This window comes from Apium graveolens, chromosome 11 (genome assembly GCF_009905375.1).
Source record: "Apium graveolens cultivar Ventura chromosome 11, ASM990537v1, whole genome shotgun sequence".
NCBI lineage: Eukaryota > Viridiplantae > Streptophyta > Magnoliopsida > Apiales > Apiaceae > Apium > Apium graveolens.
Window position 1 is genome coordinate 76,470,234 of NC_133657.1, and position 72,089 is coordinate 76,542,322.

General features: G+C 36.7%; 2 protein-coding genes and 1 non-coding gene across 3 annotated transcripts in view; 1 reads left to right on the forward strand and 2 right to left on the reverse strand.

Moving 5' to 3' along the window:
* Positions 1-12,917: 12,917 nt before the first annotated feature.
* Positions 12,918-56,658, forward strand: LOC141695615 (uncharacterized). The gene is made up of 5 exons (XM_074499849.1): positions 12,918-13,424; positions 13,507-13,636; positions 55,167-55,897; positions 56,103-56,123; positions 56,233-56,658. The coding sequence occupies exons 1-5, from the start codon at positions 12,918-12,920 to the stop codon at positions 56,656-56,658; spliced, it is 1,815 nt and encodes a 604-aa protein (XP_074355950.1).
* LOC141698932 (small nucleolar RNA R71) lies at positions 30,391-30,497 on the reverse strand. The gene has a single exon (XR_012565428.1). It is a non-coding gene; the product is annotated as a small nucleolar RNA R71 (small nucleolar RNA).
* A 9,598-nt stretch (positions 56,659-66,256) lies between the features above and the next one.
* The window catches only part of LOC141697467 (uncharacterized), a 9,678-nt gene continuing 3,845 nt past the window's right edge, over positions 66,257-72,089 (reverse strand). The window contains exons 3-9 of the mRNA XM_074501859.1: positions 71,265-71,990; positions 68,977-70,306; positions 67,707-68,056; positions 67,418-67,618; positions 67,152-67,309; positions 66,770-66,861; positions 66,257-66,693 (exon numbers count right to left, since the gene is read on the reverse strand). Coding sequence (XP_074357960.1) covers positions 66,668-66,693; positions 66,770-66,861; positions 67,152-67,309; positions 67,418-67,618; positions 67,707-68,056; positions 68,977-70,306; positions 71,265-71,990 — 2,883 coding nt within the window. The 3' untranslated portion in view covers positions 66,257-66,667. The remainder of the gene's footprint in view (positions 66,694-66,769; positions 66,862-67,151; positions 67,310-67,417; positions 67,619-67,706; positions 68,057-68,976; positions 70,307-71,264; positions 71,991-72,089) is intronic.

A 72,089-nucleotide genomic window follows, 5' to 3' on the forward strand; every position in this document is an offset into this window, starting at 1 on the left:
AAATCTTACAAAGTGTGCTTTCGGAGTAGGATCTGGAAAGTTTTTGGGATTGATGGTCTCCAAGAGAGGAATTGAGGCCAATCCCGATAAAATAAAGGCAATCCTGGACATGGAACCACCAAAAACTATCAAAGATGTTCAAAAGCTCACTGGAAGGGTTGCTGCGTTAGGACGATTCATCTCCAAGTCTGGGAACAAGTGCTTGTCATTCTTCAAGTCCTTAAAGAAGGTTAAGGATTTTGTATGGAGTGAAGAAAGCCAGAAGGCATTCAAGGAATTAAAGAAATATATGGCTTAGGCCCCGTTGTTGGCCAAGCCAGCTTTGAATGAAGTTTTATACTTGTACTTGGCCGTTTCAGAGAGTGCCTTGAGCGCTGTATTGGTTAAGGAGGAACTGAAAATCCAGAAACCCGTATACTATGTCAGCAAAATTCTACATGGAGATGAGTTCAATTATTCAACTATTGAAAAGTCTTTTTTAGCCTTGGTAATGGCTTTGAGAAAGTTGCGTCCTTACTTCCAGGCTCATAAGATTGAGGTGCTAACAAATCAACCCCTAAGAAATATTATTCATGGTCTAAAGGCTAATGGGAGGTTGATCAAGTGGGCAATAGAGCTGGAAGAATTCGATATCAAGTATAAGCCACGAACGGCAATAAAAGCCCAGGAATTGGCTGACTTCGTGGTGGAATGTACCATACCCAACCAAGAAGTCGGGGGGCAGAAAGATACCATACCTCAAGACAAGGAAGTTGATAAGGGGGACAAAGAAAAGGATGATGAGGAGAAGGAATATTGGGTTCTCTATTTTAATGGAGCATCAAAAACAAATTCAAGTGGAGCAGGTTTGGTTTTACAAAGCCCCGATGGGTTCTTAATTGAATATGCTATGAAGTTAGACTTCCCGACCACAAACAATGAGGCATAATATGAAGCTCTGATAGTTGGCCTCGGCTTAGCAGGGACACTTAGAGTCAAGAACTTAAAGGTCTGTGGAGACTCGAAGCTGGTCATATCCCAGGTAAAGGGAAAGTTTGAGGCAAGGGATGGTACGATGGCTAAGTATGTCCGCCTAGTAAGGGCTGTGATGACCCAATTTGATGAATGCCATGTTGAGCACATTCCAAGGGAGGAAAATGCTAAGGTAAATGCCTTATCAAAGTTTGCTTCATCTGAGATAGAGGAAAGTTCAGGAAGTGTATACTTCCGCGTTCTGAAGACACGGAGATTTGATATTAAGCTTGTAGCTCCTATAGGTTTGGGGACGTCATGGATAGATCCCATTAAGACTCATATTCAAACCGGTTGGTTGCTAAATGATGCTACTGAAGCACGGAAGTTGGTTGTTCGAGCATTAAGATACTCCTTCATATATGGGATTTTGTATAAAAGATCTCATGTAGTTCCTTACCTAAGATGTCTCAGGCCCGATAAGGCACGCTTGGCTCTTGAAGAAGTGCATGAAGGTATCTGTGGGCAACACTTGGGGGGCAGAGCATTAGCTCATAAGATAACCTGTTTAGGCTTCTATTGGCCAGAAATGATGGTTGATGCCAAAGAGTATGTGAAGAAGTGTGACCGCTGCATGCACCTGTCGTTGGACAACCCCCCGAGATGCTGACCTTCATCAACTCACATATCCCCTTTGTTATGTGGGGAATGGATATACTTGGGCCTTTCCCCCTTGGCCACGGCACAAAGGAAGTTCCTGATTGTAGCCATTGATTGTTTTACTAAGTGGATTGAAGCCAAGTCTTTGGCCAAAATCATAACTAAGCAGGTTGCACAATTCCTGTGGGAAAATATCATGTGCTGGTATGGAATTCCCCGCATCCTAGTCGCTGACAATGGAACACATTTCAACAATAAGGAATTCAAGAAGTATTGTGAGGAGAATGAAATTGAATTACGAATCACCTATGTGGCTCATCTGCAAGCCAATGGGCAAGCGGAAGTGTCGAATCGAATAATCCTGGATGGACTAAAGAAGAGGATCGAGAAGTCAAGGAATAACTGGGTGGATGAAATACTCCCAATACTATGGGCCTATAGGACTACCTGTAGAGTCACGACTAGAGCAACTCCCTTCATGTTAGCATATGGGGCAGAAGCAGTTGTTCCTGTAGAGATATCACATTCCCCCCCCATGATTCAAGCTTTTAATACTGAGGAAAATTCGGAAGGGCAAAGATTAGCCCTGGATCTAATTGATGAAGTGCGAGATGAGGCACATGCGAAAATAGTGGAATATCAGAAAAAGGCTTCGTTCTACTACAACCTAAGGGTTAAAGAAAGGTTCTTCAAATAGGGTGACTTAGTCTTGAGGAAGGTGGAAGCTTCTGGTGTAGGGCATAAAGGGAAGCTTGCCCCAAATGGGAAGGGCCATACAAGGTCAAGAGTGTTCAAGGTAGAGGAACCTACAAGCTTGAGACTATGGATGGCTTTGAAGTCCCGAGAACTTGGCATGCACAAAACCTGAAGATTTACTATGTGTAAGGCGGTTGAGCATGGTTCTCACTTGTCAAGATGACAAGTAGGTTGAAAAGCACCTTGAAGCTTTGCTTGCTTAGGATTTACATGTTTTAGTTTGAGGGATGAATCCCAACAATTTGTGAAATTCAGAATGTTTTCAAAATATGTTCCAGTAACAAGACAAGTAAACTAAGTGCATAAGATGAAAGCATAAAGTTCGATAAATAAAACTGGTTTGAATAAATAGTACAAAGTCTGATAAATAAAGTCTCGAAGACAAGATAAAATAAATAAGCCACACAGGGCTAGAAAAGCTCTAAGGAGCAGAGGTGCCCTCGGCATCCATATCATCATCCGGAGGAGGAAGAGCTATCATCCGCAGCAGGCCTCGAAGATGACTCTGGAAGCGGGTCCTGAGGGATACGATCCGAGATAACCACTCGGGTACGAAACCTCTGCAGCAAAGCCTCGTCATCAGGGCAAACATAGTCCGCCGGGTTAATATCAGGATAGGCCTCGTTCACGGTCCCAAGGGCCATGTCCCAGCCAGTCCTAAAAAACCCAGGGAAGACTGAGTCGTCCCTCACCCTCATGGACTGGGTAAACTCCTCCGAGTCCAATTAGTTTTCAATCGCCTTATCTTTCTCGGCCCGTAGCACCACCAACTCAGCGTTGGACTCTCCGAGCTCCTCCTCATTACGCTTCAGCTTCCGCTCCAAAGCGGCGTACTTCTTCTACTGCTTCCTGAGGGAATTATCAGCTTTGTCAGAAGCCATCTTCCATGATTCAGCTTGCCTCACAGCGCCTTGAAAGTAGGCGTTAGACTGAAACGAAACAATAAATGAGGATATAATAAGGCAAGAAAATGCTACAAGTAAAAAGAAAGAAAAATTTCAAGGAAGGGTCATACCGAGGCCAGGGACTGAGCTCCCATGAGCTTTATCCTCTCCATGTCAGGGGTAGCAACCACATCGGTGAAGTCCTTGGGGATCACACCATGGTAAGACCAATCCCTGGCGTGCTTCATGGATCCGACCACGGTATTCCCTCGGCGGAATCCCCAAAGAGGCTGAAAGACGCCCGTAGCAACAGAGACAGGAGCAGCAGCAATAATTGGGGCACTGTGGGCTTCGGCTCCCTCAGCTGGAACCTCCACCATGGGCTCCTTGTGCTTCCGTAGGAAGCTAGGCTCCGTAGCCTTTCCTCGAGTATCCAGACCCGCAAGGCGAGCCTTCTTCATCCTGGCAGTCTCCTCAACAAGAGGCACATTATCCTAGTTGATTTCCTTAGCAGTTGTAAAATAAGAGAAAAACAAAATAAGTGGTGTCATTAATGCATGAAAGAAAGTAAAAATGAGAAGGGAAGAAAAATACCCTGTTGAGAAACAGAGGATAACCCCACGTGGATGAGGGAAAACTCCTCTAAAAGAGTCCAGCTGATACTGGCACCGTCATCCCGAGTAAGCTCATCATAAATGATAGTTTCCTCGGGGGTTAGGTGAATGGATTTGAGGCTACCATCACTAACCTTCCCGAAGGAAGATCTGAAGAGGGTGCCCCAGTCACCATTCTCCCACTTTAACCCGACAAAACTATTCCTCCAATTTTGGTTATTATCGGGAATGGAGGCGCTGTTAAAAATGTGCTTACACTTGGGCCTTTGCTTAACGTAGACCCAACCACAATTACCCGAAGAACTATTATAACATCGGAAAACCTTCCTAAAAACAGCTACAGATAAGGGAAAACCTCCCCTAAGACAACAAACCATGAAACATAAAATGTTCCTCCAGGCGTTTGGAGGGAGCTGACAGGTGTTGATTTGCAAATCAGTTAGGAGGTGAGGAATGAAGGGATGAAAAGGAAACCTAAGCCCAGCATCAAGGGCATCCGTGTAAACAAAAAGAGTATCGGGTTTCCAGTGGCAAGTACGGTCGTCACCAGAAACTGGAACTAGCCTAAGGGGAGGACGAACATTATAACGTGCCTTTAACTTATCGTAATCTATATTATGCCATGTGTTGCAATGATTAAAAGAGTCGAGATGTGCAGTGGAGGGATATTCGTCCCCCCTAATATTAAGCATATCTATCAAAGACATGTAAGAAAAGCGGATTTTGACATCCTTACCTCGTTTCGAAGCTGAGGCTATCTTGGCCGCTCTCTCGAAATTCTTATGAGCCATTGATAGAAGTTGGAAGACCTTAAAACCTTGGAAGTAAGGAGGGCTTAGAAACTAGAAAAAAGGCCGGAAAATCCCTAGAGAGGGAGGAGCTTTGAAGGCTGGAGAATGTTGAGTAGAGAATGTTTTGAGAGAAATGAGAAGTGAAGAATGATGAGTGTGAATGAAAACACACTCCTCCCACCCTTATATAGGCACAAAAAAGGCTAGTTGGGCCTAGAAAAGCCCATTTGGGCCCAAAAAATAGAATGTTCTGGAAGGATCCATAAATGAAATTTAAATTAAATAGATATTTCTGAAAATTTCTGGAAGAATCCAGATAGAACCCTAGAAGTTCTAGAAAATCAGGAATTTGAGCCAAAGCCTAGTTAAAAACAATGGGCCCAAGTTTAACCCAAAATGTAAGCCCAAATTAAATTGAAAGCCCAGCACTAGGGGCCTAATTGAAAGGCCTATAGAAAATAGGCCCAATAAGAGATAAGCCCTGAAAAGGGCCCAGATAATTGAAGTTAAAGGCCCAGCAAAAGGACCAAGTTAGAAAGTATAGAACCAAGCCTTATTGGGCCTTGAAATAATAAAAAGCTCAATTAAGGGATGGCCCAAAAGAAAATTAAGGAAAAATCCCGATCCCATTCGATCAGAATGCTAGTTAAATTTCTAGTCGAAATGATGAGGTTGAAAATGCTTTCGACCTGGGCTTGAATGAGGGTTAATTCGACCAGAAATAGGCCCAATTCGACCAGAATCTCAATTTAATTCCTGGTCGAACACTTCTCCTCGAAATTGGCTTCGACCTGGGCTTAAAAGAGGGTTTAATTCGGTCAAAAAATGGACCCTGACCGAAAAGAGAAAAATCCTGGTCGAAAAAGGTATTAAAAAAATAGGGTGAAAATTCTGGCCGAAATTTGACCAGGAATTGAGATCGAATGTTCTTGCTCGAAAGCCTGTCGACTAGGGCACATCAATGGTTAAATCGACCAGGATCCTGGTCGAACCAGGTATAAAAAAAAGGAAGAAAATTAAGGAAATTCCTTAAAATATTTTCTGAAATGTAAATACTTTCAGAAAAGAAGGAATAAATCCAGAAAATCAAGGAAGAGTCCCAGAAATTAAGGGAAAATTCCAGAAAATTAAGGAAAAACCCAGAATTAAGGGAAAATTCCTGAAAATTAAGGAAAAATCCCAGAATTAAGGGAAAATTCCTGAAAATTAGGGAAAAATCCTAGAATTAAGGGAAAATTCCTGAAAATTAAGGAAAAATCCCAGAATTCTGGGAAAATTCCTGGAAACTAAGATAATTCCTAAATAATAGGGATTAAAGCAAATCGTTGTAAATGTGTAGGTCGCTCCACACTTTACGCCAAAACGATACCCTGTAAGGGAACGAGTAAATTTAACTTCTGCGAAACCTAGTCACTGTTTCCCAAAAGTTGGGGGGCAAATGATAGGGAAGAAAATAAGGCATAGGTATATAATTAATGTTGCATTAATCATATCAGAATTGGGCCAACAGCTAGGTCTATTTGAGAAGGCCCAACACCCTGAATATTAATTAATTTCGTAATTAATTAATAAGGGATAAGTCAGCTGATAAGATGAGTCCTAGTGGAGAAATAAATCCTTGTAGATTGGCCTCCAAGGAATGGTGGGATAAGAATCAGCTTCCTACTTCTTAGGACTCCAAAGTCCATTCTAATTACGAGACTTGCCCACAAAGTCTCCTAACCCAAGTCCAATTCAGGGACTCCCAAAAATCTATATAATGGGCCTCACCCCACAAATCAGAACTACGTTTTTTACTTGATCCTTGACATACAGCAAGATACGTAGGCATCTTGTGAGGCAGATCGAGTCACGAAACACAAGAGTAGTCAAATCGAGTCTCGAAGCTCACATTCCTTAGTAATAAATACAACAATTATTATACCTTAGTTTTTGATCCATAACACTTTGGTAGGACTAATGGGTATATAGCTTGTCTATTAAGCATTTTTTTAATTAATTATATATTTATATATATATATATTTTTAGTCCGCAAGATGAACAAAAAGTGTTTTTCTGAGAGGGATAGGCATACATTGAGTCCGCGTACTTTGTAGCGTGGATTTTTTTTAATGAAAAATGATAAGCGTCCGGCTGTTTTTTTAGAAAGTATCAACCAATCAACCAAATAAAATTATGGTATGTTTTTTTTATATAAATGGCCAATGAAGTAGGTTTTTAGTAGCGAGTCATGTAACAACGACGTGCACGTGTGTTAAGTATGGAAACTTTGGTAGGACTAATGGATATATAACTTGTCTATATGACATTTTCTAAATTAATTATATATATTTTTAGTCCGCAAGATGAATAAAAAGTGTTTTTTCTGAGAGGGAAGGCATATATTGAGTGAGCGTACTCTGTAGCATGGAATTTTATTTTTATTTTTTAATAAAAAATGATAAATGTTAGGCTGTTTTTTTAGAAAGTATTAACCAATCTACCAAACAAAATCATGGGTTGCTTATAATAGTATAGTATAGATAGATAGGTTAATATTATTATTATTTTTAAATAACTTTTTTTTATTTTTTTCTTGATTTATTAATTATATTATATTTATATTATAATTTGAATTACTAAACTTAATTTTGAAAGTGTTTAGTTTCCTACAAAAGAGGTAAAAAAGAATTTGAGTATAATTAAATATTAAATTGGATAACAATTCATAGAGTCTGTAGTTATATTAGATACGTTATTTTTTTTTAATAAAATTATATTTGTTTACACTCTATTTTGGAAGGTGTTAGCATAAATACTTTTTAGGATGGTGTTAACTAACTAACCAAACAAAATCATGTTTCGTTTATAATAATGAAGTTGTTAATCAACCGACCAAATGAATTTATGTTTCGTTTATAATAATATAGTATAGATAAGCACCACAAATTTATTTTTTTCCAAGAATAGTCTTGCAAATTGTTGATGGGCGATGGCCAAGAATATTACTTTTTTTAAAAATTATATGATAAAAATACTACTTTCTAAAACTGTTGATTAAAAATACCAGTCCAATACGCATTTGAGGAATGATTAACCTAATACGTATTTGATGAAGGGGTATCATGCACAAAAATTAAAAAAACAAAAAATAAATAAATAAAAAATCAGTAAACAAGACATGCAAAACCAAAAGAGAATTTACCAAAAATACTAACTTTTCTAAATTTTTTTACAAAAATACTATCTTTTCAAATTTATTGCAAATATATTATTTTAATTGCAAATATACTTTAATTATTTATTATTATTATTATTATATATTTTTATTTTTATTTAAAAATTATACTATGCTGACTGTGTGTTGACTATACATATGCTGACTGTGCGCCACGTGGCAGTGGACCCACTCTGCTGACGTGGCAGGTGGGTCCCACCCCAATGCTGACGTGGCAGTTGACGTGGCAAGTAGGTCACACCCAATGCTGACGTGGCAGTTGACGTGGCAAGTGGGTCACACCCAATGCTGACGTGGCAGCTGACGGGGCAGGCTGTGTGGCTGCTGATGTGGCGGTGGGCCCCGCAAGGGTAGCAACCCAAAATTCAACCAAAAATAACCTTAAAAGCAATCTTAAAAAGTATTTTTGCAAATTTTTTAAAAAAGTGACAGTATTTTTGCAAAAATATTTTTAGCCTTTGGTATTTTTCAAAAAAGCCCAAACCAGAATGCGTATCACAATTTTTAAAAAAATGATAATCATTATTTTTTATTTTTTATTTTTTTTGAAAAACTTTTTTTTTAACATTAATTATCCATTTCTAAAATGCGTATTACGAATACCCATATTAGAAATGCGTATTAGAGTGGTATTTTTGGACAAAATTTTCACAAGTGGTATCTTGTCACATTATCAGCGGTAGGTATTTTATTCAACTCTTTCTTTCCCAACAAAGAACAGCTCCACCCATGCAGAACATATTTTCTGCTCCAAAATGATAACAAATCAAAACTTATCGTCGATGACGAAACCTTTATATACTGTAATCTCTTTGGTAAAAAATATAAGTGTCACGGAATTTGTGACGGATTATTTTGTTTGTCTTCGAGGATGATTCAAAGTTACAGTCTAACATACTCTTATGGAATCCTATACTTAGGAGAAAACTTCCTCCACTGAAAAAAACATACCTCTGGTATTCTGTACAATGTAAAGAATGAACGTGGAGTCGAATTTACAACTCAACCAACAGGTATGACGGTGGCGCAGTCCTCTAGTAATTGTGTCAAATATTCTGTGAGGGTGGGAGTTGTTGATAGCCATCAATTTACCTAAAAGGCATCCGAAGATGGAGGTGGCTTCGACTTCTACTAGGAATAGGTATGATGCGCTAGCAGATTCCAATAGTAAGTAATAGGTATGATGTTTTTGTTGACCAACACATCATACCTATTACTCATCTTATGTGTTTTACAAGAATTAATGTTGAACAACAGACTTGTTTGTTCAAATGTTGGTATCAAAGGCAAATTAAAGATGCCTAAACCTTCCACTGTAGAACTCGAGACCAAATTAGAATTAAACTATCAAAAACTAAACCTGAGACTTAGACTCAGAATCATCTTATGCTCTATCTTATTGTTTAAACCATTGTTACAAGAGACACATTACCTGCAAAAATGAACTCTGGAAACCTGCAGCACCTCCAAAGAGGACTCCCGCCTTATTAAAAATTCAAACTTTTGGTATACACGAGGGAGCTAAGGGAATCCGTTACACTAAGAGTGTGTTAAATCTGTTAAAAGTCTTGCGGATAGAAAACCCATACGTACCACAGTATCTTCCATAAAAATTTTATGTGTTCCGAAATTTGTGACAGGCTATTCTGGTCGTCTTCGATTAAAAGTAAATCAAGAATACAAATTCTTGAACTAATATATATTGTACATTTGTACGTGAGGTTCAAAAACCCTAAAATGGACTATATATCTGGTTAATTACCCTAGCAATAAGCCGCCATTGATCACTGAACGGCCATTCCATCTGGTTCTTTGATTAATACTCTCTCATTAAATCAAATCATTACAACTCGACGGGATTGACATCTAATGACTTGCAGGGACGTAACCACAGAAGGGCTAACCTGGGCTTAAGACCAGGTAGATTTTGGGGGGAAAAAATTAGTAGTTACTTGTGTTCTTATTTTGCAGCCCAATTAAATCTAAAACTCATGTAAAACCAAAGTTTGTATAGTCCATTTAAGCTAATAATTGTCTAATTCACTGAAACTGTGTGAAAATCAAACCAACAAATATATAAAGACCACAAGTAAAACTTGTACGATAAAGATAAAATTTTACTAAAGACTTGTCAAACCCACCCAGATAAAATTTTACTAAAGACTTGTCAAGCCCACCCCATTTTGAATTTCTGGTTCCGTCCCCGATGACTTGCCAGGAGAATTGTTGTTGAACCCAAAAGAGGATTGATGAACCCTAAAATGTTAAAAACTGTTAAATTAGGCGTGTTAATAATTAATTTTTTAAATATTTCTAAACCCAAAAGGGGATTATTGAACCCTACAAAATTAAAAATAATGAAATAGGGGCCCACACTTGAATTTTAAAAAATTAATTTTAAATTTTGATGTTTTTGAAAGCCAACAAAAAGATATGAAAAATAAAATATTAATTAAAAATAATTGAAAAAGTATTTTCAAGTTGTGTTTTATTGTTAAAAACGTAACATCAAGTGTTATTTAGGGTCTTCAAACGTGACTTGAAGTAATGAATTAAGTTAAAATAAATAAAAAAAAAGTTAGAAAACAACAACCGAAGTTGCGTTTGTTGTTTAAGTTGAAAACGCAAAACGAAATCTTATTATAAAGTGACACTTGGGCCAACAATTTAAAAATTATATTGAGGATTATTTAACCCAGACAATAACATTTGGGATCTTTTTTCTAATACATTTGGTGAAAATTATAAGTGTTATGAGATTTGTGACGGATTATTTTGTTTGTCTTCGATCAAAGATTATGCAGCATTACACTCTAAATACTTTTATGGAATCCTATCTTTAGCACAACACTCCCTCCATCAATAAAATTGAGTATGAACAAAGTACACATTTATTTTGGGTACCACGATAATAATTACACGGTGCTCAAGCTTGTATTGTTCTCAGGTAGATACTATGTTTGTATCTATTATTTAATTACAAATATTTCTAGTATCATACACCGATCTTTAATGACCAAGTTGGTAAATGGCTGTGCATATTTTGTAGAATATTCCAGGATATATGATCGTAGAATCGTATCTTTGGATTTAAGTTGTGAGAAATTTCGAGAAACAATCTTATCTTTACCTGAAGATCTTTTGTTTAAGTCTCAAAACTTTATTATAGAAGAATACAGAGGATCCCTAACTCTTATAAGACGTGTTTTGAAGGAGTATGTTGTCGTGATGTGTGTATTGAGAGTGAGTGATGATAACTTATTTTCGTGGGATGAGGCGTCACTTATAAAAGAGGAATGGTGCAATTTTATTGACCAATATAGTGAGTTACAGGATAGTGTTAGCAATAGTAAAGGTACAAATGTAAATATACTTGTTCAAGTGAGTCAACCGGAGGGAAAGTTTGTTAGCACAGTAGATCTCATTTCCTGTATATATTGTATCATCTCTCATCTCTGTATAGTTAGTTGAGAATAATCAAATCATACTTTTATCTTCTTTAGCATTTCTACATGGAATTAGAGCCCTGAGTCTCTGTATCTTCGTTTTCGCCATCAATTCTCAACTCACATCACTGAAGCTTTGTATCGATTGATTGTGGATCCTAAATTCATGACTTGATAAGTCGGATTCATACTTTTCTTGTTGTTCCTTGATGATTTTCCATTGAATCTTCGTCACTTTCTGGTAATATTTTCTTCTCATCCTTGTTAGATTTTTATAAATAAATGATAACCGATAAAAAGTATTCTAAAAAGTAAACTAAAACAAAACTTATTTTTATTATTTGATGCCATATTTCTATTAAAATACAGTGTAATCCCCATCTTTATATAGGTGTACATTTAACCAATACACCTAATAAATAGGTAACCCTAACTTTATCTATAATTCAAAAACTACATTATCTAATAAATATTTAAACTCCATTTCTACCAACCTAATCAAAATCAATCCAAAAAACAATTCAAATAATTTTGAATTATTATTTCCAACACTCCCTCTTAATTCAAAATTTTTAAATTGCTTGACCAGTGATGTACTTCCCATTACCTCCACCATTATTGTAGAGCCCTTCTCTCCACAATTTCTTTCGGGAGCCCTTCTCTCCACAGTTTCATTTGGGAGCCCTTCTCTCCACATTTCTTTATGGTGCATAATCACCAATAACTCAAAAAAAATATTTTTTTTAAGCCCCAAGACACACATATCATTCTTCATGAATCTCTACCAATACTACATCTATTTTTGTAACACCTTGAGACACATTCTTCTTAACAGTACCATCCTTGCCTTCCATTTCTTCATCTATACGCAGCAATTTTTTGACGCCCAGTTACTCAATCGAACATAGCTCGGATACCATGTTAGATTTTTATAAATAAATTATAACTGATAAAAATTATTCTAAAAAGTAAACTAAAACAAAACTAAATTTTTATTATCCGATGCCATACTTCTATTAAAATACACTGTAATCCTCCTCTTTATATAGGTGTACATTTAACCAATACACCTAATACATAGGTAACCCTAACTTTATCTATAATTCAAAAACTACATTATCTAATAAATAATTAAACTCTATTTCTAACAACCTAATCAAAATTAATCCAAAAAACAATTCAAATAATTTTGAATTATTATTTCCAACAATCTTCTTTGTTGTTGATGAAATCTTATATAATTCAGTTTCAGCGTACAAGCTTGTTGATTTGTGATCAATTCTGATCTTGATCATCTGTTTGTTGATCTGTTTATGAATCTTGATCATCTGTTTGTTGAGTGTTGAGTGATATACATACATATTCATACAATTTTGAGGGTCAATTTCTCTGCGACATTTTATCAAACATCTTCGTGGCATCTACTAGTTTACCTAATCCTACAACCAACTGTGATGACACTATCACATCCTCTCAAGAAAATTCGTATATTAGTCTTGATGCATCCTTCAAATCCATTACCCTTGAGAGTTCTCATCCATTATACTTACATCCGTCGGATCATCCTGGTCAAGTTCTTGTTTCTGCGAGGCGGTATATGTCTCTTGCGCTGTCTGCTAAAAATAAACTAGGGCTTGTCACTGGAAAGTTTAAGGCACCAGATGTTACATCTGATTACTTTGATCATTGGCAAAGATGTAATGATATGATCATTACTTGGATCTTGAACTCTTTATCGCCTGAGATTCGATCCAGTCTGGTTTATGTCAGTTTAGCTGTAGATGTTTGGACTAATCTGCATACAAGATTTGCACATAACAATGGACCGCACATCTTTGAATTGAAACGTGCTATCTCCGATCTTACACAAGAAACTCTTTCTATTTCAGCATATTACACCAAATTCAAGCAACTTACTGATGATCTCAATAATGTGGCTCAAGTTCCCAAATATGTGTGTGCCTGCACTTGTAAGGCTAAAGCAGATATTGATCAACATGAAGAGGTTATGAAAGTTACACAATTCTTAATGGGGCTCAATGAGAACTATACCAACATCATAGCCCAACTTCTTATGATGAGCCCTATGCCTCGCATAACTCAGGTTTTGGCTTAACTCCAACAAGTAGAACGTCAACGAAGCTTTGCTACTGTATCCTCAACTGTTGACTCGGTTGCTTTGGCAGCTCATACCTCTGGATTCTCAAATAGGTTTAACAAATCTCATGCTAATACTAAGCGATTTGACTCTGGCACCTTCAATGGTTCTAGAAGACCTTTCCAAGAAAGGAAATCTTGAATGCATGTATTGTCATGGTACAAATCACACAAATGAAATATGTTATCACTTGATCGGCTTTCCTCCTCGTACAAGGTCAACTGGACCTGCATCTCAAACCACTACATTATCTACCAATAATGTTGTTGTTAGATATATTTGAGATGTCATGTCTAATCTGTTGTGTTTAGTTTCAGAACTTAATATCAGGACTTACTGGAAATCAGAACTTATTGAAGTCAGAACTTATATCAGAACTTAAGGCCATCAGGATTTATATCAGGACTTAAGTGCGGGTACTTCAGATAAGGAATGCAGCTGATTTACAGGAGATGATCTGGACTAAAACAATAGAAGATATGCATGGAGAGTTGGACAGCTAGAAGACTTGTAGAAGATAATATCTGATTGATATATTTTAGGAGACAGAATTATATTCCATATCAATTAGAAGATATCTTGTAATTGTGTACTATATAAACACATCTTAGGATTTACACTATAAGTGTTATCATTCACGAGAAAGATTATACATTGTAACCTAGCAGCTCTTAATGATATTGTTCATCACTGAGATAGTAGTTTAACCTACTTTGTAACAGAGCTTATTATATTGAATAAACTTGATTAATGTTACATACTTGTGTTCTAAATCGATTTGATTGTATAAATACTATATTCAACCCCTTCTATAGTATTGTGTCACCTAACAAGTGGTATTGTTGTGCATATGTTGTGTACTTGATGATTTCATAAACAAAACATCTAAGTGGATTTTACTTAGTGAAATAATGTAGCACTCGATGGATAAGAATTATAGTCCCGACGGATAACTCATTATAGTCCCGACGGATGTTAACTTATTATCCATCGAGTGAGTAGCTTATGTAATAATAAGTCTGTAGCACAGTTCTGTATACATCTTTGTATAGATTCTGTAGTAGCCTAAGTCATGTTGACTTTAATTATATATGCAGAATAGGTTGATTAATTGTATATAAATGATGTCTTGTAATTCTGCATAAGTGAAATGAAGTCAAGTGCCAAAATAGCTACCGACGGATGATTAACAAAGCCATCGACGGATGATCAAATGACTATCAACGGATGTTTAGCATAGCAGTCGACGGATGATCAATGAAGTCATCAACGGATGTTCAGAAAGTCGACGAATGATCATATATCCAATAGATGTTCATAAAATCCAACGGATGATCATATAAAGAATTCAAACAGCAGTTGAACAGTGAAAGCTGAGCACAGCCGTCGAGATGTATACAAATCTACTATGGAAGCCCATTAACTGGGTAATAGAGGACGAAAAGCAGCAAAGCTTAAGACTGATAGTTTTTATATTTATTCAGTCTTTTTGACTTTGTAATTTTGGTATTATATAAACCAAGAACGTAGCAAATAGAAAAAAGTTGAGAAACACAAATAGAGAAATCTTTGCAAGCAGAATCTTTAGCATTTCCCTGTATTCTCAGCAATTCAATTTGTAAGCAGCTGTGAGCATTCTTGCACACAGAGTCCTCTTGATATATAATATATATATCTCTGGTGGAATTGTTTAAATCCACCAGAAAGTTTTTAAAGACTCTTATTTTTAATTACTTATGTTTTGATTCAATTAAGTTTCTATTCCGCATTGTGCTAATCAAAACATTATATCTATATTCGAGTTGAACATTTTTATTTCGAGAAAAAGGTTCAAGAATTCCATTCAACCCCCCTTCTGTAATTCTTGCTATATTGTTAAAGGACTAACAATTGGTATCAGAGCAAGCTCTTAATCTACAAAGAGTTTAAAGATCAAAACAATTCAGTAAGATGAACAAGAAAGACGTTGGAGTCAAGATTCATTTTCTAGATAAAGATAATTACCATCATTGGAAGGTAAAGATGCATTTTCATATGCTTTCACAAGATGAGGCCTATGTGGACTGCATAGAAAGAGGCCCTCACGTTCCAATGAGAGCTGCAACAGGAAACGAGCCATATGTTCCAAAGACAAGGCACGAATGGTCTGATCCTGACATTGAACAAGTCAGGAAGGATAAAAAGGCCATGAATATTCTGTTCAATGGAGTTGATGCAGACATGTTTGATAACATTATCAACTACAAAACTGCCAAGGAAGTCTGGGATACTATACAGATAATTTGTGATGGCACTGAGCAAGTTAGAGAAAATAAAATGCAGCTCTTGATTCAGCAATATGAGCATTTTCACAATGAGGAAAGTGAGTCACTCACTGACATTTTTAGTAGATTTCAAAAACTACTAAATGCTCTTAAGTTGCATGGAAGAGTCTATCAGACTAAAGACTTCAATCTGAAATTTCTCAGATCTCTTCCAAAGGAATGGAAACCAATGACAGTCTCATTGAGAAACTCACAAGATTATAAGGAGTTCACTTTGGAGAGACTGTATGGCATCCTGAAGACCTATGAGCTTGAGATAGAGCAGGATGAAAGGATGGAGAGAGGAAAGAAGAAAGGAGGATCCATTGCACTAGTTGCTGATTTGGAAAAGGAGAAGGAAGTGAAGATGGAAGCTGTAGAATCAACTTCAAAGGTCTGTGAGAATAAGGGCAAGGGGCTTGCAGCAGAAAGTGAAGATTCATTGAGACAAGATGACATGGAGGACATTGATGAGCACCTAGCATTTCTTTTCAGGAGATTTGCCAAGCTCAAGTTCAAAAAGAACTTTGGAGCAGCCAAGCCAAATAGAAACATGGTGGATAAGTCAAAATTCAAATGTTTCAAATATGGCTTGGCAGGGCATTTTGCAAACGAATGTAGAAAGTCAGATTCCAGTAAGAAAAGGTTTGAGTCTGTGGTTTATAAGCAAAAATACTTTGATCTACTCAAACAAAAGGAAAGGGCTTTTATTACACAAGAGAATGACTGGGCAGCAGATGGTTTGGATGAAGATGAGGATGTCAGCTATGTCAATCTAGCCCTAATGGCCAGGTCTGATGAAACAGAGACAAGTTCCTCAAGCAATCAGGTAATTACTACAAACCTTGCACATTTATCTAAAGCTGAGTGTAATGATGCCATAAATGACATGTCTACAGAATTATATCATTTGAATGTTACACTTAAGTCTCTTACTAAAGAAAATGCTAAAATCAAAGAAAACAACTTATTTTTAAGTGAGAGGAATAATGTGCTTGAGTCTCAGTTTATTGATTTTGAGAAATTAAGAATTGAGTGTAAGATTGCTAAGGAGAAATTAACTGAGTCCTTAAAAAAGGAAGAGATTTTAAAGAAGCAGCTCGAGCGTGAACAAGAGGTGATTAAAGCATGGAAAACATCCAGGGATGTCCATGCTCAAATCACCAAAGTTCAAGGAATTGAGTCTTTTTGTGATGAAGCCTGGAAAAAGAATAAAGAGAAACTAGAACCTAATTTGGTAGATGGTTTGCTGACAGATGTAGACTCGACGGATGATGAGGACTATCCGCCGGATAACAAAAAGTGTTAGACGTCGAAAGATGAAAATCCTCATCCGTCGGCTGTGAGCAAGCCCATTAGCAAAGCCAAACTAATCAAGCTAAATGAGAAGTATGGGTCTATTTCCAAGAACTTTATTTCAGGAGAGTCAAGCCAAGTTAAGAAAGGGAGAAAGGCTAATGTTGGTCACATGACTGTCAAACAGTTGAGTGACAATCTTGAGAAAATTGAGGTAAAAATAGAGACTAAAAGGAAAAACAATAGGAATGGTAAAGTAGGGATTAACAAACACAATAACTACACACCTGATAAATATGCTCCTAGAAAAATATGTGTCAAGTGTGGTAGTGTAAATCATTTGTCTGTTAATTGCAAATCTGCCATGCCTACTCCCATGTCTGTTCAGTCTCAATTTCCTAACATAAATGTCATGCCTCCCATGCCTGTTAATGCTATGCCTACACAGAATATGAATGCACAGTTTGCTAATATGCCATTTGCACCTAATCCATATTATGTTGCATACAGTATGCCTCAAATGCCATTTAGCATGCCTTACTGGAATAACATGTTTACACCAAGCATGCCATTTCCTGTTAGCCATAATATGCATGCGAATTCTGTTGCATTAAAAGGTTTCAAAGGCCCAACCCAAATGACTAAGGAAGAATCTGAAATTCCTAAGTCAAATGAGTTAAGACCTAAGAAACAGAAGAAGAAAGCTAACAAGGCAGGACCCAAAGAAACTTGGGTACCAAAATCAACTTGATTTGATTTTGATGTGTGCAGGGAAACAGAAGGAATCTTTGGTGCTTGGATAGTGGTTGTTCAAGACACATGCTGGTGATTCTACCCTGCTCACAGAGTTTAAGGAGAGAGTTGGCCCAAGTATTACTTTTGGAGATGACAACAAGGGTTATACTGTGGGATATGGCTTGATTTCAAAGGACAATGTCATCATAGAGGAGGTAGCCTTAGTGGATGGTCTTAAACACAATCTGTTGAGTATCAGCCAGCTTTGTGACAAAGCCAATTCAGTAACCTTCAACAAAGAAGCCTGTGTTGTGACTAATAATCAAAGCAACAAAGTGGTTCTTATTGGTGTGAGAAGAGGAAATGTGTACCTAGCTGTTTTCAACTCAACTAAAGCAAAATCTATAACTTGTCTTCTCAGTAATGCAAGTCAGGATGAAAGTTGGCTATGACACAAGAAGCTATCCCTTTTGAACTTCAAGACCATGAATGAGCTGGTAAAGAAAGAACTAGTAAGAGGCATTCCTCTAGTGGAGTTTACAAAGGATGGACTGTGTGATGCCTGCCAAAAAGGGAAGCAGATGAAAGCATCATTCAGGAAGAAACTTGATTCAACAATTGAAGAGCCTTTGCAACTGCTTCACATGGATCTGTTTGGACCAGTCAATGTATTGTCAATCTCAAGAAAAAGATTTTTCCTAGTAATTGTAGATGATTTCTCAAAGTTCTCTTGGACATATTTCTTAAATTTTAAAGATGAGGCTAGTGAAATCATCATCAATCACATAAGGCAAGTCAACAATCATCCTGATTTCAAAGTTAGAAGAATCAGGAGTGACAATGGAACTGAGTACAAGAATTCTGTCATGAGAGCATTTTGTGAGGAAAATGGGATTCTGCATGAGTTCTCAGCAGCAAGGACTCCACAACAGAATGGAGTAGTGGAAAGGAAGAACAGATCACTTATTAAAGCTACAAGGACAATGCTTGAAGAATCAAAATTACCAACATATTTCTGGGCTGAAGCTGTAAATACTGCATGTTACACTCAGAACATTTTTCTGATTAATCAAGCAAGATGCATGACTCCTTATCAATTGTTCAAGAACAAGAAGCCAACTCTAAACTTTCTTCATGTCTTTGGCTGTAAATGCTATATTCTGAGAAATCAAACTGATCAAAATGGGAAGTTTGATGCTAAAGCAGATGAAGGAATTTTTGTTAGATATGTTGCTGGTAAAGCATATAGAGTCTACAATCTAAGAACCAACATTATTGTGGAATCTGTACATGTTGTGTTTGATGATAAAAAGATTGAAGGACTGAAAGTTGGAGATTACCATGAGAGCCTCAAATTCGACAATGTTGAGATGGTCAGTGATGGAAATGATGATGAAAGTGATCAAGAAACAGTGTATAAGGATAATGCAGCCAAATCTACCACCAATGAAGCACAAAACTCAACATCCGTCGAGTTGCAAAATGCTTCATCCGTCGGAAGGCAATCTGTGTTATCCGTCGGTAGACAACCTGCATCATCCGTCGGTACTCAAGATTCACCATCCGTAGGGTTATCAAAAGGAGCAGGAAGTCAAGGCAGATCACCCATAGAAAGTACCCATTTCTCAAATCAAAGATCCATAAACTCAGGGGGAGTTTCTAGCAATCAAAACTCAATCACACATCAAGACAACATTGAGGTCTCTTCATCTAGAGCTAATATACCTCAACCAAGGAAATGGACAAAAGATCACCCCTTTGAACTGATTATTGGTGATGTTTCTTCTAGAGTTCAAACCAGGAGAGCAACTCAAGAAGAATGTCTATACAGCAGCTTTCTGTCAAAGGAAGAACCAATGAAGGTAGAAGAAGCCTTGTTAGATCCTGATTGGATTTTAGCTATGCAGGAGGAGCTAAACCAATTTCAAAGGAATAAAGTGTGGAAGCTGGTATCCAAGCCTAAAGGAAAGAATCCAATAGACACCAAATGGGTATTCAGAAATAAGATGGATGAAAATGACATAGTAGTAAGGAACAAAGCCAGATTGGTTGGTAAAGGCTATTGCCAGCAAGAAGGAATAGATTTTGATGAAACTTTTGCTCCTGTTGCAAGACTTGAAGCCATCAGAATCTTCTTAGCCTATGCAGCCCATGCCAATTTCAAGGTCTATCAAATGGATGTCAAAAGTGCCTTTCTGAATGGAGATTTGGAGGAAGAAGTGTATGTTAGTCAACCTCCTGGCTTTGAAGATCCAAATTTTCCAGAGTATGTCTATTATCTACTGAAAGCACTTTATGGACTGAAGCAAGCACCTAGATCCTGGTATGACACTTTATCAAAGTTCCTTTTGGAAAATCACTTCACAAGAGGTACTGTAGATAAAACTTTATTTTTCAGAAATGTTAATGGCTCTAGCATACTTGTTCAAATTTATGTAGATGATATTATCTTTGGCTCTACAGATGAGAAACTTTGTAAAAAGTTTGCCAAACTGATGCAAAGTAAGTATGAAATGAGTATGATGGGAGAACTAACTTACTTTCTTGGTTTACAAGTTAAGCAAGTTAGTGATGGAATATTTATTAGTCAAACTAAATATATTTTTGACCTTTTAAAGAAGTTTGATCTAATGGATTGCACATCTGCAAAAACTCCCATGGCCACTGCAACTAAGCTTGAACTAAACACTACTGAAAAGTCTGTGGATATTTCAAGCTATAGAGGCATGGTTGGCTAACTTCTGTACTTAACAGCTAGTAGGCCAGATATTATATTTGCTACATGTTTATGTGCTAGATTTCAGGCTGATCCTAGAGAGTCTCACTTGATAGCTATTAAGAAAATTTTCAGATATCTCAAGGGAACACCAAAACTTGGCATTTGATATCCTAGAGATTCTGGTTTTGATCTAACTAGTTATTTAGATGTGGATTATGCAGGTTGCAGAATTGACAGAAAAAGCACAACAGGAACTTGTCAATTTCTAGGAAACAAGCTTGTGTCCTGGTTCAGTAAAAAGCAAAATTCAGTTTCTACTTCTACAGCTGAAGCTGAATATATTGTTGTTGGCAGTTGCTGTGCACAGATTTTATGGGTGAAAAATTAATTGCTAGACTATGGTTTGCAAGTTGAGAGGATTCCTATTTTCTGTGATAACACAAGTGCAATTGCCATCACTGAAAATCCAGTGCAACATTCAAGGACAAAGCACATAGACATCAAGTATCATTTCATAAGGGAACATGTGATGAATGGTACTGTGGAATTAAATTTTGTTCCAAGTGAGAAGCAACTTGCAGATATCTTTACCAAACCACTGGATGAATCCACCTTTTTAAGGTTGGTAAGTGAGTTAGGTATGCTTAATTACGCTTAAATTTGTCTGAATTATTTTGCAAGTTGTAATGTAGCCAGAAATTTAGTTGATTTTTAAGTCATGGATGAGATTTTTGCTAAGTCAAAATTTGCATCTCGACGGATGATCCTTATCCATCGAGTTTAGTCATCCGTCGATATACTACTTGCTAATAAAAGTCAATTACTTTTCTGGAATACTTTATGACTCGACGGATATCAATTTATCCTCATCCGTCAAATTGTCTAAATCTCAATCGTTAATTCCCTGAACATTATCCATCGAGTATACTTACAGTTTGTAAGCATTACACGACGGATAATGGGTGGAATTTTTACAGTTTATTTTTAAACGACTATTTTAGGCAATTTCTATTGGTTAATTTACTTTTCTTTATTATTTTTGTCAATTATTTTTGAGATAGTATAAAAGCTTATTTCATTCCAATTATTTTCTTTTATCATTCTCAAATTCATATGCTTTTATTGCATTCTCTCTCAAGCAAATCTTCTCTTTCTCTCTTCAAGCTTTCATTCTCTAACAATGGCACCTGTAGTAAAGATTATGTCTCAAACTGGGTTCATTTATGAGAAGAACAACTTCACTGCTTTGGTCAATAAGGGTATTCAGCAATCAGAGGACTATCACAAAATGATGGACTTTGTGAAGAACTGCAAGCTAAATTACGCCATGCTGGAATCGCCCACAATCTTCTGTGAAGTTGCCGAAGAGATGTGGACCACTGCAATCTACAACTCTACTGATAAGACCATCACTCTAACCATCAAAGGTAATGAATTATGTATCAATAGTGATGTGATAAAAGCATATTTCAAAATTCCTGATAATAATGTGACTTCACCACACACTGACACTGATATTATCAATATACTTAATTCCATGCATTATGCACTTCCTACTTCTAAACTGAGTGATATAAGAAGAATGGGTCTTAGGAAGGAGTGGAGTTTGTGTGATGTAGTTACTAAGGTTTTCTCTGGAAAAGTCAGTAATTTTGATTCTGTAAACATTTCCATGCTTAACATGCTATACATGCTAGTCACAGATAAATTTTACAATTTCAGTGACCTTGTCTTGATTGAGTTAGGTTTTAAACTAGGTGAGTTAGCTAAAAGAGGAAAGAATGTGTATTATGCTAGATTTTTCATGTTATTGGCTAACCATCTATGTCAAGAAATTGTGCTTGAGAACCCAAACAACAAACTGGCTTGTTGGGTTCAAGAGAGAAGACTCATTGCAGATTTGAACATAGCCAACCATTACAGGGATGTGCCAATGTTCTATTTTCCTGTAATGTAGACACCTCAGGTAAGTGAGGTAAGTTCATCCATCCCTACAACTATTTCAACCTCCTCTATTTATTTGAGTTCAGGAATAACTATGGCAACTGTGACAATGACCAAACAGTTGCCTACAAAAGCTGCCAAAACTACTGTAATTTCTAAATCCAAATCAAAGAAAATTCCCTCTAGTATCTCTCAAAAGGTACTAGTTGAAAAATCCACCAAAGCCAAAGAGAGGAGTGTGAAGGAGGGTAAGTTAGGTGAGGGAAGGGGTGAACATCAAAGAAATCCCAAGAATAAGGTTGGAAAGTTGAGTGAATCCCAGCCTAGCCACACTACAGTTTCCCAACAAACTGCAGTGCTTAAAAAGGACAAAAGCTCACTTCTAGCTACATCCTCCCAAAAGGATGCAGTTATTGAACATAGCTCTCAGCCAAGAGCACAGGCCAAAAGGGTTAGGGACACAAGCTCACCCCAAACTTACACAAGAAAAAAGAAATCTAAAACCTCTGGGGATGCACAGGGCACACACACAGTGCAAACTGGTGCTAAAGATACAGTCCCTGCACTCTCTCAAATCCAGTTTGATGTGGCTCCAATAAATGTGGAGTCACAGCCAAAATCTCTAATAATAGAAGCATCTGAAACACCCTACTCACCAACAAACTCTCTGGAAGTGGATATGATAAACACTTCAATTCCTGATTCCCCTTCTTTAACTCTGTTGGGGAAGCCAAAATCCAGTGCAAGTGAGCGTCATCTTTTAGATGATTTGTTGGCTCACTTGCCAATTCTTTCAGATTCTATTGTGACATCTGTGCCCCAAATATCTTCAATCAACACAGAGTCAACAATAGTTTCTCTTCCCACCTCATTCATTTCTACTATCTCGATGGATATTGTTCATCCGTCGAGTAGTGATTGTATCCCGACGGATAAGCTTAACAGCAGTTATCCGTCGGATAGCATTACCACTCACTCGACAGATATCACTTATCCGTCAAGTATCTCTGCACAACTTCAAACTTCAATTATTTCAAGTGCAGAAGATTTAGTGGTTGTACAATCACTCTTAGGACTGAGAGAGGAGAGTGTATTGAGTGAGAGGCTGGGTTGCTCCCAGGAAAAAGGAGAGGAAAAGAGTGAAAATCTGCAATCCATTTATTCAGGATTGACAAAAGTGAGTGAGAGGAGTCCCACCTTAGTAGGTGAAGGTGAGGGTGTGAGGGTGGGGAGTCAGGGTGAGACCCTGATGCAACAAAAGAGAGATTATGAGAGAAAGGCAGGTACAGGAGAAATAAGGGTGAATCCAGCCATTGCTAGTGAGTCAATGATTGTGGATGATGCTGAAAAGGAAAGATAATTTCAGCAACATTACAAAGCTGTAATTGATAACATTTCCTTGGATGCTGACACTTTTACTCATCCTGTGACTGCCTATCAATTGTTGGCTGCTCAGGGCAATGTGGAGGCAGAACAGACTTTGAACTTAGTACACACCTCAGAATCTCTTCAAAGAGATAAAGCTGCTATCAATAGGATGCCTTCCCAAGCTGGTGAACCATCTGAAGAATTTGAAGTAAATTCTAATGATGATGACTCTGTTTCTTTGGATGGAAGCATGAACTTAGGGGGAGATGAAGGTCCAAGTTCTGTTTCAGATTTACCTGAATGGGCATGGACAAAGGAATCTACACCAGGACAATTTGGTGTATCCTTGGTTAAGCAAGTTATGACTATTCAAAAGGCCCTTCAGAAAACTTCAGATGCTGGTACCAAGGCTATTCGTCAAGCTCACCTAGACTCTCTACATCTCATGAAGATCCAACAGTTAAGACATAATCTGAGTGTGGATGAACTCAAAAAGGATATAGCTGACTTGAAGATCTATAATTCTAAGAAGCTGGATTCAGTCATGCCATATGGTACCATGTAAGATCTATTGCTAAGATTGAGGAGAGAATCAGATTCTGAAAAGAAGCTGGCCAAGCTGGAAGACAGAGTTCAAGTTATTGAGAATTCAGTGGCTATCCTTCTTCAAAATCAACAGACTCAAACAAATCTTCTCATGCAACTGGCTAAAGCACAAGGCCTTACTCCTCCACTTGATGATAACAAAAAGGGGGGAGAGAGAATCAAGTAAGGGGGAGAAAGGACCAAGTGAGGGGGAGAAATTTCAAGTACAAATCAGCAAAGTAATTGTACCTTCAATTACTGTCTCCAAGCCACCAGTTGCAGATTGTATAGATCTAATTCAAGCAGCAGCAGCAAACTTGAAAGTTGCTGAAAAAGGAAAGTTGAGTTTGATCAACTGGAATAAAATTGATGAGGAGATACATAAAAAGTTTGAACTTGTCAAGGAGCCAGTCAAGTCAGCCATCCATCACTCTCAAGTCAAGCAAATAAGTGTGAATGAGATGAGCATGAATTATATGGAAATAGGACAATCTTCCTGCATCAAGTCTTCAAAGGCTGAAACAATTCTTAAACCAAAGGCAAATTATCCAAAATCATCTTTGAAGAACCCCTTGGACACTGTGTATGAGACACCCAAGTCTGATGAGAAGAAGCTTCTATCAAGGTCAATTGTCTTCTATAAAGATACAGTTGATTCAGCCTAAAAAGGGAGAATTGCTAAGATATTCAGAAATGGAAAGGAAATTTGTGTGGTAGCTGGACATCCACAATTTGCTCAAGCAAAGAGAGAAGAAAAAGCCAGATTGAAGCAGGAAAAGAAGCAAGCTGCTCTAGATGCAAAGAAGACTAAACAAAAGAAAGAGCAGATTGTTATCTTGGCCAAGCTACAGGCTGTGAATTCATCTCAACAAATTCCCTCTCAACCATCAGAAGCTGATGAATCAAAGAAGAAAATTGAAGAACAGAAGAAATCCCCAAGGAAGAAGGAATTGGCTAGAAGAACAAAAAGGAAACTGGATATTGTTGACAAGGAATTGGAAGATCAATTTCCTAAGGAACCCACACCAGCTACAACTCAAGCATCAAAGCCCTATGTGGTATTTGAAGACATAAGGGTAGTGGATCCCTACATGAATATTCATGGTGAACCTATTGTGCCAAAGGATGAGCCAATAGAGTGGGATAACATACCAATTCCTGACTTCAGCTTACCAATCCTGAGCAAGCTAAAAAGGACAAAGTCAAGGGCAGTCAAGAAAGTGAAGTTGTCACCTCTCAAATCCAAGTCAGTAGTTAAAGATCAACCCAAAGTCAACAAGGGAGACTACTTGTACTTGTGTGACATCAAAGAATTTTTAGATCTAAACCTATATCTAGATGAACTGGATGAAGTGAGGGGAATTGATGCATACAGGAACCTACCTGAAAGGTTAGTGTTCAAGTACAAATAAGGAAAGGAGATTGTGTGGCCTCTTCACAGGATTCTTCAAGAGAGCCAAGTTGTTCTGATTAAAGTTTATTCATCCTTCAAGAAGAACTTTGGGTTCAATGTAACTGCAAGAACACTAGTATTGAAGAAGATTGAAGAACTAAGGAGTATTAGAGCTAAAGATGCACTCCCAAAGACTCTAATCATCCCATACACAGGGAGAAGAGTGCATCTAAGGCCCTACTGGCTGATGGAGTTCATAGATGACAAAGGTGTGAGAAGATTCTTCAGATTAGAAGACCAATTGAGTATCTCTAGCAATGAGACTCTCTTGGAAATGCAAGAAAAGCTAGATCTCTCGGAATCTGATGAACTGGAATTCTACAGGCAGCTCCAAAATCAGATTGATGAAAACAACAGAAAGCTTGGAAGAAGATCCAGACCTTCAAGAAACTAGAAAAATCTGCTCTGGCTAGAGGAGCATCTTGAAAATGATTGTGAGCCAAACCTTGTACATTTTGATTAATTGAAGCACTTTCAGTATTATCTACTTATCTTTAAAGCTGTGTGTTTAGGATGTTTTGTTATCATCAAGTATCTCTTAATTTATGGCTACAATTCCGGTAGACATAAATTGGGGGAGATTGTTGTGCATATGTTGTGTACTTGATAATTTCATAAATAAAACATCTAAGTGGATTTTACTTAGTGAAATAATGTAGCACTCGACGGATAAGAATCATAGTCCCGACGGATAACTCATTATAGTCCCGACGGATGTTAACTTATTATCCATCGAGTGAGTAGCTTATGTAATAATAAGTCTGTAGCACAGTTCTGTATACATCTTTGTATAGATTCTGTAGTAGCCTAAGTCATGTTGACTTTAATTAGATATGCAGAATAGGTTGATTAATTGTATATAAATGATGTCTTATAATTCTGCATAAGTGAAATGAAGTTAAGTGCCAAAATAGCAACCGACGGATGATTAACAAAGCCATCGACGGATGATTAAATGACTATCAACGGATTTTTAGCATAGCAGTCGACGGATGATCAATGAAGCCATCAACGGATGTTCAGAAAGTCGACGGATGATCATATATCCAACAGATGTTCATAAAATCTAACGGATGATCATATAAAGAATTCAAACAGCAGTTGAACAGTGAAAGTTGAGCACAGCCGTCGAGATGTATACAAATCTACTGTGGAAGCCCATTAACTGGGTAATAGAGGATGAAAAGCAGCAAAGCTTAAGACTGATAGTTTTTATTTATTCAGTCTTTTTGACTTTGTAATTTTGGTATTATATAAACCAAGAACGTAGCATATAGAAAAAAGTTGAGAAACACAAATAGAAAAATCTTTGCAAGCAGAATCTTTAGCATTTCCCTGTATTCTCAGCAATTCAATTTGTAAGCAGCTGTGAGCATTCTTGCACACAGAGTCCTCTCGATATATAATATATATATATATGGTGGAATTGTTTAAATCCACCAGAAAGTTTTTAAAGACTCTTGTTTTTAATTACTTATGTTTTGATTCAATTAAGTTTCTATTCCGCATTGTGATAATCAAAATATTATATCTATAATCGAGTTGAACATTTTTATTTCGAGAAAAAGGTTCAAGAATTCCATTCAACTCCCCTTCTGTAATTATTGCTATATTGTTAAAGGACTAACAGGTATCAGAGCCTTTCTGTTGATATACAAACAACGAGATCCAGTTTACAATCATGTTTGAAGAAACACAAACTCCACATAAGCCCACCAAAACTCAAGATACTCAAAACAATCAAACCCACAGTCGATATGAGAGTATTAGGGTTCCCATACTGGGAGCATCTGAGTATCCTATATGGAAGGTAAAGACGACTATATTTCTGGAAGCCACAGATCCTGAATACCTTGATAGAATTAATGATGGACCATATAAGCGTACCAAGCTTTCTGTTGCAGTTGCTGATCAACCAGCAAAGATGATACCAAAGGAGAAAGGTGATTACACAACTGAAGACATCTCATCTATTATCAAGGATGCAAGGGTAAGGCATCTGCTGCATAGTGCAATTGACAATGTCATGTCAAACATGGTAATTGGATGTAAGACTGCAAAGGAGATATGGGATGCTTTGGAGACAAGATGTCAGGGAACTGAAGCAATCAAAAAGAACAGGAAGACTATACTCACACAAGAGTATGAGCACTTTGACTCAAAAGCTGATGAGTCATTAACTGATTTATATGACAGGTTTTCCAAACTCTTGAATGATCTGTCACTGGTGGACAAGGAATATGATCTTGAACATTCAAATCTAAAATTCCTTTTAGCTCTTCCTGAAAATTGGAATTTGAAGTCTACTACCATAAGAGTCAACTATGACTTTGCTGAAACTACTCTTGATGAAATTTATGGTATGCTCAAGACTCATGGACGTGAGATGGTGATAAGTGGCATTTTATACCACTTAGAGCGTCTTAAAATGGCTTAAATTGGTGTCTTGAAATCAAGTATTTTGTGTATTTGATGCGTTTTTCTAGTGTTTATGCATTTCAGGGTATTAGTTGTATTTTGGGGGAGGAATCATCAAGAATAAGCCTTGGCATGTGTTCACCATTGCGAGAGGAAAGAAACGGGCAGATTACAGCGAAGAAATGGAGCAAAATCAGATTTTTTCCAGTAGAGGTCTGAGCGCCCGCTCAGCATTGCTGAGCGGCCGCGCAGCAAGCTGAGCGCCCGCTCAGCTATGCTGAGCGGCCGCGCACGGTCGGGGAAAAAATATATTATTTCAGGACTTCTACTTCTGTTTGGTTTCCACTTCTATGTAATCTGAGTTTTATGGGACTATTATATAAGTAGATTTGAGATGTTTTCACAAGTTTGGATTGAAGAAGATCGTGTTTTTACGCAAAGAGCGAAGGAGATAAGGAAGAAGACCGATTTAGCACACCGCAACGAAGAGGAAGCATATTTTCTTGTGATTCTTGTTTCGTTGTAACGTTGGATGCTAGTTTTCTTACTTTGAACTTATTTACTCTTGTGACGTACTCTGTTTTAATATAATTAGTTTAGTTATTATTTTCTTGTGTTTGTTTATCATGATTTCATATGAACCCATGATGACGATAAGTGCTATTATGGGCTAATCGTGATCATGGGGTTGCAACGGATTTATTATGGAATTCTTTAGTTAATTGTTTAATACTTTAGTGTGTGATGATCGTATGATATCTAGTATTGGTTGTGCGTATTCGTCTTATGTGCGTCGCGAACATATAAGATAGGGTGTTAATCTCTTGTGAAGCGACGGTGGATCTTGAGATTTAGAACTTGCCATGCTAGCATAGGTTCATGTACGTTGTGCATGATTAGTGGGTAACTCTAACAGTTTTATTTGCCCTATGTAATCAAAAGGAATAACTTGTGCTTAAATCGTTGTGTTGTCAATTTCTGTAGACATATAGGAACTCAACATAATTGATGACTATTCAATTTTTATCTTAATTGTGGATGTTTGGTAGAATTGTATTAGTACAATGAAAGTTGGCTTTTATCAGTTTCGTGTTATTCGATTAATATCATCACTGTCACATGCTAAAGGTAATAACAATGACTATTGAAGGAAGTAGTAATGAAGTTGTGATCTCATGAGTGTTTTATTATTGATAATTTGAAGTGTTAAGTAAGTGATTAATTAAGTAGTTAATTGTAGTTAATATTTAATAAACAATCTTAAGTGTTAGTGTCTTAACATTGAGAAGTAATCATACATTGGATAGTGAGTTTAATTAGACAATAATTTAGTCTGAGTCTCTGTGGGAACGAACTAGAAAGTATTCTATATTACTTGCGAACGCGTATACTTGCGTGAATATTAGCGCGTGTTTTCGCCCTAACAAGTTTTTGGCGCCGCTGCCGGGGACTCGGCGTATTTGTTTAGTTTATGTACTTACCATCATTGGTCATTAGGACTCAGTGATTAGGACGTAGTAGTTAATTATTGTTTTCGGTTGTGTTTCAGGTACTTTAGCAAGCGTTTATGCAAACTCGTTCTCGTGCTCGCAAGAGGACTTTAGATACAGCTGAGGAGATAGACGAAGTTCTTGATATTCCGGAAAGTTAGATTTTGAGGATTCGGATTCAGGAACTGAGCGGAAAGAACCAGTAAACATGGGAGATCATATTGTTCAAGCTGATCCAGCTCTTATGGATTTTTCTCGGCCTAAAATTGATGACATTCAGTCAAGCATCCTTCATCCGGCTATTCAAGCTAACACCTTTGAAATCAAGTCGGGCACTATTCAGATGGTGCAGAATTTTGTTTCTTTTGGAGGAGCGGCAACTGAAGACCCCAACATGCATATAAGGAATTTTGTCGAGATCTGCAGCACTTTTAAGTATAATGGTGTGACTGATGAGGCTATCAAGTTGAGGCTTTTCCCATTCTCACTGAGGGACAAGGCTAAAGACTGGTTACATTCTGAACCAGCTGGGTCCATCACTACGTGGCAAGATCTTGCGCAAAAGTTTCTGGTGAAGTTTTATCCGATGGCAAAGACTGCTGCTATGAGGAGTGCTCTTACTCAGTTTGCGCAGCAACCTATAGAATCTATGTGCGAGGCTTGGGAACGCTACAAAGAAATGTTGAGAAAATGTCCACATCATGGAATGCCGGATTGGATGGTGATCACGGGTTTCTATAATGGTTTGGGGGCCCAATCTCGGCCCATGCTCGATGCAGCAGCTGGAGGCGCCTTATGGGCTAAAAGCTATACTGAGGCGTATAATCTTATAGAGACGATGGCTGCAAATGAGCATCAAAACCCAACTCAGAGGATGACGTCAGGCAAGGTAGCAGGTATTCTGGAAGTTGATGCAGCCACCGCTATTGCAGCCCAGCTCCAAGCGCTATCAATGAAGGTTGATTCTCTGGCTACATATGGAGTTAAACAAATAGCTATGGTTTGTGAGCTTTGTGCAGGTTCTCATGCTACGGATCAGTGTTCTCTTGTCAACGAATCTGTTCAGTATGTAAATAATTATCAGCGACAACAGCAGCCTGTGCCAGCGACCTATCATCCTAACAACAGAAATCATCCAAATTTCAGCTGGGGGAATAATCAGAATGCTATTCAGCCACCATATCAGCAAGGAGTGAGTAAACAGTTTAACCCACCTGGATTCCAGCAACCACAGCAATATGCTACAAGGCAATCATATCCTCAACAGGGAAGTACAGCTGCACCTACTAGTGCTGATTTTGAGGAACTTAAGCTGTTATGCAAGAGTCAGGCGGTTTCTATCAAGACCTTGGAAAATCAAATCGATCAATTAGCCAATGCAGTGCTCAATCGTCAACCTGGCACCCTTCCCAGTGACACGGAAGTACCAGGCAGGAAGGAAGCTAAAGAGCAAGTCAAGGCTAATACCTTAAGGTCTGGAAAAGTTGCTGATGTTGAAAAGGCAAAGGAAGGAGACGCTGAAATTAGAGATGAAGAATCTAAGCAAAAGGAGAAAGTGGCGGAACCAAGGAAGACTACTGTTGAACACACTCTGCCTGAGGCTAATACTGGGGAGAAACAGCTCTATCCTCCACCACCTTTTCCTAAAAGATTGCAGCAACAAAAGCTGGATAGACAGTTCGGGAAGTTTCTGGAGGTGTTCAAGAAACTTCACATCAATATACCTTTCGCTGAGGCTCTGGAGCAAATGCCTAGTTATGCGAAGTTTATGAAGAGTATTCTTTCAAGGAAGGTGAAACTGGATGACCTTGACACCGTTGCTCTTACGGAAGAATGCAGCGCTGTTCTGCAGCAAAAGTTACCACCAAAACTGAAAGATCCAGGAAGCTTCACCATTCCTTGCACCATTGGTAATCTAACCTTTGACAAGTGCCTTTGTGATTTGGGAGCAAGCATTAATCTGATGCCATTGTCGATCTTTAAAAAGCTGGATCTGCCTGATCCAAAACCCACATACATGTCTCTACAATTGGCTGATCGTTCCATTACTTACCCAAGGGGCATAGTGGAGGATGTGCTCGTCAAGGTGGATAAGCTCTTCTTTCCTGCAGATTTTGTTATTCTGGATTTTGAGGAAGATAAGAAGATTCCCATAATCTTGGGAAGGCCTTTCTTGGCTACTGGCCGTACCTTGATAGATGTGCAAAAAGGTGAACTTACTATGCGGGTACAAGATCAGGATGTGACCTTCAACGTATTCAAGGCAATGAAATTCCCTACAGAAGATGAGGAGTGCTTAAAAGTGGATGTGATTGATTCTGCGGTTACTTCAGAACTCGATCGCATGCTAATGTCTGATGCATTGGAAAAGGCCTTAGTGGGGGATTTTGACAGCGATGATGAAGATGGCAATGAGCAATTACAATATCTGAACGCTTCTCCCTGGAAGCGAAAGCTGGACATGCCGTTTGAATCTCTTGGTACTTCTGACCTTAAGAATGCTGAAGGAAAGCTCAAACCATCAATAGAGGAAGCACCTACCTTGGAGCTCAAGCCATTACCTGAACACTTGAGGTATGCTTTTTTAGGTGATTCATCTATGTTACCTGTTATTATTTCATCTGACCTTTCAGGTAGTGAGGAAGACAAGATCTTAAGGATTTTGAGAGAATTCAAATCGGCTATTGGATGGACCATAGCAGACATCAAGGGGATAAGTCCTTCATATTATATGCATAAAATTCTGCTAGAGGAAGGTAGTAAGCCAACTGTGGAACAGCAGCGAAGACTGAATCCCATCATGAAGGAGGTGGTGAAGAAAGAAATTCTGAAATGGCTGGATGCAGGCATCATTTATCCTATTTCTGACAGCTCGTGGGTGAGCTCCGTACAATGTGTACCTAAGAAAGGAGGTATCACTGTGGTCGCAAATGAAAAGAATGAGCTCATCCCCACTCGAACAGTTACAGGATGGAGAGTATGCATGGATTATAGAAAATTGAACAAAGCCACAAGGAAGGATCACTTCCCTCTTCCATTTATTGATCAGATGCTTGACAGGTTGGCGGGTCATGAGTATTTTTGTCTTCTGGATGGTTATTCAGGGTATAATCAGATTTGTATTGCACCAGAGGATCAGGAAAAGACTACCTTCACTTGTCCATTTAGCACGTTTGCTTTTCGCAGAGTTTCGTTTGGGTTATGTGGTGCCCCTGCCACTTTTCAGAGATGTATGATGGCTATATTCTCTGACATGATTGGAAATAATGTCGAAGTGTTCATGGACGACTTCTTCATCTTTGGACATTCATATGATGAATGTTTGAATAATCTGTGCGCCGTACTCAAAAGATGCGTGGAAACTAATTTGGTGCTCAATTGGGAGAAATGTCATTTTATGGTGCGTGAAGGCATTATTCTTGGGCATAAGGTCTCTAACAAGGGTCTGGAGGTGGACAAGGCCAAGGTGGGAGTCATTGAAAATCTTCCCCCACCTAATTCTGTGAAAGGAATCCGTAGTTTTCTTGGTCATGCGGGTTTTTATCGGCGATTCATCAAGGACTTTTCAAAGATATCTAAGCCGTTGTACAATTTGCTTGAGAAAGATGTGCTTTTCAAATTTGATGATGAATGTTTGGCAGCATTCGAGACTCCCAAGAAGAGTTTGATCACTGCACCAGTTATTACAGCACCAGATTGGAAAAAACCGTTTGAGATGATGTGTGATGCGAGTGATTATGCGGTAGGTGCAGTTCTGGGACAACGCAAGAAAAATCTCTTCCATGTGGTCTACTATGCGAGTAAGACTTTAAATGGGGCCCAATTGAACTACACCACTACTGAGAAGGAGCTTTTGGCTATAGTCTTTGGTTTCGAGAAATTTCGATCTTATCTACTTGGTACGAAAGTAACGGTATTCACTGATCATGCGGCTATTCGCTATCTGGTTTCCAAGAAGGATTTGAAGCCGAGACTCATTCGTTGGGTGCTTTTACTTCAGGAATTTGAGTTAGAGATCAAGGATAGAAAAGGTACTGAGAATCAAGTAGCTGACCATCTCTCTAGGTTGGAGAATCCCGATTCTACTTCACAAGATAGGACGTTAATCAATGAATCTTTTCCGGATGAGCAGTTGTTCGCAGTTCAGGAGGAAGAACCATGGTTTGCAGATATTGTAAACTATCTCGTCAGCAATGTAATGCCTCCTAATTTGACATCCACTCAAAAGAAGTTTCTGCATGAGGTGAAGTGGTATATGTGGGATGAACCATATTTGTTTAGACAGGGAGCTGACCAGATCATCAGGAGATGTATCCCGTTCTGTGAGACGGAGGGGATATTACGAGACTGCCATTCCACGGTTTATGGTGGACACTATGGTGGTGAGAAGACGGCAGCTCGTATTCTGCAAGCAGGTTTTTTTTGGCCTACTTTGTTCAAGGATGCCCATCAGTTTGTTTTAAGGTGTGATCGTTGCCAAAGAGTGGGAAATTTGACAAGGAAGGATGAGATGCCATTAAATGTGATGCTTGAAGTCGAGGTCTTTGATGTTTGGGGAATCGATTTCATGGGGCCTTTTATCTCATCTTGCAATAATCAGTACATCTTGCTGGCAGTCGATTATGTCTCAAAATGGGTCGAAGTTAAAGCTTTACCGACAAATGATGCAAAGGCAGTGCTAAATTTTCTTCATAAGCAAATTTTCACAAGGTTTGGAACACCTCGGGTAATCATAAGTGATGAAGGATCGCATTTCTGCAACCGTAAGTTCACTTCTATGATGCAGCGTTATAATGTGAATCATCGAGTAGCTACTGCCTATCATCCGCAAACAAATGGTCAAGCGGAAGTGTCTAACAGAGAGATAAAGCGCATTCTAGAGAAGGTTGTTTGTCCGTCAAGGAAGGATTGGTCTTTAAAGCTCGATGAAGCTGTTTGGGCTTACAGAACAGCATACAAAACTCCACTTGGTATGTCCCCGTTTCAGTTGGTGTACGGTAAGGGATGTCATCTACCTGCGGAGCTTGAGCATAAGGCCTACTGGGCATTGAAAAAGTTGAACCTGGATTTAGATGCAGCTGGTAAGAAAAGAATGCTTCAGCTTAATGAACTTGATGAATTTCGACTTCAAGCGTACGAGAATAACAAAATGTATAAGGAAAAGGTGAAGAGGTGGCACGATAGGAAGCTACATCCTAAGTTATTTGTGTCGGGGCAACAATTTCTCTTATTCAACTCTCGACTCCGACTTTTTCCAGGGAAGTTGAAATCGAGGTGGTCTTGGCCTTTTATTGTCAAAACTGTGTTTCCACATGGAGCGGTGGAAATTTTTGAGAATGATCCGGACCAAGCATTCAAGGTTAACGGTCAGCGTTTGAAGCACTACTATGGGGACATGGCAAACCGAGAAGTGGTTAGTGCCATTTTGTTGACTACTTGAGAAGGGTACGAAACGTCAAGCTAATGACGAAAAAGAAGCACTGCGTGGGAGGCAACCCATGAATTGTTGTTACAGGAACCCCTAGAAGTTAATAACCTATCCAAAAACACAAAAAAAATCAGAAAATAGGGGCTGAAAAAAAAATTCCAGTGACCCCCTGAGCGCCCGCTCAGCATTGCTGAGTGCCCGCTCAGCAAGCTGAGCGCCCGCTCAGCTTTGCTGAGCGACCGCGCAGCAAGCTGAGCGCCCGCTCAGCTTTGCTGAGCGACCGCTCAGGGGTCGAGTACCAGAATTTTTTTTACAGTTTAGAGAAAAAAAAAACAAAAAAACAAAAAAAAACACAAAAACCCATCACAACCCATAATCCCACGAATTCTTTTCCCATTACCCCATGATTTTATCCCTCAACCCCATTCCTAATCTAATTTAACCTACTCCACACCCTATATATACATACACATATCCTACATATCCCCCACAAACTTCCTGCACTTAAACTCTCTCCCAAGCACCAAAACTCAGTTCTTACACACTTTTATTCACGAATCAATGGCACCCAAGAGAGCACGCACTATTGACAGCAGCAGCACAGTTCCTACTGCTGATTCGTCGAGGGGTACTGCTGCAAGGCCTCGGTTAACTGACAGAGCTGCGGAGGAGGAGTACACTAGGCTTTTGGGGAAGTCGATTCTGAAGGAGAGAGGGTTTTTACCATCGGGGAGGGATGGTGAGTTGCTGCCCATGATTGCAGAGAAGGGATGGATAGCTTTTTGTGAGTCACCCGAAGCAGTGCCGATGAGTGTGGTTCGCGAGTTCTACGCGAACGCAATGGCCGAAAAGAATGGTTTTTCTGTGGTCCGAGGGCTGACAGTTGATTATCATCCTGCGGCGATTCGCCGTGTGATTGGACAGCGAGAGAGGAAACCCGAGGAGGAAAACTGGAATGAGAAGACTGCTGAGGATTTTGACTTGGATTTGATTTTTGCAACTCTCTGTCGACCGGGCACAGTTTGGACCTTCAGGACCGGCACTAATGAGTATCGTCACTTTCCGGCGATCGCCATGAACAGGTATGCCCGTGTATGGAATGCATTTATTTGTGCTAATATTTTTCCTTCTTCGCATGCACACGAGGTCACAGTTGAGAGAGCACAGTTGTTGTGGGGAATTCTGAATGAGGAGTACTATGTGGACCTTGGTGAGTTTATCTACCAAGGAATTCTGAAGTTTTTGAGGGGAGCGAAGCATATGAACATCCCTTATGCATCCACGGTTACGAAGCTATGCCGAGCAGTGGGAGTGAACTGGCCGGCTCATGAGCAGTTGCAGTTGCCGGCAGCTCCGATTGATTCTGGGACGCTGAATGGGATGCAGGAGTGGACCGGTGGTGAGCCTGAGGAGCATGGACTGGGTTATCGTCTTCCAGGAGGGCGTCCAGCACGAGGTGCTACTATGGCTAGGCCAAGGCGTGATGAGGCTGGTTCTTCGAGAGCTCAGGAGGGTGCTAGGTTGGCTGATGCTCAGTATAGGAGGTTTTCACGGTGGATGGATGCCATGTATGAGACGCAGAGCAGGTTTGCTCAGGAGCTCACCCTTGCGTTAGGGACTGCTTTTCGGGGCCTTGGAGCTGATATCCAGTGGCCAGTTTTTGGTGAGGACTCTGCATACCCGCCGCCTGATACTCCACCCACTGAGGGTGATGATGATGATGACTCCGAGTAGGTATACCCTGTGTTCCTTTCTACTACCTTCACTGAGGACAGTGAAGATTTTAAGTTTGGGGGTGGTAGTTAAGGAATATTGTGTGTGTGTCATATAGCTGCATATTCATGATAGCTTAGTTCATATAGTTGCATAATTTAGGCCATATAGTTTTTTTATATATATAGCTTTTATTGTTTATCATGTCACGTAGCTCATGCATTTGCCATGATCCCTTTTGCAATGATTGATCGACTGAATTGTGATATTGATGCGAGTGTAGTGATAGCATTAAAGTGATATTAAGTCGTGTAGGTTGATATGCATGCTAGAAACACTTGTAATTCCACTAAGTCTTAGAGAATGCGTAAGGGCTAGATTGTTGTTATGATTTGGTTGTTTTCGAGGTCAATCTATTTATTATGCTTAGAATTTGATAATAGGTTCTTAGTGATAAAGGCATGAAAAAGAAAAAAATTTGGAGAAAAAAAATGGAATTTGTTGCTAGTTGTGGCTAGGCGTCAAATGGCTAGTAGCCGGCTCGCATATGGTGCGAGTAGTCTAGGGTTGAGCAAGATGGAGCGAAACGCACTTGCTCAGAAGTTATAAAAAAAAATAGTTTATGCATAATTGATCAAGAGTGGGCTCTTTGGTATTCGAGTTATTAAGATCTTAGGGGACTTTGTGCCTAGTGACCTAAGGCTTTTAGAGTCTGGGATCCGCTAACCTAACGCTCGTTACATGGATACCATTGTATAAGTCTTTTGTGGACCTCACTCATTGTACGGTCAAATAAGCATTTGTGTTGTGAATAAAAAGCACGATTCCATAATAAGCTCCAGAATTCTTGTAGTGTTGTATATCACTTTGTGCCTAGAATTTTTATTCTTTGTATAATCATGTGATTGCCTTGAGGATAGTCGAGTCATAATAATTGGTCTAGTTCCGAAGCATATCTGTAAGCATTTGCACACACCACGTTTCTGGCTGAATGTCCGTTTGCATGAGTTTATTGATCTTTGGTTGTCTAACTGCATTTGTTGAGATGTTGCAATTTGGTTGGTTAATCGTAGTAAGGGGGATCGCTGTATTTTCATATAGATTGCATTCATGCATGTTTTATATTTGTTTTTGAGTCTGTGACGCTTGAGGACAAGCATCGATTTAAGTTTGGGGGTGTGATAAGTGGCATTTTATACCACTTAGAGCGTCTTAAAATGGCTTAAATTGGTGTCTTGAAATCAAGTATTTTGTGTATTTGATGCGTTTTTCTAGTGTTTATGCATTTCAGGGTATTAGTTGTATTTTGGGGGAGGAATCATCAAGAATAAGCCTTGGCATGTGTTCACCATTGCGAGAGGAAAGAAACGGGCAGATTACGGCGAAGAAACGGAGCAAAATCAGATTTTTTCCAGTAGAGGTCTGAGCGCCCGCTCAGCTATGCTGAGCGGCCGCGCAGGGTCGGAGAAAAAAATATATTATTTCAGGACTTCTACTTCTGTTTGGTTTCCACTTCTATGTAATCTGAGTTTTATGGGACTATTATATAAGTAGATTTGAGACGTTTTCACAAGTGTGGATTGAAGAAGATCGTGTTTTTACGCAAGAAGCGAAGGAGATAAGGAAGAATACCGATTTAGCACACCGCACCGAAGAGGAAGCATATTTCTTGTGATTCTTGTTTCGTTGTAACGTTGGATGCTAGTTTTCTTACTTTGAACTTATTTACTCTTGTGACGTACTCTGTTTTAATATAATTAGTTTAGTTATTATTTTCTTGTGTTTGTTTATCATGATTTCATATGAACCCATGATGACGATAAGTGCTATTATGGGCTAATCGTGATCATGGGGTTGCAACGGATTTATTATGGAATTCTTTAGTTAATTGTTTAATACTTTAGTGTGTGATGATCGTATGATATCTAGTATTGGTTGTGCGTATTCGTCTTATGTGCTTCGCGAACATATAAGATAGGGTGTTAATCTCTTGTGAAGCGACGGTGGATCTTGAGATTTAGAACTTGCCATGCTAGCATAGGTTCATGTACGTTGTGCATGATTAGTGGGTAACTCTAACAGTTTTATTTGCCCTATGTAATCAAAAGGAATAACTTGTGCTTAAATCGTTGTGTTGTCAATTTCTATAGACATATAGGAACTCAACATAATTGATGACTATTCAACTTCTATCTTAATTGTGGATGTTTGGTAGAATGGTATTAGTACAATGAAAGTTGGCTTTTATCAGTTTCGTGTTATTCGATTAATATCATCACTGTCACATGCTTAAGGTAATAACAATGACTATTGAAGGAAGTAGTAATGAAGTTGTGATCTCATGAGTGTTTTATTATTGATAATTTGAAGTGTTAAGTAAGTGATTAATTAAGTAGTTAATTGTAGTTAATATTTAATCAACAATCTTAAGTGTTAGTGTCTTAACATTGAGAAGTAATCATGCATTGGTGAGTGAGTTTAATTAGACAATAATTTAGTCTGAGTCTCTGTGGGAACGAACTAGAAAGTATTCTATATTACTCGCGAACGCGTATACTTACGTGAATATTAGCGCGTGTTTTCGCCCTAACAGATGGATCAAAGGAGCAAAAGGCATGGAAGAAAGTCAAAGACAGTAGCTCTTAAAGCTGAGGAGGAATCTCCTAAAGTGGTTGTCTCAAAGAGGGGCAATGGAAAGGCTCTCATCATACAGTCTGATTCAGAGTCATCATATTCTGATGATGATGATTCAGAATCTGAAAATTTATCTGAAGTGGATGTTGATGCAGAGATGATGTAACTGTGTGCTATTATGGTGAAAGGTATCACAAAGATAGCCTACAAGAAATTCAGAAAGGGCAAGAAGTTTTCCAGGAAAGGTGGAAGTTTTGAAAAGAAAGGGTTCAGAAAGTCTGAAGGCAAAGGAAGAAAGTCTGACAGAGGAGACAACTCAAATGTCAAATGCTACAATTGTGGTGAAAGAGGCCACATCTCTCCTGACTGCAAGAAAAGAAAAGGTGATAAAGGCCAGGCACTTATCACAAAGAAGAAAAACTGGGCAGACACTTCAGATTATGAAGATGAGGTGAACTATGCCTTAATGGCAAATGATGATAGCAGTTCTGATGTTGATGAATTGAAGGTACCTCATTCAACTCTTGCTTTTCATACTGATGATATTTCTGAGCTAAGATTATATCTTAAAACCATGTTCATTAGTTTTAGAGATCAGACTTTAACAAATGAAAGATTAACATCTGAAAGTCTTGCTCTTGGAAACAGAAATGACTACTTAGAAAAAGAGTTAGTTATATTCCATCAAACTCAGAAAGAAAGAGATGAGGCTTTGTATGTTAGAGATGAACTGCTAAAATTGAATAAATCTCTTAAATCTGAACTGGAAAAGGAAAAGGAGATAATCAAAACTTGGACTAACTCTGGAAGAACCACTCAGAAAATCTTAGAAAATGGAAATTGGAAATAAGGACTAGGTTACCTAGATGATAAAGAAAAAAAGGAAATTATGTCATCTAAACCAAACTTTACCAAGAAAGCTGAAAAGCCTAAAGTTAATCTTGTCAAGTTTGTGTCAAATTCTGACAAGTCAAAATCTGAAAAGATGAAAGACTCTAAACAGAAGTCAAAGAAAAGTCAACTTCTGACAAATTAAAACAGGATAAATCAGCTGAAGTAAACATAGGTTTAATGACCAAGAAGCAGTTTAAGCATAAGCTGAAAGAGATTAAAAATGTAAACAAGGTCAAGGAAGCTCGGAAAAATAGGAATGGAAAGGAAGGTGTGAATAAAAGCAATAATTATATGCCTGTTCCTAATGCTCCTAGAAAGAAATGCTATAATTGTGGAAACTCTAACCATCTTACTTCTTTTTACAGGAAAAATAAAGATATAAACTCTTTACCTCCTAGATCAGGAGTTAAGAGTCAGTTTGTTAGGTTTAAACCACAAAATCCTTGTTTTCATTGTGGTAGTTTATGGCATTCTATTTATACCTGTAAGGAATATCATAGTTTGTACTATGATTATTATCAAATAAAACCTTCTTTGAAGAAAATTAGTGAAATTCCTTCTAGTGTAAATTTTGATGCAAAGTCTAATATAAAGTCTGATAAAAAGCATGTTAGCATAAACTCTGAAACTAAATCCGCTGCAAATGCTAACAAACTTAAAAAGGCCAAAGGATCCAAGCAAGTCTGGGTCCTTAAAACTAACCAATAGTGGTCTTTGTGATTGCAGGGCAACAGGAAAAATATCCTAGTTCTGGACAGTGGATGTTCATGAAATATGACTGGAAATAAAGCCCTGCTATCAGACTTTGTGGAGAAAGTTGGCCCAGGAGTTTCTTATGGAGATGGCAACATGGGAAAGACTCTGGGATATGGAAATATCAATCTTTGGAATGTCATAATTGAATCGGTAGCTCTTGTCTCAGGACTTAAACACAATCTGCTAAGTGTGAGTCAAATCTGTGACAGAGGTTATCATGTGGATTTCTTTGAAGAACACTGTGAAGTTGTAAGTAATTCTACAGGCAAAGTGATTCTGAAAGGTTACCGACATGGTAACATAGATGAAGCCAGACTTTCAACAAATTCTGATAGTTCTGCAATCTGTCTGTTAAGCAGAGCATCAATTGAAGAAAGATGGAATTGGCACAAGAGACTCTCTCATTTAAATTTCAACAACATAAATGAGCTAGTAAAGAAAGATCTTGTGAGAGGACTGCCAAAATCAGTATTTGCTCCTGATGGTCTTTGTGACTCATGTCAAAAGGCAAAACAAAGAAAATCTTCATTCAAGAGCAAAACTGAATCCTTAATTCTTGACCCTTATCACTTAATGTATGTTGATCTATTTGGTCCAGTCAATGTCATGTCCATCGCAAAGAAGAAATATGCTATAGTTATAGTGGATGAGTTCACAAGATACACTTGGGTGTATTTCTTGCATAAGAAGAATGAAACTGCATCTACTCTAACTGATCATGTCAGACAGCTGGATAAGTTGGTCAAAGATTTCGTTAAAATAATAAGAAGTGATAATGGCACTGAGTTCAAGAATTCAATCATGGAAGAGTTCTATAAAGAGCATGGAATAAAGCAGCTGCACCTGGAACTCCACAGCAGAATGGAGTTGTAGAAAGAAAGAATAGGACTCTTATTGAAGCTGCACGAACTATGTTTGATGAAGCAAAGCTTCCAACCTATCTTTAGGCTGAAGCTGTGTAGACTGCTTGTTTTACACAGAATGCTGCACTCATAAACAAGCATGGAAAAACACCATATGAGATGGTAAAGAAAAAGAAGCCAAATCTGAAATACTTTCATGTATTTGGATGCAAGTGTTTTATTCTTAAGACTCATCCTGAACAGCTGTCAAAATTTGATCTAAAAGCTGATGAAGGAATTTTTGTTGGATATCCACTTTTCACAAAAGCCTTCAGAGTCTACAATTTAAGAACAAGGGTTGTCATGGAATCCATCAGTGTATCTTTTGATGATAAAAAGATTACTGGGCTTGAAGATTTTAATGATCATGATCAGCTGAGATTTGAAAATGAAGATATAAATTCTGATTCTGTAAATTCTGATGACCTAAATCTTGATCCTGTAAGTTCTGATGAGTCAAATTTTGATGTCATTGAAACTGTGGTAATTACTCCAAAGGAAAATGCACCTATTCAGGGGGAACAAGCTGATGATTATACCACATTCAAGACTCTCAAGAAATATCAGAACCTGTTACCGGCTCTTCAAATTCTGATTCATCAAGTTCTGATGATCCAAATTCTGATAATTCTGGAAACTCTGATTCTTCAATTCCTGAAGGATCCAACTCAAATTCTGAAATTTTAGAGAGCATAACTTTGGGGGAGCATCAGAAAATGCTGATGGAGACAGCATGGATCATGGGGGAGGATCCAGTTCTAGAGATCAACTTCCATCTGCAAGGAAGTGGACTAAATCACACACACCTGACTTAATAATTGGAGATCCTGAAGCAGGTGTCAGAACTAAAACAACAACAAATGAATGTCTCTATCATTCCATTATATCTCAGACTGAACCAAAGAAAGTGGAAGAAGCTCTTCAAGATGCTGATTGGGTGCAAACAATGCAGGAAGAGTTAAATGAATTTGAAAGAAATAAAGTCTGGACCCTAGTGCCAAGACCAAATAACAGATCCATTGTTGGCGCAAAATGGGTGTTCAGACACAAAACTGACAGTGATGGCATAATTACAAGAAACAAAGCAAGGCTGGTTGCTAAAGATTACTCTCAAGATGAGGGTATTGACTATGATGAAACATTTACTCCAGTTGCTAGATTGGAAGCCATAAGAATCTTTTTGGCTTATGTTGCTCACAAGAAGTTTAAAGTCTTTCATATGGATGTGAAAAGTGCTTTTCTCAATGGAGAATTGGAAGAAGAGGTATATGTTGAACAACCTCCAGGATTTGTAGATCCAAAATTTCCTAATCATGTCTACAGACTTGATAAAGCACTCTATGGCCTTAAGCAAGCTCCAAGAGCATGGTATGAAACTTTAGCTCAATTTCTTCTGGAAAGTGGATTTACCATAGGCACAATTGATAAAACTCTGTTCTACCTCAACCATGGAAAGGACTTACTTTTGGTACAGATATATGTCGATGATATCATCTTTGGTTCTACAAATGCCAAACTCTGTAAAAGGTTTGCAAAGCTAATGCAGTCAAGATATCAAATGAGTATGATGGGAGAACTTAGCTATTTTCTGGGACTTCAAGTCAAGCAAAATGAAGAAGGTACTTTCATAAATCAATCCAAGTACACCAGAAATTTACTCAAAAAATTTGGAATGCAAGACAGTTCAACTGCATCCACTCTCATGGCCACTGCAACCAGGTTAGATAAAGATACTGGAGCATCAGTAGATATTACTAACTACAGAGGTATGATTGGCTCTTTACTCTATTTAACTGCAAGTAGACCTGATATCATGTATGCTACCTGTCTTTGTGCAAGATTTCAGGCTGATCCAAGAGAACCTCATCTAATAGTTGTGAAAAGAATTTTCAAGTACCTCAAGGGTACAGCTGATCTAGGATTGTGGTATCCTAGGGAATCAGATTTTAAGCTAATAGGTTACTCAGATGCAGATTTTGCAGGATGCAAAATTGACAGGAAAAGCACTAGTGGAAGCTGCCAATTCCTTGGAGGCAGATTGGTTTCTTGGTTTAGCAAGAAACAGAAATCAATTTCCACATCAACTGTAGAAGCAGAATATATTGTTGCAGGAAGTTGTTGTGCACAGATTCTTTGGATGAAGAATCAGTTACTGGACTATGGGTTAGAATTTTCTAAAATACCCATTTACTATGATAATCAAAGTGATATTGCTATGATAGGAAATTCGGTTCAATACTCAATGACAAAGCACATCAGCATTAGGTACCATTTCATAAGGGAACATGTGATGGAAGGTACAGTGGAATTGCATTTTGTCCCAACAGATCTACAACTAGCAGATATCTTCACAAAACCACTATGTGAATGTAACGCCCCCAAATCCGGGGTCAGAGGATTTAATCGTCATGATGAAACCCCAATCCAAATTAATCTGTTAAATCAAAATGCAAATACCAGCGGAAAATATTTAGCATCTATGACCCCAAACTAATCCAAGATCTTTTAAGGATACAGTTCTAGAAACAAGATATCCAAATTGTACAAATAAATTTTTCACTTTCTTTTAAAACTCTTTTCAATAATTCTGAACCTTAAAACTTAACCCGCTAGTATAATTTCGAAAAGAAGTATACTAGGCCCAACTATAGAATACACAATTATAATATAATATAATATAAACAACTTTACACAAAAGAACTTACACCAGTTTGCAAACCCTGGACCAACCACCTTCCAAAAGCTCCTTCTTTGCTTCCTCGAATTACGCGGCTAAACAGCGCAAGTTAATCCTCACTGGAGGTTAAATTTAAAACAGGCAAGTATGAGCGAAAGAAATGCTCAGCAAGATCATTATAGTAAATTTAGGATCATTTTGATATAAAACTGACATCTGCAATAGCACATAATATTTTAAAATCATAATTGCTGAAACAGAATATTTATTAAAGAATCGCATAACTATTCTCACTATATTCAAAACTCATTTTGATATTTTCGAGCGAAATGCTTCAGCAATACTTTGAATCTTGACGAGAATAAAACTCGTAAAACAATGTTTACGGAAATATCGTAAACAACACTAATAAGAAGCAATGATTATGGAATGAATCATAAACTTTATTCAAAACCGAACTCTTAATATTAATACTCATTTTTTTGTTATATCAAATTAGATATCAATACGAACTTTGATTCTCACAACATCCCATACTGAAGTCAATATTAATCATCTATACTAATACCACCTTTGATATTTAACAACAAACTAAATATCCACATCAAGGAGAAACTGAATCGAAATTGCATTTCACCTTTTATTCAAAACCAAAATACTTGATAAATCATTTATTCTATGAATATCAAAAACGATATGATAATTTAGATTGGGATCATTCTCCGACGGACGTGCTATCACATGCTGATCATCCCGTGTGATAGCACAAGGTCATGATTCATAGAAACATGTTCCCAAAACACAAGTACTCAAACAAAAAGGCAATATACCTGCTTGTGGCAAAAATTGTGTCATAATATTTCATATGACACTTAGAAATAGCCCTCCGTTGGACCGTCCGTCCCGGTCACTTACACATTTATGATCCAATCTTAAAACCTTTTATTAAAAAGGGGTCATAATAATCGACACCCGAAATAATTTTATTCCCTCATTCACTTCGATAGAAATATTCGCAACCAAAACACTTTTCTAAAAATCCAAAACATTTATAAATCCAGTAAGTTGATAAGTAACATCACTTAGCTACTCTGAACATAGAATAGCAGGAAAGTACTTGCATAAACAGAATTATTTAATTCAGTGATATGTAAAACATTTATCTATTCTGAACTGAGAATAGGAAAAGCAATACTTGCATAAGAAGATTTAAAATAAATATCACTTGAACAATAAGTGATGATAGGGATACTTGCCTTTGGGTTTTTTAGCAGTTAGTCACACTCGCAAAGACGCATCTATTCTGACACTCTGTCTCAAAACATCACTGTCTATGTTCTTCTAATCCTTTGGCCTGCTGCTCATGCAGTGCTGTAACCCAATATTCCATACTATTCAACTCCAGTCTTCATCCCTTCCATCTGGTCCTGATCGTCTTAAAATATTCGCATCTATAATTATAAAATAACCTTTTATTCGTCTAACCGATAATAACTCGACGAACTGCGCGTCAAAACCCTAATGTCTACCCATACGATAGCCCGCACATAAAGAAGACAGTCAAACACCAGACCCTTGACCCACGTACGCACACAATTCATATAACATATAAGCACATAATCCACGTATCATATAATTCATATCACAAATGACTCGGTTCGTCAAAAGGTTCGACTCGGTATGCTTAAAACTGAAATCGGGTCAAAATATAATTTATCGATAAAAATAAATTGACTCAGAATGATTCGTAAAAGAAGTGACCTTTCGAAACAAAAGGATTTGGGTTTCGAAAGTATTTTTAATGAAAGCAGAATATTTTTCTGAGTCTATACGCGTTCGTTTCGTATTAAACGGACGAACGGTTTATTTTCTACGAATAAAATACGAATAATTAGGAATAAATTAATTAATAATAATATTAATTGATTTTGAAATACCAAAATATAATTTTTAAAAGCTTAAAAACAATTTTTAGGAAATATTTGAATTAATTATAAATATTTTACATTTTATTTAACTATTTATAAATAAAATTAATTGATTAAATAAATTAATCAATTAATTAAATCCATAAATAATTAACTAAAATAAATTACAAAATAATTAAATCAAATTGGACTTTTGAAAATAATAAGAAAGTAATTTTTTAGAATATTAAATAATTTAGTTAATTAAATAATTAACTAAATAAATTTTAGGAATTAAAAAATGAATTTTGAAAATTGAAAATGAATTTTGAATAATTTTTAAAAAGGAAAATTCAGAAACAGGTTCCTGGAACAACAATTGGGTAAACAAGATCGAAGGGCGACATTAAACGGAGAGGACAACCGGAAACCAGACGAACGTCGACCGGAATCTGGGCTTGAACCCAGAAACCCGCGGCTTCGCCGGAAACCGGCGAACCCCCGTTTAGCCCAAAAACATCACCGCTGCACCTAGATTTTTACACGGTTTTCATCTATACAATCTCAACAACATCAACGACGCTATAACAACAGCAAACAAGCTCCAGTTCGTTAATTCCAGTCAAAAACCGAAGCTCGACGGCGGTAGCTCCGACCAAACGATCAATTCGTTCCTTTCTAAATGAAAATCGACGTTCTAGGTATCAAATTGAAGCTTAGGATGCGTACAATCATTCAGAATCAACTTAACATCAAAATATTAAGAGTCAATCCATAAAATTAAAAACAAAATCCAATAAAACTAAAACTCGTTTATAGAATTTTTGAACTATAACATCAACCAAACTAGTATTAATCGACTGTAAACAAGCCATTAAAACTATTCATATCATCAAAATGAACCAACAATTATTCAATTATAAACCCCCAATTCGAATACAAACCCTAGAAAATTGAATTTAACAATTACCAATTGTTTGGTGATTTTGATGGTGGAATCAGATGGCACAGATCGAGAGTTTCGATTTGGGTACTCGAGCTCCAAAAACGGAAATCAGAATCATAGGAAATCAAGGGTTTTGATTCTTAAACTCAAGAACACCCCCAAGAACAAATTCTTGATTTTTCTATTTTTTTCTGAATTTTTGCTATAAAAATAAATAAAAATAATTATGGGCAGCTATTTATATTTTTACAGAAAATCAATACTCTAAAATAAATTAAGGGTATTTTTATTCCCATAATTAAAATAATTAAGCCCCAAAATAATAATTACGGGGAATAATTTTAAGAATGATAAAATATAAAGTTCGTATCAAAATTCCCCAGAAATTGTGAATAATTCGAAAATGCAAAAATACTGGGTATTTAAAATACATATAATTTTATAAAAATAAAAACGTGAATTTTGTGGGCTTTGAAGTCCCGGTGGGGTCCGGTACGTTGATTTTTGAAAAAAAAACAGAAACAATCTCTAAATTAACAGAAAATCCCGAAAACACGTAAAATACATTCAATACACATAAAACGAGATAAAACGAATAACGCAAATAAACACTCGTCCAAATAACGGATCGATTCATATAAATGCATTTTAAACACGTAACAAGTATCTCATTGGATCGTATCGGATCCGAAAATAGATTACTTAGCCGCTAAGTAACTAATAAAACGATTCAATTTAGTATCAGATTTGGATAATTATCAAAACCGGGCTTCTTATAAAACACCCTATGAGAAAATAATGTAAAATATCCCGTCTCTCAAAAATACGGGTTTTATTGATCTACCGAAATGATTATCGTATTGAAAATTATACGTCGGGACGCGTATGGGTCAAACCGTAATCCCGATCGAAAAAGTTAAAACACGAAAAATGTTCAGAATATCCAGATTAGGTTAGGAAGGAGTTTTAGGAAAAGTTTCGGGTTGTAAAAACACAAAAACAGTTAAAGTTGGACGATTCCCGGCTTTATAAAATAGTTTTGTAATTATTACAGAAAATAATTATTAATCCATAGATCATTATAAAATCATATAACAGACCAAAAATTACCAGAAAAATATCACATTTATTTATACTTTATTCTGGGCATATAAAATTAAAATACTCAAAGAATATCATATATAAACATCCAAAACACCAACTCCAATTACCAGATAATTCACTAAAATTCACATAAAAATCACATAAATAATTCCAAATAATAATAATAATAATATTTGAAAATATGGGATATTACAATGAAGCTACTTTTACAAGACTGGTAAATGAACTTGGAATGGTTTCAGGTTCTTTCTCAAAATCTGTGTACTTTTTGTTCTCATGCATCAGACTTTATGATTAGTGTTTACAGATTGTCTTATCTCAATGTAATATGTGCTTAAAATGTATAATATTAAATACTGATTATTATCTGATGTGATTCTATAAACTCTGAAAGTGTTTTGCATGTTCTGTGACTACTCACTCCAATTAGGATTATTTGTTAGATGCTGACTTAGTAGTCTTTAACAAACTATATATCCCATGTTTGAATTAGTTGTTTATGTGGAAATCCATAACACAAGCAAGCTCTGATTTTGATCTTAGTCAAATTTACTTCTTGTATCTTATTACTAGGTCACAAACTAGATTATTGTTTCTTATCTGTCAAATTTTTATGTCAGTAAATCTTAAGGATGAACTACATGCTTGATAAGTCTCACTTATCTGAAGAAAATAAAAGAAAAGAAAAATTGAAGTCAGGTACTCCTTTGAGATCTAGAGTAAATATGTGAAAGGAAAGACCCAAGTGCATTGCTGGTATTAAGTTATATGCATTAGAAAAGCAAATAAATTTTTCTTGGTGACTTTTTACATTCTCTGATTACTGGAGAAATATTCTGATAATAGCATAAATTATTATAGCAGTTGTGACTCATTTACACTGAGAAGCCATTGTAAAAAGAATGTCAAAAGATGCATAAAATGAGCACAAACAATTGAGGTGGACTCTTGTATAAATTTATTCTATAGTAGACTTCAAAATTAAAGACAATTTTTAAGCATTTTTCTTAGTTATGCATTATTTCTAAGATATCTGAAGTTTACCAGACTTTAATCTTTATCTGATCATTTGCAAATGCACACACTCTCACTCCATATGAATGATGAAAATTATGGTGGTGATTAAGTTGTTTCTGACAAACAGTTAAGTATTATTTGCATAAATTCTGAGGACAAGTTCTGATGAAAGTTCTGATGATTAAACTCTGAAGAAACTAGTCAGTATTTGTGTGAAGAATCACAGAAACAGTCATTCACTTTTTGAGTACAGAAGCCATGTTACGATGACCGTTAAATTCTGATAATAGTCAAGTTCTGATGCAAATCCTGATGGAAACTCTGATGCTTACGTGGCATTATTTAATTACTTGACTTATTTTTAGTATTTACTGTAACGGTTATATTTTGTCAGAAAATGATTAAGTGAGATAAAAACAGTGATAATCATTTGGCTAATGGGTTGCGTGTTTGTTTTGATAACAGCATGTGAGCAATAATTACTGCATGTTTACCGTGCCAACTCATTACTGTTTTATCTGTTTCCATGCTGTCAGGTGTAAAAAGTCTGTTCTGCTTCACAAAAATAGTCGTTGTCATGTGGAGTGTATAAATAAGAGAGTAAAAAGATTTTACAATCTTTTACCTACTATTCTTATTTTCTAATCTCTCTTATTCTCTCACTCTCTAATATTCTCTGAAGCTATCTCTTACAGGCATTTTATCAAACACCTTTCGTACACACAACTTTTCACTTAATTTCTTTCATAAATGGCACCCAAGGACATCATCTTTAATGGAGCCAAGTTCGTCCCCAATAACTACATGGGTATTCTCAGCAAGGATGATGCTCCATCAGATCTTCATTTTATTCAAGATTTTCTGGCTAACTGTTAGATTGGGTATGCTTTGACCCAACCACAATTACTCTCAGGAACACAGATACTGGAGTTTTGGAGGAGTGGAGTTTATGATGATGGTGGTGAAGCTGGGTCCCCAAGTTTTATCTTCACAACAGGGGAAGATGAGCATCTGGTTAACTTGTCAATTGTTCGACAAGCTCTGCACTTGCCAGAAAATTGCACTTTCAACGCTCAGATTGAGGAGCCACTTCTACAGGGTATGATGGCCAATCTTGGCTATGAGAAAAGTCTATCCAAGCTGGGACAGCTGAAGAGGCCATACCTCAGAAAGGAGTGGAGCTACTTCTTTGACTGCATCACCAGAGCTTTTACCAACAAATGCTCCAACTTTGATGTCATTCTCATTCTGAGTCAGCAAATAGGGTATGCACTTCTAAATCAAACTCACTTTGATTATGCTACTGCTATTTTGGGTTTTATTGGGGATAGGATGAATGAGGACCCAAATACTGTTTACTTTGCTAGATTTGGTCAACTCATTTACAGTTTTTGTTGTCCTAATAAGCCCCGGAACTTTAGTAAGATAATTCAACTTTTTAAACTTGCTAAAAGGGCCTTCACAGACTTGTTATCTACTGATAATAAGAAAGAGATACTAAGACCCCTTCAAATTCCTATATCAGTAAAACAGTTCTTAGTAAACTCCGACCCCAACATATACTCACTTAAATTTCCTGAAGTTGCACCCTCTCAACCTCCACCAACACAACCTACCAATACTCAACCAGCTCCTTCCAACTCTCAACCACAGCCTACCATCAGAACTTATTTCCAACCTGCACAATCTTCTCAACCACAACCATCAGCACCTACTACCAAACCAACCTCTGGTACATCCCAAAAGGTGCCAGTTGTAAAATCTTCAAGAGCAAAATTTGTTCCTCAATCTCCACCAAGGAGAAGAAGAAAGATAATTTTGAGGGATGAATCAGTTGAAGATGAGCAAGTCCAGGTTCATGCATCAGAACCTGTGACAATAGAAGCTTAAAAGGAAATTCTTCAGATGGAGGTAACTCCTCTGAAACTGACTGAAGTTGAGGGTTCTGGAATTTTAAAAAGGAAAAGAACTTCAAGTTCTGATGCTGCCCAAGCAACACCTCCACCATCCAGAAGATCAAAGAAGAAGAGAGCAGGAAGGCATATGGCACAACCTCATTCTGAGGATGCTAAAGAAGCTGAGGAAGGGGATCAGGAATCTCTGATCTCATCAGATGTAATAGTGATTAAAGCTTTGCCACCTCCACCTCAAGCTGAAGACACTGTTCAAGATACAGTGATCACACCTCCTGTCTCTCCAATCAGAGAAACAGCTACAGTTGAAGATTCAGGATTAAGTCCTGAAATTGACATTCATAGGCTGAACATTCCATCTGCCTTGTTTCTGGAAGCACCACAAGGACAAGTGACAACCTCACATATTTCTCCATTAAATGCTGAAATACCAACTAATCCAATTCTGGATGTGGAAACAAATGAATTTGTACCAGAATCTCTTACAGCCACACACACTCGTGTGTAATCATAAGATGATGAGTTTCTAGCAAGTCCTGGAGAGTCAGCTTCAGTAAACACTCCAGCTCAAATTCTTGGAAAGGAGGCACTGCTTAAAAGTTTGTTGAAGAAGATGCTCCTGTTTCATGGGAAGAAACTCACAGAGGAGTTGAATGACCAAGAAGTTGAATGGACCAAGAAGTGGAATGAATCTGACTTCATTCCTAGCTCAAAAGTTTTGTCAGATCATATTGCAAAAGCTGATGAGTTGCTGACAAATTCTGATTTCAAAACTCAACTTAAAGTCACAGCTCTCAGTACTAAAAGTCTTCAAGGTCAACACTCCATTACTCATGCCAAGGTTGATAAACTACAGGAAAATGCTGATAAGCTGGACCTGATGCTCAAGCTAGACAAGAACAGGTTTATCATACATATTCATGAAAAAGTAGAGGCTATTGAGAAAGTTAAAGAAAAGCAACAGGCCCAACTGAATGAGATCCTGCAGAATCAAGCCTCTCAATAGACTCAACTGAATGAAATCCAATCTTCAGTAGAACTTCTTCTTTCTCTACTCCTATCAAATGATGCCAAAAAGGGGGAGAAGGTAGTTAAGTCCAAATGTTCTACTATTCAAACACTGAAGAAGAAGGATGATAAAGAAGATGACCAGAGAAACCCTAGCAAGGGCAAGGGTCAAGGTCATGGCAAGCATGACAGCAAAGTTTCTTCACAGAAACTAATTTTAGATTCTAGCAAATCTTCTACACAGAAGAATACAAGTTCTGAAGCTATGAATGCTCAAGTTCTGAAAGCAAGTTCTGATGATCAAAGTCTGATGACAAAGTTTGATATTCTGATTCAGTCTGGAAGTCAAGACTCTCAGAAGTTTCTACAAACTCTAAAACTTAAGGGAGGGGAGACTACTGTCTATTATAAAGATCCCAAGATTCAGACACTTGATGAAGAAATTGCTAGAAGATTATTTCTCAAGCATAATCCTGGAATGGATTTAGAGACTCTAAAGGAAGAAGCTAGATTTGCAGCTGAGAAGACAAATCTTAAATCTAAAGCTTCTAATGCAAAGAAACCTCCAAGGCCTAAGGCAAAAGGCATTGTGATCAAGGAAAAGTCAAGTTCTGAAGCTTCAAATCCCAAGACAAGATCACAAGTTGAGATTGATCCCAAAGCAAAAGGGAAAGAGAAGGTTGATGAACCAACAAAGAAACAGGATATGAAGATTACTCAAATCCTGATGAAACCTGTATGCAAACTGGTTCAGGTTTTTGATGATACAGCTGCTGAAGATGGAACTGTTGAAACTCTGAAAAGAAGAAAGATAACAGAAGAATCTAAGACAACCACTGACATATCTCAAGTTGTTCAGAGTGAAGACATTTCAGAACATCAAGGTATAAATGAAACAGCAAATCCTGATCAAGTCATCAAGACATCAACCTCTGACAGAGCTCAAGTTGATTTGAACAAGATGATAATTACTGATAAGAAGAAACTCTTATGGAAGAATGTTACACCATCAGATCCTAAGAAAAGTCAACTGTTATCTGATTTCATGATTGTTGGATTGAAAGCCAGAGAAGCAAGAGACAGAGCTGGATTAGGTTCTGAAGAAGCCAAGATCAAAACAGGAGTTAAAATACTTACTAGAGATCCATTCTTATTAACTGAAAAATGTCATGAGGAAGTTACACAGAAACACCTTGACAAGGTTATATCTGTTTAAGTGGTACTGGATGCTCATGATACGAGTAATGTCAAAAAAACTGATTATGTTTCTTGAAGATGGAAGAACATACAGAATGTCAGAATCAGATGTGCTGAACAAATCTCTGAAAGAACTTCAATTCTTTCATTATCTTTTGGAGATAAAGTCTGAGATTACCAGAAGATGGTCAAATTTCATCATGAAGACTATAAGAGATAAAGCCAAAATCTCAGGATCAAGGGTTACAGAATTTATTCCAAATATAGTTGAAGATGATGGAAGTGAAATTCCAATGAAGAAAGATTCTGCTAAACTTAAAGTTATTCTGAAAGAGAAATGTATGTGTTATAATGAAGACTCATCTCATCCAAGGGTAATCAGACTTGGTGATGGATTGGAAAAAAATCATATCTCAGCACTTAGGACTGCAATCTACCAGATTGGAAGTCAAGATGAAGAAATGAAGCAAGTCAGGGCTATATTAGCTCAAGTCCTGAGAAATGCAGAAGAGAAGCTGATATCAAACTTTGTCAAGAATCACTTTGGATTTAGATTGACTCGGTAAAATTGGTAAAAGCTGCAAGGACTGTAAGTTGTAGTTAGTTGTCTAAATAAACTCTCATTGCATTTGTACTTAAATATTTTTGACATCATCAAATCTATTAACTTGTATATTTTTCATAATTTACAAGTTGGGGGAGATTGTTAGATATATTTGAGATGTCATGTCTAATCTATTGTGTTTAATTTCAGAACTTAATATCAGGACTTACTGAAAATCAGAACTTATTGAAGTCAGAACTTATATCAGAACTTAAGGTCGTCAGGATTTATATCAGGACTTAAGTGCGGGTACTTCAGATAAGGAATGCAACTGATTTATAGGAGATGATCTGGACTAAAACAATAGAAGATATGCATGGAGAGTTGGACAACTAGAAGACTTGTAGAAGACAATATCTGATTGATATATTTTAGAAGACATAATTATATTCCATATCAATTAGAAGATATTTTGTAACTGTGTACTATATAAACACAGCTTAGGGTTTACACTATAAGTGTTATCATTCACGAGAAAGATTATACATTGTAACCTAGCAGCTCTTAGTGATATTGTTCATCACTGAGAGAGTAGTTTAACCGACTTTGTAACAGAGCTTATTATATTGAATAAACTTGATTACTGTTACATACTTGTGTTCTAAATCGATTTAATTGTATAAACACTATATTCAACCCCTTCTATAGTGTTGTGTGACCTAACAGTTGTTGCTCAGGTGCAGACCAGAGTGATGCTTCAGATTCTGATCAGACTATCTCACTGACCAATGCACTTTCTACATCTCAATACCATCAATTGCTGGTTATGCTAAATCAAGCCTCCACTTCCTCTACCACTGCAAATGTTAATGATGTTACTATTATTGCAGATCCTCCTCAGTCGGGTACCTGTTCTTATATGCCTTCCATATGCCTTGTCAATTGTCATTCAATAAATGATTGGATTCTTGATTCGGGGGCTACTGATCACATTACATGTAATGTCAATTATCTTATTATTATCAAGCCTTGTTCTGTTAATCTCTGTCTTCCAAGTGGTAAGTTTTCTCTAGTTACTCAAAAAGGGACTGTTAATCTTGCTTCAACTATCATTCTACAGGATGTCTTGTTAATACCTGAGTTTCATTTTAATCTCATCTCTATTAGCAAATTAATGCTTCAACTTACTCTTGAGGTACATTTTTTGCCTACACAATGTTTGATACAGGACCCTATGACCAAGAAGGTGATGGGGACTGGTAATCTTCAAGGCAATCTGTACAAGTTTGCTCTTCATCAATCTCACAATAACTCCCCCTCAAGCACATTTTCTCAATCTCAATCATCTTTTTTTCAAGTTTCTACTGTATTGAAACATATAGAGGGTGTGTCCTCTCAATTGTGTAATAACAACTTGTCACCTTGTGATGTTTGTCATTTTGCTAAACAAGGTAGATTACCTTTCAATGTAAGCTCTTCCAGAGCATCCAAACCTTTTGATGTCATTCATTGTGGCCTTTGGGGTCCTTATAAACATAAGACCTACTCTACTTATCAATCATTTTTTACCATTGTTGTTGATTATAGTAGATGTACTTGGACATATTTTTTAAGCTCTAAAACTCAAGTGCCTTCTATTTTTTGATAAGTTCTTTGCATATGTTTCCAATCAGTTTCATACAACTGTGAAGACAGTAAGTTCTTTGCATATGTTTAGTAGTGTTCTACTAAACAACTTATCCATGCCACAGATACTATCAGCCATTTTCCACTTATCAGTCATTTATTGTTAACTACACCAAGGTATTTGAACCAACTCACTACGAACAAGCTATACAAGACCCTCTTTGGTGTCAAGCAATGCAGACAGAGGTCAATGCTCTTGAAGCTAATAATACTTGGGAATTTACTGATCTTCCTCCTGGTAAAAAGGTTGTAGCTTGCAAATGGTTGTATAAAGTTAAATACAAAGCAGATGGAACTTTAGACAGATACAAGGCTAGACTTGTCGCAAAAGGGTTTACTCAAACATCAGGGGTTGACTACTTTCAGACATATGCTCCTGTTGCAAAATATCTACTGTTAGGACTATATTATCATTGGCTTCTATTAAAAAATGGGATTTGCATCAATTGGACATCACTAATGCATTTTTGCATGGTGCCCTATTTGCAAACTTATCAAGTCCCTTTATGGACTCAAACAAGCTCCTCGAGAATGGTACTCTAAATTTTCTGCTGATCTTCTGTTGTTTGGCTTCACCCAGTCTAAGTGTGACAGTTCTTTATTTATCTTTCACACATCAGGCTTCTTTACTGCTTTACTGGTATATGTAGATGACATAATAATCACTGGCTCAAGTTCTACTCATATTAGTTCTATCAAGAAATTTTTGAACACTCAATTTAAGGTCAAAGATTTGGGTCATCTTCATTTCTTTCTTGGTCTTGAAATTGCTAGATCAAACTCAGGGATTGTTTTGCATCAGAGAAAATATGCTCTCAATATCCTTCGGAATACCGATCTTCTGTAAGTTAAACCTAGCAAAGTCCCTATTGAAGCTCAACACCATCTAAGCACTGAATCTGGTTCACCTCTGATAGATGGTACTCCTGATAGATGGCCCATCCTACCACTCTTCACTGGAAAGCTGCTCTGAAACTTGTAAAATATCTCAAAATGCTCATGGACAAGGTCTTCTTCTATCAGCTTCCAGTACCTTGCAACTTCACATATATTCTGATGATTGATTGAGCCACTTGTCCTATGACCAGAAGATCCCTCTCTGAAAACTGTGTGTTTCTTGGTCAGTCTTTGTTGTCATGAAAATGTAAAAAACAAACAAATGTTTCAAGGTCATCCACTGAAACTGAATACAGAGTTATGGCCAATGTAGTGTGTGAAGCTACTTGGTTATATAATCTATTGACTGAACTACATTTTTCTATTCCAACACCTATCTCTCTTTTATGTGATAATACTTCTACTTTGAGCATTGTTGAGAGTCCCATTCTTCATCAGAAAACCAAATATATTGAGTTAGATTGTCATATTATCCGGGATAAAATCTGGATTCATTATACCTTCTCATATTTCTACAAATCATAATTTTATCTTCTTTAGCATTTCTACAAATTTACGTTATGAGTCTATGAATTTTATAAATAAAGATGAACTTGTCATGTGGAGTGGCACCTCCGGTTTCTTGTACAATGTAAAGAATGCCCGTGTACTCAAATTTACAACTCAAAAAATAGGTGCAACAACGGTGGTGCAGATGTACGGTGTGTCATTTTTGCAAAATCTATCCTGTTATAGATTTTTAAAGTGTCATATAAAATTGAAATTAAAGCTCCAGCTTGTTTAAACATTTTTTCATTTGAAATTGTTCTACTTCTGACATTGATTAGTAGTTCCTCGTGTTGTATACTGTTTGGGTTCTCCGATCTGAGAAACACTAGTAGGATGAAGGATTATTTTGATTTAAATAATGGCTAATGTACACTAGTAGGATGAACGACCAAGTTACACAAAAGTAAAGATCTGTTATATATCAAGTGTATGTACTCTAGTAAAATCATGTTATATATCAAATGTAAAGAATGCCCGTGTACTCAAATTTACAACTCAAAAAACAGGTGCAACAACGGTGGTGCAGATGTACGGTGTGTCATTTTCGCAAAATCTATCCTGTTATAGATTTTTAAAGTGTCATATAAAATTGAAATTAAAGCTCCAGCTTGTTTAAACATTTTTTCATTTGAAATTGTTCTACTTCTGACATTGATTAGTAGTTCCTCGTGTTGTATACTGTTTGGGTTCTCCGATCTGAGAAACACTAGTAGGATGAAGGATTATTTTGATTTAAATAATGGCTAATGTACACTAGTAGGATGAACGACCAAGTTACACAAAAGTAAAGATCTGTTATATATCAAGTGTATGTACTCTAGTAAAATCATGTTATATATCAAATGTAAAGAATGCCCGTGTACTCAAATTGACAACTCAAAAAACAGGTGCAACAACGGTGGTGCAGATGTACGGTGTGTCATTTTCGCAAAATCTATCCTGTTATAGATTTTTAAAGTGTCATATAAAATTGAAATTAAAGCTCCAGCTTGTTTAAACATTTTTTCATTTGAAACTGTTCTACTTCTGACATTGATTAGTAGTTCCTCGTGTTGTATACTGTTTGGGTTCTCCGATCTGAGAAACACTAGTAGGATGAAGGATTATTTTGATTTAAATAATGGCTAATGTACACTAGTAGGATGAACGACCAAGTTACACAAAAGTAAAGATCTGTTATATATCAAGTGTATGTACTCTAGTAAAATCATGTTATATATCAAATGTAAAGAATGCCCGTGTACTCAAATTTACAACTCAAAAAACAGGTGCAACAACGGTGGTGCAGATGTACGGTGTGTCATTTTCGCAAAATCTATCCTGTTATAGATTTTTAAAGTGTCATATAAAATTGAAATTAAAGCTCCAGCTTGTTTAAACATTTTTTCATTTGAAACTGTTCTACTTCTGACATTGATTAGTAGTTCCTCGTGTTGTATACTGTTTGGGTTCTCCGATCTGAGAAACACTAGTAGGATGAAGGATTATTTTGATTTAAATAATGGCTAATGTACACTAGTAGGATGAACGACCAAGTTACACAAAAGTAAAGATCTGTTATATATCAAGTGTATGTACTCTAGTAAAATCATGTTATATATCAAATGTAAAGAATGCCCGTGTACTCAAATTTACAACTCAAAAAACAGGTGCAACAACGGTGGTGCAGATGTACGGTGTGTCATTTTCGCAAAATCTATCCTGTTATAGATTTTTAAAGTGTCATATAAAATTGAAATTAAAGCTCCAGCTTGTTTAAACATTTTTTCATTTGAAACTGTTCTACTTCTGACATTGATTAGTAGTTCCTCGTGTTGTATACTGTTTGGGTTCTCCGATCTGAGAAACACTAGTAGGATGAAGGATTATTTTGATTTAAATAATGGCTAATGTACACTAGTAGGATGAACGACCAAGTTACACAAAAGTAAAGATCTGTTATATATCAAGTGTATGTACTCTAGTAAAATCATGTTATATATCAAATGTAAAGAATGCCCGTGTACTCAAATTTACAACTCAAAAAACAGGTGCAACAACGGTGGTGCAGATGTACGGTGTGTCATTTTCGCAAAATCTATCCTGTTATAGATTTTTAAAGTGTCATATAAAATTGAAATTAAAGCTCCAGCTTGTTTAAACATTTTTTCATTTGAAACTGTTCTACTTCTGACATTGATTAGTAGTTCCTCGTGTTGTATACTGTTTGGGTTCTCCGATCTGAGAAACACTAGTAGGATGAAGGATTATTTTGATTTAAATAATGGCTAATGTACACTAGTAGGATGAACGACCAAGTTACACAAAAGTAAAGATCTGTTATATATCAAGTGTATGTACTCTAGTAAAATCATGTTATATATCAAATGTAAAGAATGCCCGTGTACTCAAATTTACAACTCAAAAAACAGGTGCAACAACGGTGGTGCAGATGTACGGTGTGTCATTTTCGCAAAATCTATCCTGTTATAGATTTTTAAAGTGTCATATAAAATTGAAATTAAAGCTCCAGCTTGTTTAAACATTTTTTCATTTGAAATTGTTCTACTTCTGACATTGATTAGTAGTTCCTCGTGTTGTATACTGTTTGGGTTCTCCGATCTGAGAAACACTAGTAGGATGAAGGATTATTTTGATTTAAATAATGGCTAATGTACACTAGTAGGATGAACGACCAAGTTACACAAAAGTAAAGATCTGTTATATATCAAGTGTATGTACTCTAGTAAAATCATGTTATATATCAAATGTAAAGAATGCCCGTGTACTCAAATTGACAACTCAAAAAACAGGTGCAACAACGGTGGTGCAGATGTACGGTGTGTCATTTTCGCAAAATCTATCCTGTTATAGATTTTTAAAGTGTCATATAAAATTGAAATTAAAGCTCCAGCTTGTTTAAACATTTTTTCATTTGAAACTGTTCTACTTCTGACATTGATTAGTAGTTCCTCGTGTTGTATACTGTTTGGGTTCTCCGATCTGAGAAACACTAGTAGGATGAAGGATTATTTTGATTTAAATAATGGCTAATGTACACTAGTAGGATGAACGACCAAGTTACACAAAAGTAAAGATCTGTTATATATCAAGTGTATGTACTCTAGTAAAATCATGTTATATATCAAATGTAAAGAATGCCCGTGTACTCAAATTTACAACTCAAAAAACAGGTGCAACAACGGTGGTGCAGATGTACGGTGTGTCATTTTCGCAAAATCTATCCTGTTATAGATTTTTAAAGTGTCATATAAAATTGAAATTAAAGCTCCAGCTTGTTTAAACATTTTTTCATTTGAAACTGTTCTACTTCTGACATTGATTAGTAGTTCCTCGTGTTGTATACTGTTTGGGTTCTCCGATCTGAGAAACACTAGTAGGATGAAGGATTATTTTGATTTAAATAATGGCTAATGTACACTAGTAGGATGAACGACCAAGTTACACAAAAGTAAAGATCTGTTATATATCAAGTGTATGTACTCTAGTAAAATCATGTTATATATCAAATGTAAAGAATGCCCGTGTACTCAAATTTACAACTCAAAAAACAGGTGCAACAACGGTGGTGCAGATGTACGGTGTGTCATTTTCGCAAAATCTATCCTGTTATAGATTTTTAAAGTGTCATATAAAATTGAAATTAAAGCTCCAGCTTGTTTAAACATTTTTTCATTTGAAACTGTTCTACTTCTGACATTGATTAGTAGTTCCTCGTGTTGTATACTGTTTGGGTTCTCCGATCTGAGAAACACTAGTAGGATGAAGGATTATTTTGATTTAAATAATGGCTAATGTACACTAGTAGGATGAACGACCAAGTTACACAAAAGTAAAGATCTGTTATATATCAAGTGTATGTACTCTAGTAAAATCATGTTATATATCAAATGTAAAGAATGCCCGTGTACTCAAATTTACAACTCAAAAAATAGGTGCAACAACGGTGGTGCAGATGTACGGTGTGTCATTTTCGCAAAATCTATCCTGTTATAGATTTTTAAAGTGTCATATAAAATTGAAATTAAAGCTCCAGCTTGTTTAAACATTTTTTCATTTGAAACTGTTCTACTTCTGACATTGATTAGTAGTTCCTCGTGTTGTATACTGTTTGGGTTCTCCGATCTGAGAAACACTAGTAGGATGAAGGATTATTTTGATTTAAATAATGGCTAATGTACACTAGTAGGATGAACGACCAAGTTACACAAAAGTAAAGATCTGTTATATATCAAGTGTATGTACTCTAGTAAAATCATGTTATATATCAAATGTAAAGAATGCCCGTGTACTCAAATTTATAACTCAAAAAACAGGTGCAACAACGGTGGTGCAGATGTACGGTGTGTCATTTTCGCAAAATCTATCCTGTTATAGATTTTTAAAGTGTCATATAAAATTGAAATTAAAGCTCCAGCTTGTTTAAACATTTTTTCATTTGAAACTGTTCCACTTCTGACATTGATTAGTAGTTCCTCGTGTTGTATACTGTTTGGGTTCTCCGATCTGAGAAACACTAGTAGGATGAAGGATTATTTTGATTTAAATAATGGCTAATGTACACTAGTAGGATGAACGACCAAGTTACACAAAAGTAAAGATCTGTTATATATCAAGTGTATGTACTCTAGTAAAATCATGTTATATATCAAATGTAAAGAATGCCCGTGTACTCAAATTTACAACTCAAAAAACAGGTGCAACAACGGTGGTGCAGATGTACGGTGTGTCATTTTCGCAAAATCTATCCTGTTATAGATTTTTAAAGTGTCATATAAAATTGAAATTAAAGCTCCAGCTTGTTTAAACATTTTTTCATTTGAAATTGTTCTACTTCTGACATTGATTAGTAGTTCCTCGTGTTGTATACTGTTTGGGTTCTCCGATCTGAGAAACACTAGTAGGATGAAGGATTATTTTGATTTAAATAATGGCTAATGTACACTAGTAGGATGAACGACCAAGTTACACAAAAGTAAAGATCTGTTATATATCAAGTGTATGTACTCTAGTAAAATCATGTTATATATCAAATGTAAAGAATGCCCGTGTACTCAAATTTACAACTCAAAAAACAGGTGCAACAACGGTGGTGCAGATGTACGGTGTGTCATTTTCGCAAAATCTATCCTGTTATAGATTTTTAAAGTGTCATATAAAATTGAAATTAAAGCTCCAGCTTGTTTAAACATTTTTTCATTTGAAATTGTTCTACTTCTGACATTGATTAGTAGTTCCTCGTGTTGTATACTGTTTGGGTTCTCCGATCTGAGAAACACTAGTAGGATGAAGGACTATTTTGATTTAAATAATGGCTAATGTACACTAGTAGGATGAACGACCAAGTTACACAAAAGTAAAGATCTGTTATATATCAAGTGTATGTACTCTAGTAAAATCATGTTATATATCAAATGTAAAGAATGCCCGTGTACTCAAATTTACAACTCAAAAAACAGGTGCAACAACGGTGGTGCAGATGTACGGTGTGTCATTTTCACAAAATCTATCCTGTTATAGATTTTTAAAGTGTCATATAAAATTGAAATTAAAGCTCCAGCTTGTTTAAACATTTTTTCATTTGAAATTGTTCTACTTCTGACATTGATTAGTAGTTCCTCGTGTTGTATACTGTTTGGGTTCTCCGATCTGAGAAACACTAGTAGGATGAAGGATTATTTTGATTTAAATAATGGCTAATGTACACTAGTAGGATGAACGACCAAGTTACACAAAAGTAAAGATCTGTTATATATCAAGTGTATGTACTCTAGTAAAATCATGTTATATATCAAATGTAAAGAATGCCCGTGTACTCAAATTTACAACTCAAAAAACAGGTGCAACAACGGTGGTGCAGATGTACGGTGTGTCATTTTCGCAAAATCTATCCTGTTATAGATTTTTAAAGTGTCATATAAAATTGAAATTAAAGCTCCAGCTTGTTTAAACATTTTTTCATTTGAAACTGTTCTACTTCTGACATTGATTAGTAGTTCCTCGTGTTGTATACTGTTTGGGTTCTCCGATCTGAGAAACACTAGTAGGATGAAGGATTATTTTGATTTAAATAATGGCTAATGTACACTAGTAGGATGAACGACCAAGTTACACAAAAGTAAAGATCTGTTATATATCAAGTGTATGTACTCTAGTAAAATCATGTTATATATCAAATGTAAAGAATGCCCGTGTACTCAAATTTACAACTCAAAAAACAGGTGCAACAACGGTGGTGCAGATGTACGGTGTGTCATTTTCGCAAAATCTATCCTGTTATAGATTTTTAAAGTGTCATATAAAATTGAAATTAAAGCTCCAGCTTGTTTAAACATTTTTTCATTTGAAACTGTTCTACTTCTGACATTGATTAGTAGTTCCTCGTGTTGTATACTGTTTGGGTTCTCCGATCTGAGAAACACTAGTAGGATGAAGGATTATTTTGATTTAAATAATGGCTAATGTACACTAGTAGGATGAACGACCAAGTTACACAAAAGTAAAGATCTGTTATATATCAAGTGTATGTACTCTAGTAAAATCATGTTATATATCAAATGTAAAGAATGCCCGTGTACTCAAATTTACAACTCAAAAAACAGGTGCAACAACGGTGGTGCAGATGTACGGTGTGTCATTTTCGCAAAATCTATCCTGTTATAGATTTTTAAAGTGTCATATAAAATTGAAATTAAAGCTCCAGCTTGTTTAAACATTTTTTCATTTGAAACTGTTCTACTTCTGACATTGATTAGTAGTTCCTCGTGTTGTATACTGTTTGGGTTCTCCGATCTGAGAAACACTAGTAGGATGAAGGATTATTTTGATTTAAATAATGGCTAATGTACACTAGTAGGATGAACGACCAAGTTACACAAAAGTAAAGATCTGTTATATATCAAGTGTATGTACTCTAGTAAAATCATGTTATATATCAAATGTAAAGAATGCCCGTGTACTCAAATTTACAACTCAAAAAACAGGTGCAACAACGGTGGTGCAGATGTACGGTGTGTCATTTTCGCAAAATCTATCCTGTTATAGATTTTTAAAGTGTCATATAAAATTGAAATTAAAGCTCCAGCTTGTTTAAACATTTTTTCATTTGAAACTGTTCTACTTCTGACATTGATTAGTAGTTCCTCGTGTTGTATACTGTTTGGGTTCTCCGATCTGAGAAACACTAGTAGGATGAAGGATTATTTTGATTTAAATAATGGCTAATGTACACTAGTAGGATGAACGACCAAGTTACACAAAAGTAAAGATCTGTTATATATCAAGTGTATGTACTCTAGTAAAATCATGTTATATATCAAATGTAAAGAATGCCCGTGTACTCAAATTTACAACTCAAAAAACAGGTGCAACAACGGTGGTGCAGATGTACGGTGTGTCATTTTCGCAAAATCTATCCTGTTATAGATTTTTAAAGTGTCATATAAAATTGAAATTAAAGCTCCAGTTTGTTTAAACATTTTTTCATTTGAAACTGTTCTACTTCTGACATTGATTAGTAGTTCCTCGTGTTGTATACTGTTTGGGTTCTCCGATCTGAGAAACACTAGTAGGATGAAGGATTATTTTGATTTAAATAATGGCTAATGTACACTAGTAGGATGAACGACCAAGTTACACAAAAGTAAAGATCTGTTATATATCAAGTGTATGTACTCTAGTAAAATCATGTTATATATCAAATGTAAAGAATGCCCGTGTACTCAAATTTACAACTCAAAAAACAGGTGCAACAACGGTGGTGCAGATGTACGGTGTGTCATTTTCGCAAAATCTATCCTGTTATAGATTTTTAAAGTGTCATATAAAATTGAAATTAAAGCTCCAGCTTGTTTAAACATTTTTTCATTTGAAATTGTTCTACTTCTGACATTGATTAGTAGTTCCTCGTGTTGTATACTGTTTGGGTTCTCCGATCTGAGAAACACTAGTAGGATGAAGGATTATTTTGATTTAAATAATGGCTAATGTACACTAGTAGGATGAACGACCAAGTTACACAAAAGTAAAGATCTGTTATATATCAAGTGTATGTACTCTAGTAAAATCATGTTATATATCAAATGTAAAGAATGCCCGTGTACTCAAATTTACAACTCAAAAAACAGGTGCAACAACGGTGGTGCAGATGTACGGTGTGTCATTTTCGCAAAATCTATCCTGTTATAGATTTTTAAAGTGTCATATAAAATTGAAATTAAAGCTCCGGCTTGTTTAAACATTTTTTTCATTTGAAATTGTTCTACTTCTGACATTGATTAGTAGTTCCTCGTGTTGTATACTGTTTGGGTTCTCCGATCTGAGAAACACTAGTAGGATGAAGGATTATTTTGATTTAAATAATGGCTAATGTAGACTAGTAGGATGAACCACCAAGTCACACAAAAGTAAAGATCTGTTATATATCAAGTGTATGTATTCTAGTAAAATCATGTTATATATCAAATGTAAAGAATGCCCGTGTACTCAAATTTACAACTCAAAAAACAGGTGCAACAACGGTGGTGCAGATGTAAGGTGTGTCATTTTCGCAAAATCTATCCTGTTATAGATTTTTAAAGTGTCATATAAAATTGAAATTAAAGCTCCAGCTTGTTTAAACATTTTTTCATTTGAAATTGTTCTACTTCTGACATTGATTAGTAGTTCCTCGTGTTGTATACTGTTTGGGTTCTCCGATCTGAGAAACACTAGTAGGATGAAGGATTATTTTGATTTAAATAATGGCTAATGTACACTAGTAGGATGAACGACCAAGTTACACAAAAGTAAAGATCTGTTATATATCAAGTGTATGTACTCTAGTAAAATCATGGTCAGATGCAAGACCCATTCCAGTAGTGCATCTTTCATCTACCACTCATGAACATGGTCAGATTCGTTGCCAGAAAAAATGTGTGATGTAGAAGATCTTGCAACAGAGCATGTATAGATGCAGACAGTAAGGTGGCAAAACACAAGCCTGCAACAAAAGGTTGCAATGCAAGAACTTGACAGCTTATACTGATGAAGGTTGCACTGCAAGGACTTGACAGCTTATACTGATGAAGCTTGCAATGGCCGATTAGTCTTTACTGATAACAGTACTTCACTGTAGGTGTCTAGGCAGCAGAGCTACAAGCATAACATGGTGTTTAGTTATAAAAAACAGTGTAAAGTTTTTCCACGTGTTCTGAAAAGACTGTAATACCTTCATTCATACTGCAGAAGCTTTCTCTGGGAAATATTACACTGGGATCAATTAGTTGTTGCGAGGCCAGAACAAGAGCCACACGGTTTTTACTGTCAAAAAATATGCAAACATTCACGTTAGTTTTTAGTTCTTAATAAAAGCTAAAGATAACTTTTGAAACTTATAAGAAAAAAAAATGTGAGACCAATTAAAAAATATTAATGAAGAATATTCATTCTTTTAACTAGAGTCTAGACATTGAAATTTAGGCAGTTAAGCAGCAGAGAAACCTGAGGTGGGATCATATTATGTTTTTGACTTTAACATACATCTGATGCTCCTGTGTAATTAATAGCTATGGAATCTTGTCAATACCTAATGAGACAACTGAATTTATTACCTGGCCCAGGAAGGAATGAACTTCTTTGCGGGCACCTCTTCCTCTTCTTCTTCTTCATCATCCGAGTGCTGATACGGAGACATCTCATACGACTTTTCACGAGTTGTATTGGTACCATCGCCACTTTTAGAGTATAACTGATCCAACATACTTGTTGACTACAAAGAAGATAAAACGAAATAGCATGAGGCTATTTAGCTTGTTGAGCCAAAGAAAATATTTTCACAATACCTTTGTGAAAATAAATGTGTCCTGTAAACATTTACCTTTGTGCTGCCGTCACAATTACCAAGATTTTCACAAATTTCAGGAACAGTGCTTGCTTCCTGGATATAACTCGTAGTAGTCTTGAATTCAGTTTGTGATTCTGGCTTTTTTAAAGTGTTTCCAACTCTGCTCACTTTGTCCCCATACCGACCTGTTGCTGTTCTGTTATCAGATTCCTTCCTAATGTTTGTGCTTTTACCCTGGTGAGTAAATAACATCTATCAACGCCGGCTGCCACTGACAATCAGATAAGAATAATACAACATAATGGCTATTATGAGATTTTACCATGTTGCCGCATTGTTTTTCTTTCTCCCGTTTCCCAGCAAATGTTTTCTCTTCTTGTGCTCTGTTGGTTTGCATTCCTACTCCTATGCGCTTTCTTTTCCTTTCCTTCTCCTTCCTGCCTTCTTCCTCTCTCAGCCTTTTCCTTGCTGCTAAATCAGCATCTTTCTTCTTCAGTTCCTCTTCTTTCTTTCTCTTATCGAACTCCCTTTGCCTCAAAGTTTCTTGCTCTATTTTCGCTCGCTCAAGTTTCAATGCTTCTTTCTTAATCTTGCGCTCATATTCCTTTTTCTCTTCCAGACGCTTTGCCGCCTCAGCAGCCTCTAGTGCTCTCACTTTGATATCTCTTTTCCCTGCAAATTGTTTATAAAAACAGCTTTTAAATATTACATACCGCTAATCCGGTGACTGGTCTAAATTTCTTCACAATATGCAACAGCATGCTGACATTACTTGCAGTGGTTACCATTTAGCTGGAACTTAACCACCAACAGACAAGAGAGCTAGAAAAGATTTTTAGATACACACACGCATTATAATCTCCTTTGTATATCATGATAGAAAGAGCAAAAAAGGAAATAGATATTGCAATACACATAGCTTTGATACAATCAGATACACCACTTTCATAACAATGTTAATGTAAATTTGCAATAAACAAAGTTACAATATACTGGATCCTCTAAGAACATGATTCTGATAATGAAAATCCATCCAACACGATAGTTTCAAACCTAACAGATAACTAAATTGCAATACACACTAGTGAAACCAGAAATGTCAGTAAGGCTAGTAAGCTGTCTGGGTGAGTATCTTGACACAACAAAACATGCCACTGTATGAGAGACTGTCATATAGCAAACAGCATGGACCATATTTTCACATCGTCTTTGACATGTAAAACATGAAACATGTAGATACAAACAATTTGGTTATGATTTTGAGTCTTCTTACAATATTTTTCTTCAAATTGTTTTCATATATGTGCTTAACTGCTTATCAAGTTAGTAAAAATCCAGTATTTATGTTGTGAAATTATTTTGTATATGTTAACAAGAGTTTGTTCCTTGAAATGAGAACAATACAAATTCAAAATTTCTTTCATATACAGTCTAGGTACAGCTCACAAGTATTACCAAACTGACTGGCTACTAATACTTCACTGCATATAAATGATTGCACAGGCAGTGACTTCTCAGTGATCAGTTCCCCCTAGTCTAGATTTTTAAAGAGTTATGCAGAAGCAAACAAAGATGGATGAATAAAAAATCACCTTTGCAAACTGCAGCTGCTTGCTTTTGCTGAACTAACGGAATAAATGAAGTTACATTGGACACAATGTTGTTCCGCTTCACCTTCTCTGACAGTCTCTGTGCTCCTCTCTTTATACTTGTTGTACTTGACAATTTTGCTTTACTGAACCTGTTTTGAAGTGATTCACCAACCTCAATGTTATTTGCAACCACTGATGACAATTGGTTTTCCTTACCCCAATTTTTACTTTTATTATTGCTGCAGTGATTTCTAAGCCTCTGTTTGACACTACTGTGAATCTCTTCACTACTGGAATCTATACCACCGATCTGACGTAATTTCTTAGCTGCGGGAGGATTTGAGAATACTTCTATTTTCTCCAAAAGTGGCTCTCCATTGGTGCAGCTATTGGTCTCTGCCAAACCAATATCTTCTTGAATACGATCAACATTATCATCTGCATTTTCTTCTTCGTCAACAACACAGGAATCTTCTTCAATACGAAAACATGTAAGCTCTGGATTGGAGCTCAATCGCTTCTCTGAACTGATCGAACTTGATGATTTCCTTTTACAGTACCTTCCAACAGGTGTGTCACAATATTTTGCATTCCAGCTATATTGAGCACCAGAATATGGTAGAGAATCAGAGAACAACATTTCCAGCAGGGTGGGGTCTACTTCATCTGTTGAAGTAGCTTGCAAATGGTTGCCTGCATCCTCACAAAAAGATAAGGTGCTTGTTACATCGGTATGCTCAAGAAGTCTATTTGGTACAGATAAGTGCAGGTCTTTGTTTTTGAGTGGTTTATATGTAGAAGAAAAATGTACTAAAGGGGTACACATGCTTGCATTTCGGCAAATCTGCTCCAAAATGCTAGCACGTTGCATTGAGTTACATGTGTTTAGTTCACTAAAATTAATTTCATCTCTACTAGTGCCCAGCCCTCCAATATCAGAATGTTCATCAAGAACAAATCCCTCAAAAATCGGTAAATTTTGATCAAAAGTAAGCTCATTGTTACATGGTGAGCCAACTGGGTCATCGTCCCTCAGATGAGAATGGCTATCTATCAACGGGCACCTGCTAGAAGTCGATTTATCAGTATCTGCCATGTCGCCAGCATTCCCGACATGAAGGATCATCTGAAATTCTTGCTCATCACATGCAGCAGAAAGGAAGTCAGTAGGGGGATGTGATATAGTGTCATTCTCAAGAAAGGACCCTAGAGATTGTTTAGTCGCTTGTTTGCTTAAACTTGATACAGAGCATGGTCCCAACTCTTCATGTTCAGATGTTGAAGGGGTATGTGCAACCTTGATTGGACCTGTGAAACAAAAATTTCCGAACTGGAGAGCACAAAAGATTAGTAACAATAGCAAACATATGCCTAATAGAACAAGCACAAAAAGACATGCGAACACATTTAGTTATCATATGGAATAATATGAAACAGTAAATCATCATGGTTTATTCCTCCATAAGAAGCAATAGTAAAATATCTGGTATTGTTTATGAGATCTTGCCTTTCGCTTAACAGGACAGATGCAGAAGATGAACGCTAAAAGGTACTCCCACATCCCATTCATGTTTCATTTTGCAAACCAACACAGATTAAACTACCGTATATAATACAATAAGATACATGTTAATTATTTGTTGTCCCCACTAGTATGATACTACATCGTTCCATATATCATGGTAATCAGGACTTTGACCTGAAAGACATCAAAATAACATGCTTGCAGACAATGCATACAATAAAAGAAGTGCAACAGAGGCCTGATGCTATCATATAAAGAACGCTATCATCAAGACCTTTTCATCACAATTATGTGCAATTACAGCAACCCGAGATCACAGAGAGTAACATTTTCAGCTGAGAAGTCCTTCATCCATGTTGATTAAACATTTGAGGAAAAAATAAATTATTTGCATGAAGTGGAAAATATTGCAGCACCATTGAAGTAAAGCTTTATATATATATATATCCACGTGTGGGGACTGTGTCTTAACAGAGATATACAATATATATATACTCTTGATAGACTTATCAATATGTATTCACACATGTGTGACCGCATATATATTAACTTGTGGTATAAAAACACATCGACAAGCAAAGCCAACTTTTAAACCAAATATCCGATAGCAGAACCAGTTCTTTACAGATGTTTCAACATCCGGAAACTGTCAGGACTTTGCAGCTTTTTGTAAACAATAATTAAACAAACACACACTCACTTAGGTGACTTGGATATCTAGTTCAACTGATAACTTAATAACATAATACAAGCAGATCAATACCTCTTGTTGCCTTTCAAGAATTGGTGAAGAAAAAGTGCCATCTGTTAAATGACACTCCATTTTGTCAAGGAACGGGTCAGAACTCTCACTGCCATTTTGTTCACGAGAAGAAGAAAAATCTAGAGGCTTCGGGATGGCATCTGACTTATCCTCAACAGTCTTTGAATGACTACTTGGATGGCCTCCCTGCATATTATGAAGCTTTTGTTCCCTTAAACTTGCAGAAGCGGAGAAACAATTGGTCTGTTGGTACTTGATCTTTCTCCGCTTAAACTGAGGCCATGAATCAAATCTTGTGTGCATAAATTTATTTTTAGACAAAGAAGACATAAAAGTGGGCTGAGCTTCACCAAACTCCAAACAAATGAAATTGCTGTCTTCATTCTGAGGATGACCAACTGAAGCAGATATATTTACACCTTCCTCGGCCAAGTTATCAGATCCATCTTCCAAAGACATATTCTCTGTGCTTGCCAAGGTGTCTGTGCTCTCGCAATCAAAACTATGTTTATGCTGCAGCAAATTGTTCGCGTCATCAACACTGCAGGGTCGTCTCGAATCAAGATCATCGTCAGGTTGATTTTTCATATTTACCTCCACATCCAAGAAAATTTCTGGATCCCCAGTGACCAGTAAACTTGGGACAGCTGATGAACCTGGACACTGTTGCTGAGAATTTAGAGGAATTATTTCACTCGTAGTCCACCTCTCACAGCAAAAATTACCCTGTTAAAGAACATGATAAAACAATCCTGCATCATCAAAGTTTTGGTATTTTTGGAAAATTATGATTTCTGACAGTAAATTGACGCAAAAACTTGTTTT

What these genes read in the sequence shown, in the direction of transcription:
- LOC141695615 (XM_074499849.1), top strand. Translation starts at nt 12,918, where the DNA reads ATGTCTCTTGCGCTGTCTGCTAAAAATAAACTAGGGCTTGTCACTGGA. An exon ending in TGAATGCATGTATTGTCATG is followed by an intron (nt 13,637 to 55,166) that starts GTACAAATCACA and finishes GTTGTTGCTCAG; the next exon opens with GTGCAGACCAGAGTGATGCT. An exon ending in AAGGTAGATTACCTTTCAAT is followed by an intron (nt 55,898 to 56,102) that starts GTAAGCTCTTCC and finishes GTTTCCAATCAG; the next exon opens with TTTCATACAACTGTGAAGAC.